This window comes from Dermacentor silvarum, chromosome 9 (assembly GCF_013339745.2).
Source record: "Dermacentor silvarum isolate Dsil-2018 chromosome 9, BIME_Dsil_1.4, whole genome shotgun sequence".
NCBI lineage: Eukaryota > Metazoa > Arthropoda > Arachnida > Ixodida > Ixodidae > Dermacentor > Dermacentor silvarum.
In genome coordinates this window covers 48897380-48969468 of record NC_051162.1, presented here as the reverse complement: position 1 = coordinate 48969468, position 72089 = coordinate 48897380, and the positions used below count along the sequence as shown (strand labels likewise).

At 46.9% G+C, this 72089-nt stretch overlaps 1 long non-coding RNA gene across 1 annotated transcript; it reads left to right on the top strand.

The window, feature by feature from the left end:
- The first annotated feature begins 40130 nt into the window (after nt 1–40130).
- Nucleotides 40131–52888, top strand: LOC125940454 (uncharacterized). The gene is made up of 3 exons (XR_007463674.1): nt 40131–40240; nt 48082–48138; nt 52774–52888. It is a non-coding gene; the product is annotated as an uncharacterized LOC125940454 (long non-coding RNA).
- The last annotated feature ends 19201 nt before the right edge of the window (nt 52889–72089 follow it).

Below are 72089 nucleotides of genomic sequence, written 5' to 3'. Positions count from 1 at the left end.
CGACTCCTCAGCCACCAAGGTATGCCGTTGATGTTTCCTTTGCGGTAGAACCGGCTGCCGCGACAACCACAACGACCCCACTGTTCGTGGACACCGGCCCTGGTTCCTCGGGCCGGTGGACAGGTAAACTGGCGGAGATGATACGCTGCGACTTCCAGCAGCCGGATTTCATACAAATACCGACGTTTCGCGGCTTTGAAGATGACGTCAAACCTTGTATTCGCGCTATCAATGCCATGTGTGACCGTCATGCTTGGCCAGACCAAAAAAGATGGCAGGTTGCGGCAAACCGTCTGTGCGCTGCCGCCAAGGCTTGGGACAAGTACGACGGCATCAAGCAGGTGTCCTGGCTTGAATGGAGTGCAGCTCTTATAGCGGCTTCCCGTCCGCTCCCTTATGCCTGCGGTGCCCCTACATCCCCGAGCATCAGCTGCGGCTCGTCGTCGTCAAAGATCGCGGCCGAGAACCAACGGTTCAGCAACAGCGCCAGAGAGTCGATCCCTCAGCGGCCCCCGCATCAATCACAGACCTGCGGTTCGAGCATCTCCACGTCGGCGTCCTCCGCTTTCCATAGCGTACTCGGCAGCATGGCATCCAAGACAGCAGATGAAGCGGCTTCCGCAGCGGCGGCGGAAGCAGACGCATGCGGCGACCCTTGGGACACGGACCCAGCCGCCGTGGCTCTACGGCTGCTGAGGGCCGAGGATAATCGCAAAAGCCCCACTCCGGCACACGCCACCCCTGCCGCAAAGGGGGCGCCATCCACCAACGAGGTGGCCCGCCAGCCCGTCTACGAGGCGGCGTTCGACTTACGTCTCAAGTAGCGAGAACTCGACCAGGGCCTGGACCGAATGGCGCAGAGCCCTGTCCCACTCATCCCTGGGCTGCAGCAGCAGCCGCTTGCAGGCCCCCTCCACCCGGTGCCGTCCTCGTGCTCGTCTTCGGAAGTTTCACTTGTACCGGGTTGCAGGGGAGGCATCACGGGGCAGCCTTCACTGCGGGATGCCTGTTGCCCGGGGCCACCACCGCACCAGGGATGCAGTGGCAGCATTTCGGTGTCTTCCAGTGTTCAACAGCAACCAGCCCCAACACCTTCTGATTCCAGCAGCAGTGGCGGTGGGAAACCTTCAGGCCCGATTCCTGCAATCAGAGATCCTGATTTGGCGTTCAGGCAAGCGTCAGCGTCCATTAACCAGAGCCATCCATTACCATGGTCGGCTATTTCCGACAACGCCCCTGCTGCACCTGTCGGCGCTGTCGCTGTTAAGCGCAGCATCCATGCAGGTGTCAAGGCGCTCCCTTCAGGGTCAGTCCGGCGCCCAATGCACAGTAGCCACCGCAACGAAGCACTGCCCCAGAATGGCTCCGATCATGCCCTCCAGTCATTCAGAGCATCACCATCCGTGGACAGCCTCCTCAACGCTGACAACGCTGAGCGACAACGCAAAAATGACAACGTTGAGCGACGAGACAATCGTCACCGAAACCTGCGACCAGCGCGCAACAGTCAGTGCCGCCCGCCAGCGAAGCTGGTTGCGCACTGGACGGCTCACCATCGACTACCTCACCCCCTGGACAAGTTTCCTGGTTACAAGCGCGCCGGAAACTCGCAGCGTGGCCGAGTGTGAAGACGAAGTGAACTTGGCCTCTGGGGGACGAAGACGACGAGGACAGAATTGAACAGCCGGCCCAGGAACGGGTGCTGTCTCTCTGTCTTCTCTGTTCCTTTACAATATATATATATATATATATATATATATATATATATATATATCGACACACAAAAGGAATGTACAAGGAAGACACACAACCAAATCAACCTAGCACGTTCAACTGACACAGGCGCCTAACGCGACAAACACTGAGTTTGCCGTCCGTGTGCTTCTGCGCTACTGTGTAAATAATGTCATACCAACTAGCCCACCAGTCTGTCGTTTTGAATACGCAATGCTACCCGACCATGATTACACTGAAAAGATGAGCGACGCGCGGCTAGTCTTCTGCATGACAGGGTAAATATATACCCTGTAGTCTGTCTGCAAGAAATGTTTTGACGAGCTCCTTGTTGTCACTGGCAAAGCCATCGAACAGGTGACGATGTTCGTCAATGGTGGCCTCATTTACTCTTCGGAGAAGCTCTTCTCATAGGTTTATATGCCCTTGAAACCACTGTTTTCGATGTGGTTCAGTTACAGCAAGCTGCACAGTGACAGCTTGGGAGAGCTTGTCTACTGTCTGCACAAAAACGACGTCATATTGGGCTGTGAACCGAATGGCCCCAGCCTTACCAACCAAGTTACAAAATTATTTTTGGTCACTCGTTTTCCATTCTACACGAAGGCACTCAACAAAGAGAGTCTTCCCGTGAAAAGAAGAAGCACCTGAAGCTCAGTCGCGTCACTTAGCAGGGAATAACATAAGGCTGACAACGTTCTGTTTGAACGGTTTGTGAAGAATTTAAAACATTTTTTTTTCTCGTCGGACCAGCTCAGGTCCGTCGCGTAGCAAAAAATAATCGATGCCGGAGAATGGTTTCTTTTAAACGGATTGTGAGCCACTCTCCAAAAATTAGATGTTTGCGTAAGCAGTGCGTCAAAAAATTTAATGTTTGCTTCCGAGTTACTACTGGGAATTTTCTTGCTTAGCGTTCGTTAAGGTGTCAGCCGGAGTAAATCGTCTAAAGCAAGTTACATTCTACCATCGACGCACGCTCAACCGGATTGTTACCTTGGCGCCTTTTAATTACGAAAGGGCTAGCATAGTCACTCTATCGCCATTTGCCGCCATGCACAAGAGAGAATATATATTACGAAGCTTTCTTTTTTTTGTTATTGCATATTCGCTGCGCGCGGATGATCGCATTCCACGAAGCGCCCTTGCACTGCGGCTGCTAGCCGCCGTCGCGGCCGACGTATAAGCGTGTGTCAGCGCCACCTGGCGGTTTCCTCCCAAAGGGGCACGCGCGAGCCAGCGCGTTCAACGCACTTCCCCATAGGCACCGGGCGGCCGTCGTAAGGCGCCACCGGCGCGCCGGCGATATGCTGGCGAACAGCGCCGCGAACGGCAGCTGTTAGAGCACTGGCATGTGAAGCAGACGACGGGACGAAGGCGCTCGGAGCTTCCAGTGATTTGGCGCTGCGGGTTTTAAGGGCTGACACACCGGATAACCCATTTTCATGTGTATGCTTTTCAGAAAGATCGTCACTTGTACGAGGCAGATCACGAGGCATAAAACGAGCTCAAATTGCGATGCAAATGCACCACGCGAACGGAGCTCACCGCGGCAAGCTACGACGTGGAACTCCAGCAGTTATATTCCAGATGTTATTTTGTTGTGCGCGTTAACATTCTCGCATATTTAATCATGTAGATAGGCGAAGAACACAAAAATTATGGAGAGAAAGAAAAGGAGACATACATCTTCCTTATTCTGCTTCTTGAGCAGCTTCGCCAATCGCACATTTGTCAGTAAGTTCCGGTTCTCTGTCCGTTGCAGTTCTTTTATCTTTGCAATGCTTCCCCATTCTTAATTGCTTATAAACTAGCCAGATCTTCAGGCACGGCCCATTTTATATAGCTTAGCGCGATGGGAGCCGTCGGTGGCGGCGAGTGTGAACACTGCTGCATTGGCGTTCGCCGTCGATGCACAGCACAGTCATGTGCCGGACGCAACCAGAGTTGGGAATTGCTAGGAAGGAAAATGTACATTAAAAGGAAGACTGATACACTGATAAGACTGCAAAATGACTACAACTCTGAGTGTTCGCCTTCGGTGCCCAAGCTCCGGAGCCGTTACACTGCGGAGGCGAAGACAGGCAAGTGGGACACGAAGCTCTTGAGTATGAACGGCTTTTTTATTAACGTTAGAACAACTAGACCATAGCAAATCAGTGTCGGAAATGTACAGTGCCTAGCGATTGAAGCACTGGCAGCGCGCGGCTGCCACCGTATTTTTTTTCTTTTCGCGCCACAGGTGAGCGCTGTGGGACCAAATGCAGTCTTAATGCCTTACGAAGATTCTCGCTTTCACTCTACACCACAATGCATCAGTTTGGTGTCCCCAGCGCTTACAGTCAGTGCAAAAAGCGCTGGCAACCATGCGATTCGAGTATCGCGTTTCAATTGCTGAGCACTGTACGCTCTGTTGCCTACAGACCGCACGTATACAGACTTTCCGCGTGAAAAACGCCATGCCGCGATGAACAACGATTGAATTGAATGTCCTAACCAGCTTCAGTCACGTTTCAGTAACTGTTGGTGCACCCAAAACGCAACATGTTTGATGAGACTTGGTTTCACGGCAGCGCCTGCTGCGCGCGGGCCGGCCGCCACATGCCATTACAGTCGCGGCGCCGCCGCATGAAGGCGCCACCAGTCCAAATTCATCCCGCGCCCGGTGCCTATTCTAGCCACTGTAGCCGCGATGAGCGCTCGGGCTGCTGCCGCGAAACGGCAGCGGCGACGGGGCGATCCCGAACTTCGGGCTCGCGAAGCCGAAAGGAAATGTGAACGGCGGCAAGCGGACCCTGAACTCCGGGCTCGGGAAGCCGAATCGAAACGTCAACGTCGAGCGGTGGATCCATCTCCCGCTCAAGCTAACCCTCTCCCCGCTGCTTCGCATCCACACATGGTTCCCTTAGCGGGCGATGCAGTAATATTTTCATGTAAATACGCATTTGGTGCCGCAGCTAAACGACGCCTCCCCTCTCTCCTTCCCGTCCCCCCTCGGCCTTTCGCGTGATGCAAGAAGTCGCGTTTGCTCTCCATATATGGTGATTGTAACGGAGGTAAGAGACGTTTAATTCTGCAGCCCTTCAAGGAGCACGGCGCAGAACGCGCGTTTGCTCTCCGACGTGCGTTCGCTCCCCGCGAAAGCGCGCGTCTCTCGCGTCTTTTCACTCGCACATACAGCGTCCGGAGCGCAGCGACGATTTCATCGCCGTTGATGTCACACGGAACCTCACGGTGACGGCGACGGCGATGGCAGAAATCCGCTTTGGAGTGTCCATATAACTGCTATCGCAATAAAATGTGACATGTGGTGATTGTTGCACATTGTGGCTCCTTAATGGAGTGCACAGAAATACACAATTTTGGGACTGTTATTCCGAAGAAAATATTTGAGTGTTTAAAAACCTCCTCTTTTTAAGTTAGTGGATTCGTCCAGAACAAGTGCTTCCATTAGGTTAGGTTAGATACAATAGTCCTGGGGGCGTTAACCAGTGTTGCCGTTATTGTTTCTGTTTGGAAACTCTCGTTCGTTATTCTTTTTTCAGACCATAAGGGCAACAATATTTTCTTGGATAATATTTGTTACAGTAGTATATCTGATGATAACCCGTGCGAAAAATTCACCTACGATTAGGATACTCCATAATGCAAAATTTAAGCGTAGCTCTCTACGTGTTTTTATAAAAGTTCGCGCGTCAATCTTTTGTATTATGATTGTAAAGGTATACGGAATATATTAGTAAGAAAATGCTGCGAGTAGCAAGCTTTATCTTCATACAGACGACGCGCGCTACTCTGGCGCCCTATCGTAGTCATCGTCGCCACACAGCCCGTCTTCCACGACACTACGCTTCTCTCACGCTTTCCTTCCAATAGCAACGAGAGTGGCCCTTCGTCGAGGGAAAATCGTGCCACCAGTGTTAGCGGTGACAACACTAAAAGAGCATTACATCGAGCCTTACTCGTTGCCGCTCGCCATCGCCAATTGAAGGGGCAGTGATCGCCGTCACACACGCTGGTACCACGGGCTGACCTCAGCAACTGACACTGCAGACGAGCATTGGCCTCCCCACCTCACGTCAACCAGGCCCCCCTCGCAAGCGAAGATGAGATCGCCCACGCGGCTGAATGTGCCAGGGTGGCCGGGCCACTTGTATTTCATGATTTCATTACTGCTCCACTTCAATTTTACCTTTGTAAGATGTCCTAAGTTGTAGGATTACAAAACTGCATTATTGAACTTCATCGTGTAGCGACTTGGGCACTGCGAGTGATGGAGCAAGTAGGATCCACCTATTGCGATATGTGCACCATGCGATTGGAATTTTGTTGCAAATGAAAAGTGCAGTTAAAGTCACCTAAAGGCAGCAAAACTAGTGAAATATGAATTGCTATCAGGTTAAAGCAATTGCCGCTGATGGTTTTGTTCTTCTTCGCCTATATAGGAGCTCTTTTGTATCGCTGATATTTTTTAGCAATTGTTATATTACCAGTGACCTGACCCTCACATCTTTTTCCATGATGCATGGCTTCTCTTGCCAGACAATCGACGACGGAAGTATAGTGGTAAGTGAGTGTTCGTTTTGTTTTTAGGTCATACTTCGTTCAAAAAACAATACCAAGTACGGTAAGCCAGCAAGTCTTTAACAACTAGTCACCCACTTAAGACGCTCAGGAAGTTGCTGGATGCCAGTATAGCGTGAATAAAAACTACAACAATATACTAGAATGCTTTTAAGAATTTCCGATGAATTAAATAAATTTTCACCAGCGTAGATCGTTGTTTTCCATGCAGGGCCTTTGCAGTATAGTCGTCCAAAAAAGACAAGCCTATTGGACGGCACAATCACATGCAGGAGCGGTGTAAGGTTGCATCATGCACCGCGTTGGGACATCACGTGCCAGCCCATTTAGCCAGTCAGCCACTCTATATTGAATAATAGCTCGAACAAAGAGGAGCGCACAAGTAATATAGACACATGAACAGTAAAGGCTCATTCACACCGGCGACTGACAGTGGTCGCGCGACCAGTCGCAAATGGTCGCAAATGGTCGCTTTTCTCGAAAAGCGACCATTTTGGGCCAGTCGCTCACTGCGCGATTTTTCAGTCGCGCGACAGTGGTCGCAAAGCTGCTCAACCAATCAGCGTCGCGCCGAAAGTGATGTGTCGTCGTCCACGCCAAATGCAATGTCCGCGTCACGATATGCAGGCTACAGGCCGGTAATTGGTGTCTTGTCTTGTTATTCTGGGACGCAGCAGTTGCAGCAACGTGTCGAATGTACGCGGTCGCATTCGCTGGAAGCTAAACAGCAGGAAATAAAAGCACAACAGAAACCCTTTTTCCAGCTGCCGTTCGTTGGATGAGCACGCCACCCAAAGGTGAACAGCGGGTGAACAGCTTTGCTTTAATATTATGCACCGAATAACACGCAATGCGAACTAGAAATTACAACTTGCTCTCGATAATACTCGTTGTCATGCGCACAAAGTTCGGGCAGGAGGCGGCTTGCGTGGCCGGTCACTTCACGCGAGCGGAAGCACGGGCGCACCCACGAGCGTCGCGTTTTCTTCGGAGGCTTCCGCGCTGCCACAGCTGACACCCCGGCGGAGCACATCAGCACAGGGACGACGGCTTCCTGTTCGCTCGAATCAAAATCCAGCCATCGCTCGAATCAAAATTCATGGCTGTTGCCGGAACGCGAAACCAATTTACACAGTGCCAGCGAAATGCGCGCTAACTGCGTAGATCCCTAGAATTCCTCGCTGAAGAACGAGAATGTCCGGGATTGCGACTTGCAGGTCGCGCTGAGCCGCGCTTGCCGGTGTGAACATCAGTCGCCTTCGGTCGCTTTTTGTTCGCGAGTCGCAAATGGTCGCGCGACCTCCTCAAGTCGCCGGTGTGAGTGAGCCTTAACACCAAATTCGAGATTCAGACATGATGGCATCGGATTGTAGTTTGAACATAGGAGTAAACATCATACATCATAGAACAAATGACGGTGAAAGAAATGTACAGAGACTGCCACATACAGCAGGTGGTGTGCGCACATGATAAGTTGAAGTTGGTAATAGCTTATTAGCGGCAGAGAATAAAAATGAAAGCCACTTTCTTGAAGAAAGATGGTTGAACGAGAAGTTTTTCCACATGCAAACTGAATCAAAATAAAATTCAAAGCCAACGACCATGCAACGAACCCAAGAAATCTTGAGCGACCCAATGCGCACCATATGTGATTTGATTGCTTGTTTAGGATTGTATTTTTTGAGCGTTGATATTGATTGAAGGCACATTTCGTTAAGTTGCATAGCCTTTATTTTAGATCATGTAGCTGTTCATTGCGCGCGCCCGCACGCACACACACACACACACACACACACACTTTCACGGACGCCTCTACGCTTGCACAGTATTGCCTTGTGATAGCAGCGGTAGACGGTGACGGGCTCTGCCGTTGCTGATAAATAAGGTCGACCTTACGGGCACTGATCGCGCTTGCGCTTACGTTCGCGTACGGCCGCCTCTTCTGCCATGCTCTGCTCCCGCGGCCTACTAATTGTGACCGCCGGGAATGCATTGCGTGAAGCGCATATTGTCATGCAGTTACAGTTGAAACTCGATTTTGCGAATTTCCCGATTAAACGATCAAATTCGGATTCCCCCTACAGTTGCCCATAGCCTTAATGCTTTTACGAACTCGAAATAACGAAACAAACTTCGCCACCATACCCGATGTAACGAAGCATTCCGGGAAAAAATGATGCGTAGAAAAGGGATTTTTTCCATGGCGTCTAGAATGTCTGGCAGTGTGCTGCCAGTGGCTTACTCACATGCTGGCCTACACACTTCTGCTTCTGAGGCTGCGTCGAGGTCCACTAGCCCGCAACATGAACAGGAAGAGGCATCGCCCAGTTTTTGGGAAGAGCTTCGTCGGCGTGACAAGGAGGCATCAGGAGGCCTCACGCAGATGCGGACACTGACACAACATAAGTTCTCGACAACGAGGAGATAGTGCAGCTTGTTTCTGGCGCACAAGAGGAGTCTGAAGATGCGAACGATCCCGATAGTGTCGAAGCTCCCGTGCCCACATGAAGCCAGATTATGAACGCCGTCGACCTTCTGAGTCGGTTTGCTGGGGCAATCGAGGGGACTCAGGCACGCCGTAGTGGAGGGCTCCGGATTAATTTTGACCACCTGGGGTTCTTTAACGTGCACTACAACGCAAGCACACGGGCGTTTTTGCATTTCGCCTCCATCGAAATGCGGCCGCCGTGGCCGGGATTCGATCCCGCTACCTCGTGCTCAGCAGCGCAATGCCTTAGCTGACTGAGCCACCCCAGCGGGTACCGAGGACGCTTTGATTTCACTGGTCAGATACGAGAATTGTGTGCTCCCGCTGCTCACGAAGCGCGCGCAGGCGAAAATCACGGGCATTTTCACTAGGCAAAATACCCGCCGTGGTTGCTCAGTGGCTATGGTGTTGGGCTGCTGAGCACGAGGTCGCGGGATCGAATCCCGGCCACGGCGGCCGCATTTCGATAGGGGCGAAATACGAAAACACCCGTGTACTTAGATTTAGGTGCACGTTAAAGAACCCCAGGTGGTCCAAATTTCCGGAGTCCCCTACTACGGCGTGCCTCATAATCAGATCGTGGTTTTGGCGCGTAAAACGCCATAATTTAATTTTTTTCACTAGGCAATAAATTTGTTGCTCTCTCGAACGAAACTTGTCGTTCTATCAATTTTATGAAGTTCTTGATTTAACGAACAAGTTCGCGGGTCCTGGTGACTTCGTTAAATCGAGGTTCAACTGTATATACAGTTCGTCTGAATAGCGTGGCGTTGCAGTTCCCATTGCTCTTATGGGTAAACTGCGAATGTAGTCTGTAGTGTTCTACCGATACGTATGTCTTGCGCCATTGTATTATTTGTGCGCAGATGCACAGCCGTTCTATTGTGTGCACAGATGTGCAGATAGTTCCATTGTGTAAGTTGGCTTTCCTGTAGTGCGTTTTCGGCGCTCACAGTCGAATTAGTAAGGCCTAGAAGGCTTCGCTTTTATACAATAGTAATATGTAACAAGACGTGTAATGTTGTCAGGACATGCAAAGAAACAAGACCCATCTAAACGTACTTTCTAGAAAAAACAAGGTAAACGAATAACTGAACATCTTTTAGGGATATTTTAGTGAATAGTAGGTTCCTTTATTAAATATTGAAAAGCTTTTGTTAGTGACTCTCTGAAAGATGTGGCGTTCCCTAATTGCAACTTCCAGCTTCCAATGCCAGCCAACCGTCGGTTATGGCTGGCATAGGAACAAACACCGTAACGTAGTCTTCGAAGCACAGCAAACACCAAATTTAGCTTGTAAAGACTCAGTCTTCAATCCTTACGCTTAGCACTGACCTATTTTCTGTCTCTCTCTCACTATACGACATGGGCAGCTACAGAGCATCAAGTTCTTACCGGTAAGTGCTGGCTATTCTGACACACTAATAGAGTTACGAGCCACATGTTGGAAGTCCGGATCTCGAGCTCAGAATATTAACTAACGCGCAGCGGTAGCCCAGTGGCTGTGGCATTGCGCTCCTAAGCGCGGGATAGTGGATTCCATTCTTGCTACGGCGGCCACGTTCCTGTGGGGGCGGAATGCAGAAACACTCGTGTACTGCATTGGGTGGAAAATAAAGAACCCTAGGTGGTTAAAGTTAATTCGGAACCCCCTACTAAAATGTGGGTGATAATCAGATCATGATTTCTGTGCGTAAAACCTTAGAATTTAATATATCAAGTGTATTTCCACAAGGTTATTCCTCCCTTAGCTCCGCTTCCTCATTGCAAAAAAAAAAATTAGGGCCGTAAAGTGATTTCTGAATTTTCCATCCCAGGCGCAACGTACGTGCTGATTTTATAAGACTTTGGTTCATTCTTCTTACAGCGAAGCTGTATATGGGAAGGGCCCCATGTATTTTATTGCGATAGCAATTATATGGACACTTGAACCGGATTTCTGCCGTCGGCGTCGTCGTCGCCGTCGCCGTCGCCGTCGCCGTGAGGTTCCGTATAGATAAAATCTTCGCCAGGCGCCGTATGCCCCAGAGGCAGCGTGCGGGGACGCGCGCTATCACGGAGAGCAAACGCACTCAATCTCCCACGCGCAAGCAAGGAAGCGGAAAGCCAGTGCCGGAGGGAGCAGGGGGGGGGGGGGGGGGGGGCACTTCTCCGCCAACAACCGCGCTCGTCGCTCGTCCGCACAGTCTCTTATCTCTCCCACGCGCAAGCAAGGAAGCGGGAAGCCAGCGCCGGAAGGAGCGGGGGGGGGGGGGGGGGGGGGGCGCACCTCAACGCTGCCAACAACCGCGCTCGTCGTTCGTTCGACCGCACCGTCTCTTATCTCCACACGGCTCTGACCTTTATGCGCATTCGCCGCTCAGTTTCCGTTGAAGCGATAGACCGCACGTACCTTCGGCCGCTGCTGCGGCGTATATATCCGCTCGCTGCCAGCGTTTTGACGGTCGTTGTCTGCAGTCATTCAGTGTGATATATTCATGTTTGTGCGCGCTCACACCACGCTTGTTCAATCAGTTAGTAATAGTCGGGCCACATTTTCCAACGCACGCTACACATGCAATGCTGCCCGGGTGTGTCCCTTCGCACGCGCTGCCCACGGGAAGCGCTTCTCATCAACACCACCGTTTCACACGCGCCTTCTCGTGGTCATCGAGTCTCTCTTCATCTCGGTCTACTTGCGCCGTAGCACACCTGCTTACTTAATCAGCTCATGTTTACTACAATTCATATTGCTACCAAAGCCGCTCACCTTACTTCGTATGACATTGCTGCGTTGCTATCGCATTCATCGCTTCGCCCTTAGGGCGAAACTGTGACATTTTTTTTTATGTGCATCAACAAACATGTGTTCCGATCCTGGTGATGATGCTGAAAGGGTCCAAGCACAATGGCGCGTGCCCCTATGGACTCCGGGTATTGGGCTCCATGACCTGTATCACGCCATTGAACTAACCTTGTGACAACTGGGACCCAAAGAGGTCCCAGGCACAAGCGTACCAGGAAAGGTTTTTAGAAAAATGTTTGTTACAATTTTTCCAAAACAAGTTTTACAAACATACGGACGCAAAGCACAAGAATTTTATTGTTGGATTTTGAGCAGGCGTGAAGGTGCGTGTGCATTTTGGGCTGACATGATAATGATAAAAACTTTTATTGAAAATAAGAAAATAAAGCTTGGGTTACGGGAAGACATGGTGAGGTCCCTAGTCCGGGACACCGTTGGCAAGAGCCACTGCCCGTGCTCTTTCGATGAGAGCTTGTTGCTCCTCCAAGTCCGAGCTAGACAGGGCCGCCTGCCAGTCCTCCCTGATTTTTCTGACAAGCCAATACCATATGGTATTGGCTTGTACCACCGCAACGAAGCACCGCCCCAGAATGGCTCCGACCATGCCCTCCAGTCATTCAGAGCATCACCATCGGTGGACAGCCTCCACAACGCTGACAACGCTGTGCGGCAACGCAAAATTGACAACGTTGAGCGGCGAGACAATCGTCAGTTAGACCTGCGACCAGCGCGCAACAGTCAGTGCCGCCCGCCAGCGAAGCTGGTTGCGCACTGGACGGCTCACCATCGACTACCTCACTCCCTGGACAAGTTGCCTGGTTACAAGCGCGCCGGAAACTCGCAGCATGGCCGAGTGTGAAGACGACGTGACCTTGGCCTCTGGAGGACGAAGACGACGAGGAGAGAATTGAACAGCCGGCCTAGGAACGGGTGCTGTCTCTCTGTCTTCTCTGTTCCTTTACAATATATATATATATATATATATATATATATATATATATATATATTGGCAGGCCGCCAATGGAAACTGAACCTGGCAACGTTCAACACGCGCACCCTCTCGAGTGAGGCTAGCTTAGCAGGACTATTTGAAGAATTATCAGGCATTTCCTGGGATATTATTGGCCTTAGTGAGGTTAGAAGAACTGGTGAGGCTTACACAGTACTGACTAACGGCCACGTCCTCTGCTACAGAGGTCTTCCAGATAAGAAAGAATCCGGGGTAGGATTTCTAGTGCATAACAACGTAGCGGGCAACATTGATGAATTCTACAGCATTAATGAAAGGGTAGCAGTCGTCGTAATAAAGCTGAATAGGAGGTACAAAATGAAGGTAGTACAAGCCTATGCCCCAACCTCTAGTCACGATGATGAAGACATAGAACAGTTTTATGAAGATGTTGAACTAGCAATGAGAAAGGTGCAAACTCAGTATACTTTAGTCATGGGCGACTTCAATGCAAAAGTGCGGAAAAAGCAGGTTGGTGAGCAAGCCATTGGTAACTACGGCATCGTTTCTAGGAATGCAAGAGGAGAGATGTTAGTAGAATTCGCGGAAAGGAATAGGCTCCGAATAATGAATACCTTCTTCAGGAAGCGCAGCAACAGGAAGTGGACCTGGATAAGCCGTAATGGAGAAACAAGGAATGAAATAGATTTCATACTCTCTGCCGATCCAAGCATAGTGCAGGATGTAGAAGTGTTAGGTAAGGTTAAGTGCAGTGACCATAGGTTAGTGAGGTCTAGGATTTCTCTCAATTTGAAGAGAGAGAGAGTGAAATTAGTCAAGAGGAAACAGGCCAACCTAGAGGCAGTAAGGGTAAAAGCAGACCAATTCAGGCTGGTGCTCGCAAACAAATATGCAGCTTTAGAACAGGAAGATGAAGATAACATAGAGCTAATGAATGAAACCGTAACTAGGCTGATCTCAGAAGCAGCAATTGAAGTGGGAGGTAAGGCACCAAAGCAACCTGTAGGGAAGCTTTCCCAAGAAACAAAGGACCTAATAAAGAAACGACAAAACATGAAAGTGTCCAACTCAAGAGATCAGATAGAATTCGCTGAACTGTCAAAACTGATCAACAAGAAGAAAGTAAGGGATATTCGAAATTATAACGTGGGAAAAATTGAGGAAGCCGTAAAATATGGACGCTGCATGAAATCAGTAAGAAGAAAACTAGGCATAGGACAAGGCAAGATGTATGCACTGAAAGATAAGCATGGTAATATCATCAGCAATTTCGATGACATAGTAAAAGCAGCAGAAGAATTCTATACTGACCTGTACAGTAGCCAAAACAGCCAAGCTTCTTCCATTCGAAATAGTGATAAACCGGATACAGAAGCTCCTTCTATAACTAGCGATGAAGTTAGAAGGGCCTTGAAAGATATGACCAGGGGAAAAGCGCCTGGAGAAGATGGAATAACAGTAGATTTAATCAAAGATGGAGGAGATATCATGCTTGAAAAGCTTGCGGCCCTTTATACGCAATGCCTCACAACTTCAAGTGTACCAGAGAGCTGGAAGAACGCCAACATTATACTTATCCATAAGAAGGGAGACGTTAAAGAATTGAAGAATTACAGACCCATTAGCTTGCTTTCAGTATTGTATAAAATATTCACCAAGATAATTTCCAATAGAATCAGGAACTCACTTGACTTCAGTCAACCAAGAGAACAGGCTGGCTTCAGGAAGGGGTATTCTACGATGGACCATATCCATGCCATCAATCAGGTAATCGAGAAATCTGCGGAGTACAATCAACCTCTCTATATGGCTTTCATAGATTATGAAAAGGCATTCGATTCAGTAGAGATATCAGCAGTCATAGAGGCATTGCGTAATCAAGGAGTGGAGGAGGCATACGTGAATATCTTGGCAAATATCTACAAGGATTCCACAGCTACCTTGGTTCTCCACAAGAAAAGTAGAAAGATACCTATCAAGAAAGGGGTCAGGCAAGGAGACACAATCTCTCCAATGCTATTCACTGCATGCTTAGAAGAAGTATTCAAGCTCTTAGACTGGGAAGGATTAGGAGTGAGGATCGATGGCGAATATCTCAGCAACCTTCGATTTGCAGATGACATTGTCCTATTGAGCAACAATGGAGAGGAATTACAACAAATGATTGAGGACCTTCATCGAGAAAGTGCAAGAATTGGGTTGAAGATGAATATGCAGAAGACAAAGATAATGTTCAATAGCCTGGCAAGGGAACAAGAATTCAGGATCGCCCGTCAGCCTCTAGAATCTGTAAAGGAATATGTTTATCTAGGTCAATTACTCACAGGGGACCCTGATCATGAGAAAGAAATTTACAGAAGAATAAAATTGGGTTGGAGTGCATACGGCAGGCATTGCCAAATCCTGACTGGGAGCTTACCACTGTCGTTGAAAAGAAAAGTGTACAATCATTGCATTCTACCGATGCTAACATACGGGGCAGAAACTTGGAGGTTAAGAAAGAAGCTCGAGAACAAGTTAAGGACCGCACAAAGAGCAATGGAACGAAAAATCTTAGGAGTAACGTTAAGAGACAGGAAGAGAGCGGTGTGGATCAGAGAACAAACGGGGGTAGACGATATTCTAGTTGACATTAAGCGGAAGAAATGGAGCTGGGCAGGCCATGTAATGCGTAGGATGGATAACCGGTGGACCATTAGGGTTACAGAATGGATACCAAGAGAAGGGAAGCGCAGTCGAGGACGGCAGAAAGTCAGGTGGGATGATGAGGTTTGGAAATTCGCAGGCGCAAGTTGGAATACGCTAGCGCAAGACAGGGGTAATTGGAGATCGCAGGGAGAGGCCTTCGTCCTGCAGTCGACATAAGTATAGGCTGATGATGATATATATATATATATATATATATATATATCGACACACAGAAGTAATGTACAAGGAAGACACACAAACAAATCAACCTAGCACGTTCAACTGACACAGGCGCCTAACGCGACAAACACTGAGTTCGCCGTCCGTGTGCTTCTTTGCTACTGTGTAAATAATGTCATACCAACTAGCCCACCAGTCTGTCGTTTTGAATACGCAGTGCTACCCGACCATAATTACCATGAAAAGATGAGCGACGCACGGCTAGTCTTCTGCATGACAGGGTAAATATATACCCTGTAGTCTGTCTGCAAGAAATGTTTTGATGAGCTCCTTGTTGTCACCGGCAAAGCCATCGAACAGGTAGCGATGTTCGTCAATGGTGGCCTCATTTACTCTTCGAAGAAGCTCTTCTCATTGGTTTAGATGCCCTTGAAACCACTGTTTTCGGTGTGGTTCAGTTACAACAAGCTGCACAGTGACAGCTTGGAAGAGTTTGTCTACTGTCTGCACAAAAACGACGTCATATCGGGCTGTGCACCGCATGGCCCCAGCCTTACCAACCAAGTTACAAAATTATTTTTGGTCATCCGTGTTCCCTTCTACACGAAGGCACTCAACAAAGAGAGAGTCTTCCCGTGAAAAGAAGCACCTGAAGCTCAGTCGCGCCACTTAGTAGAGAATAACATAAGGCTGACAACGTTCTGTTTGAACTGTTTGTGAGCAATTTAAAACATTTTTTTTTCTCGTGAGAAAAAAAGCACCAGCTCAGGTCCGTCGCGTAGCAAAAAATAATCGATGACGGAGAATGGTTTCTTTTAAACGGATTGTGAGCCACTCTTCAAAAATTAGATGTTTGCGTAAGCAGTGCGTCAAAAAAAAGTTGTCGCAGTTTCACCTGAAAGGCGAAGCGTCAATTGCGATAGCAAATTTGTAGAGAGCTATACGAAGTAATTATAGTAGCTTTATCAGCTGTATAAACTTGGACATGCAGCAGCACCGGCAACACGCAGAACTGTTGTCGACGCCGTCGGCGTTTTGCCCGCGTTCGCTCAAAATGCGTGCGGCGTTGGTGACTGTTGCCGGAGCCTCTGAAATAAATAGGCACTTAGTGCCGCAGCTAAACGTCGCCTCCCTTCCCCCCCCCCCACCCCCACGGCCTCTCGCGCGTCGGAAGAAGGCGCGTTTGTTCTAAATATATGGTGATTATAAAGGAGGAAAGAGACGCCTACTTCTGCAGCCCTTAGGCGAGGACGGCGCAGAACGCGCGTTTGTTCTCCGCCGTTCGTTCACTCCCCGTGAAAGCGCGCGCCCCTCGCGCCCTTTCACTCACACATACAGTGTTCGGTGCTATTTATAGAGATAGTCCATGTGCGGACGGGCCCCCTGAACTATCTCTCTTCTCTTTTTCTTTACCTCCTACTCCCCCTAAACCCTACGACGCTGCGCCGTGCTCCCTTATGGGCTGCAGAATTAAGCGTCTCTCCTTATGTATAATAATCACCTCCCCCCCCCGGCGAAGATTTCATCTCCACTGACGTCATACGGAACCTCACGGCGACGGCGACGCCGACGGCAGAAATCTGCTTTTGAGTGTCCATATAATTGCTATCGCAATAAAACACCCTTTATATAGTGTGTACCAGTGGAAGGCAACGACAATAGTTTAATGCAGTTCACATTCTTGACGTGAGAAATACCACCGAGGAGCACGTCACCGTGCCTTATAACATGTTGCTTTGTATGCTATGGAAAAAAAAATAAGTTGATGTGTTAAAGGAAAAGGCAACTACTATATTAAAGATGTATGCAGGTTTCGTGTGTGCATTGGTGCAAAACTAAATTAAAGAAATTTATTAGATCGCGTGCCAAAATGGGTACATCAGAGCGTGACAAAAAGAATGCTGGGATGCGCCACGACTTCCAGCGAAATTGGGAATCAAAATGGGTACTCATCAAATTTGGCGGTAAGTAGCGCTCAAAATTTTGGAGTTGTCACCACCCTAAAACAGCGCTTTCATGTAAGCTCCCTACGTATAAGCGTGTGTCAGCGCCACCTGGCGGTTTCCTCCCAAAGATGCACGCGCGAGCCAGCGCGTTCAACGCACTTCCCCATTCTAGCCACTGTAGCCGCGATGAGCGCTCGGGCCGCTGCCGCGAAACGGCAGCGGCGACGGGGCGATCCCGAACTTCGGGCTCGCGAAGCCGAAAGAAATGTGAACGGCGGCAAGCGGACCCTGAACTCCGGGCTCGGGAAGCCGAGTCGAAACGTCAACGTCGAGCGGTGGATCCATCTCCCGCTCAAGCTAACCCTCTCCCCGCTGCTTCGCATCCACACATGGTTCCCTTTAGCGGGCGATGCAGTAATATTTTCATGTAAATACGCATTTGGTGCCGCAGCTAAACGACGCCTCCCCTCTCTCCTTCCCGTCCCCCCTCGGCCTTTCGCGTAATGAAGAAGTCGCGTTTGCTCTCCATATATGGTGATTGTAACGGAGGTAAGAGACGCTTTAATTCTGCAGCCCTTCAAGAAGCACGGCGCAGAACGCGCGTTTGCTCTCCGACGTGCGTTCGCTCCCCGCGAAAGCGCGCGTCTCTCGCGTCTTTCACTCGCACATACAGCGTCCGGAGCGCAGCGACGATTTCATCGCCGTTGACGTCACACGGAACCTCACAGTGACGGCGACGTCGATGGCAGAAATCCGCTTTGGAGTGTCCATATAACTGCTATCGCAATAAAATGTGACATGTGGTGATTGTTGCACATTGTGGCTCCTTAATGGAGTGCACAGAAATACACAATTTTGGGACTGTTATTCCGAAGAAAATATTTGAGTGTTTAAAAACCTCCTCTGTTTTAGTTAGGGATTCGTCCAGAACAAGTGCTTCCATTAGGTTAGGTTAGATCCAATAGTCCTGGGGGCGTTAACCAGTGTTGCCGTTATTGTTTCTGTTTGGAACTCTCGTTCATTATTCTTTTTTCAAGACCATGAGAGCAAACAATATTTTCTTGGATAATATTTGTACAGTAGTAAATCTGATGAAACCCGTGCGAAAAAATTCACCGACGATTTGGATACTCCTAATGCAAAATTTAGGTAGCTTCAGTCGCGCGACCTCCTCAAGTCGCCGTGTGTGAGTGAGCCTTAACACCAAATTCGAGATTCAGACATGATGGCATCGGATTGTAGTTTGAACATGGAGTAAACATCATACATCATAGAACAAATGACGGTGAAAGAAATGTACGAGACTGCCACATACAGCAGGTGGTGTGCGCACATGATAAGTTGAAGTTGGTAATAGCTTATTAGCGGCAGAGAATAAAAATGAAAGCCACTTTCTTGAAGAAAGATGGTTGAACGAGAAGTTTTTCCACATGCAAACTGAATCAAAATAAAATTCAAAGCCAACGACCATGCAACGAACCCAAGAAATCTTGAGCGACCCAATGCGCACATATGTGATTGATTGCTTGTTTAGGATTGTATTTTTTGAGCTTTGATATTGATTGAAGGCACATTTCGTTAAGTTGCATAGCCTTTATTTTAGATCATGTAGCTGTTCATTGCGCGCGCCCGCACGCACACACACACACACACACTTTCACGGACGCCTCTACGCTTGCACAGTATTGCCTTGTGATAGCAGCGGTAGACGGTGACGGGCTCTGCCGTTGCTGATAAATAAGGTCGACCTTACGGGCACGATCGCGCTTGCGCTTACGTTCGCGTACGGCCGCCTCTTCTGCCATGCTCTGCTCCCGCGGCCTACTAATTGTGACCGCCGGGAATGCATTTCGTGAAGCGCATATTGTCATGCAGTTACAGTTGAAACTCGATTTTGCGAATTTCCCGATTAAACGATCAAATTCGGATTCCCCCTACAGTTGCCCATAGCCTTAATGCTTTTACGAACTCGAAATAACGAAACAAACTTCGCCACCATACCCGATGTAACGAAGCATTCCGGGAAAAAATGATGCGTAGAAAAGGGATTTTTTCCATGGCGTCTAGAATGTCTGGCAGTGTGCGCCAGTGGCTTACTCACATGCTGGCCTACACACTTCTGCTTCTGAGGCTGCGTCGAGGTCCACTAGCCCGCAACATGAACAGGAAGAGGCATCGCCCGTTTTTGGGAAGAGCTTCGTCGGCGTGACAAGGAGGCATCAGGAGGCCTCACGCAGATGCGGACACTGACACAACATAAGTTCTCGACAACGAGGAGATAGTGCAGCTTGTTTCTGGCGCACAAGAGGAGTCTGAAGATTGCGAACGATCCCGATAGTGTCGAAGCTCCCGTGCCCACATGAAGCCAGATTATGAACGCCGTCGACCTTCTGAGTCGGTTTGCTGGGGCAATCGAGGGGACTCAGGCACGCCGTAGTGGAGGGCTCCGGATTAATTTTGACCACCTGGGGTTCTTTAACGTGCACTACACGCAAGCACACGGGCGTTTTTGCATTTCGCCTCCATCGAAATGCGGCCGCCGTGGCCGGGATTCGATCCCGCTACCTCGTGCTCAGCAGCGCAATGCCTTAGCTGACTGAGCCACCCCAGCGGGTACCGAGGACGCTTTGATTCACTGGTCAGATACGAGAATTGTGTGCTCCCGCTGCTCACGAAGCGCGCGCAGGCGAAAATTACGGGCATTTTCACTAGGCAAAATACCCGCCGTGGTTGCTCAGTGGCTATGGTGTTGGGCTGCTGAGCACGAGGTCGCGGGATCGAATCCCGGCCACGGCGGCCGCATTTCGATAGGGGCGAAATACGAAAACACCCGTGTACTTAGATTTAGGTGCACGTTAAAGAACCCCAGGTGGTCCAAATTTCCGGAGTCCCCCACTACGGCGTGCCTCATAATCAGATCGTGGTTTTGGCGCGTAAAACGCCATAATTTAATTTTTTTCACTAGGCAATAAATTTGTTGCTCTCTCGAACGAAACTTGTCGTTCTATCAATTTTATGAAGTTCTTGATTTAACGAACAAGTTCGCGGGTCCTGGTGACTTCGTTAAATCGAGGTTCAACTGTATATACAGTTCGTCTGAATAGCGTGGCGTTGCAGTTCCCATTGCTCTTATGGGTAAACTGCGAATGTAGTCTGTAGTGTTCTACCGATAGTATGTCTTGCGCCATTGTATATTTGTGCGCAGATGCACAGCCGTTCTATTGTGTGCACAGATGTGCAGATAGTTCCATTGTGTAAGTTGGCTTTCCTGTAGTGCGTTTTCGGCGCTCACAGTCGAATTAGTAAGGCCTAGAAGGCTTCGCTTTTATACAATAGTAATATGTAACAAGACGTGTAATGTTGTCAGGACATGCAAAGAAACAAGACCCATCTAAACGTACTTTCTAGAAAAAACAAGGTAAACGGAATAACTGAACATCTTTTAGGGATATTTTAGTGAATAGTAGGTTCCTTTATTAAATATTGAAAAGCTTTTGTTAGTGACTCTCTGAAAGATGTGGCGTTCCCTAATTGCAACTTCCAGCTTCCAATGCCAGCCAACCGTCGGTTATGGCTGGCATAGGAACAAACACCGTAACGTAGTCTTCGAAGCACAGCAAACACCAAATTTAGCTTGTAAAGACTCAGTCTTCAATCCTTACGCTTAGCACTGACCTATTTTCTGTCTCTCTCTCACTATACGACATGGGCAGCTACAGAGCATCAAGTTCTTACCGGTAAGTGCTGGCTATTCTGACACACTAATAGAGTTACGAGCCACATGTTGGAAGTCCGGATCTCGAGCTCAGAATATTAACTAACGCGCAGCGGTAGCCCAGTGGCTGTGGCATTGCGCTCCTAAGCGCGGGATAGTGGATTCCATTCTTGCTACGGCGGCCACGTTCCTGTGGGGGCGGAATGCAGAAACACTCGTGTACTGCATTGGGTGGAAAATAAAGAACCCTAGGTGGTTAAAGTTAATTCGGAACCCCCTACTAAAATGTGGGTGATAATCAGATCATGATTTCTGTGCGTAAAACCTTAGAATTTAATATATCAAGTGTATTTCCACAAGGTTATTCCTCCCTTAGCTCCGCTTCCTCATTGCAAAAAAAAAATTGGGCCGTAAAGTGATTTCTGAATTTTCCATCCCAGGCGCAACGTACGTGCTGATTTTATAAGACTTTGGTTCATTCTTCTTACAGCGAAGCTGTATATGGGAAGGGCCCCATGTATTTTATTGCGATAGCAATTATATGGACACTTGAACCGGATTTCTGCCGTCGGCGTCGTCGTCGCCGTCGTCGTCGCCGTCGCCGTCGCCGTGAGGTTCCGTATAGATAAAATCTTCGCCAGGCGCCGTATGCCCCAGAGGCAGCGTGCGGGGACGCGCGCTATCACGGAGAGCAAACGCACTCAATCTCCCACGCGCAAGCAAGGAAGCGGAAAGCCAGTGCCGGAGGGAGCAGGGGGGGGGGGGCACTTCTCAGCCAACAACCGCGCTCGTAACTCGTCCGCACAGTCTCTTATCTCTCCCACGCGCAAGCAAGGAAGCGGGAAGCCAGCGCCGGAAGGAGCGGGGGGGGGGGGGGGGGGGGGCGCACCTCAACGCTGCCAACAACCGCGCTCGTCGTTCGTTCGACCGCACCGTCTCTTATCTCCACACGGCTCTGACCTTTATGCGCATTCGCCGCTCAGTTTCCGTTGAAGCGATAGACCGCACGTACCTTCGGCCGCTGCTGCGGCGTATATATCCGCTCGCTGCCAGCGTTTTGACGGTCGTTGTCTGCAGTCATTCAGTGTGATATATTCATGTTTGTGCGCGCTCACACCACGCTTGTTCAATCAGTTAGTAATAGTCGGGCCACATTTTCCAACGCACGCTACACATGCAATGCTGCCCGGGTGTGTCCCTTCGCACGCGCTGCCCACGGGAAGCGCTTCTCATCAACACCACCGTTTCACACGCGCCTTCTCGTGGTCATCGAGTCTCTCTTCATCTCGGTCTACTTGCGCCGTAGCACACCTGCTTACTTAATCAGCTCATGTTTACTACAATTCATATTGCTACCAAAGCCGCTCACCTTACTTCGTATGACATTGCTGTGTTGCTATCGCATTCATCGCTTCGCCCTTAGGGCGAAACTGTGACATTTTTTTTATGTGCATCAACAAACATGTGTTCCGATCCTGGTGATGATGCTGAAAGGGTCCAAGCACAATGGCGCGTGCCCCTATGGACTCCGGGTATTGGGCTCCATGACCTGTATCACGCCCTTGAACTAACCTTGTGACAACTGGGACCCAAGAGGTCCCAGGCACAAGCGTACCAGGAAAGGTTTTTTAGAAAAATGTTTGTTACAATTTTTCCAAAACAAGTTTTACAAACATACGGACGCAAAGCACAAGAATTTTATTGTTGGATTTTGAGCAGGCGTGAAGGTGCGTGTGCATTTTTGGGCTGACATGATAATGATAAAAACTTTTATTGAAAATAAGAAAATAAAGCTTGGGTTACGGGAAGACATGGTGAGGTCCCTAGTCCGGGACACCGTTGGCAAGAGCCACTGCCCGTGCTCTTTCGATGAGAGCTTGTTGCTCCTCCAAGTCCGAGCTAGACAGGGCCGCCTGCCAGTCCTCCCTGATTTTTCTGACAAGCCAATACCATATGGTATTGGCTTGTACCACCGCAACGAAGCACCGCCCCAGAATGGCTCCGACCATGCCCTCCAGTCATTCAGAGCATCACCATCGGTGGACAGCCTCCACAACGCTGACAACGCTGTGCGGCAACGCAAAATTGACAACGTTGAGCGGCGAGACAATCGTCAGTTAGACCTGCGACCAGCGCGCAACAGTCAGTGCCGCCCGCCAGCGAAGCTGGTTGCGCACTGGACGGCTCACCATCGACTACCTCACTCCCTGGACAAGTTGCCTGGTTACAAGCGCGCCGGAAACTCGCAGCATGGCCGAGTGTGAAGACGACGTGACCTTGGCCTCTGGAGGACGAAGACGACGAGGAGAGAATTGAACAGCCGGCCTAGGAACGGGTGCTGTCTCTCTGTCTTCTCTGTTCCTTTACAATATATATATATATATATATATATATATATATATATATATTGGCAGGCCGCCAATGGAAACTGAACCTGGCAACGTTCAACACGCGCACCCTCTCGAGTGAGGCTAGCTTAGCAGGACTATTTGAAGAATTATCAGGCATTTCCTGGGATATTATTGGCCTTAGTGAGGTTAGAAGAACTGGTGAGGCTTACACAGTACTGACTAACGGCCACGTCCTCTGCTACAGAGGTCTTCCAGATAAGAAAGAATCCGGGGTAGGATTTCTAGTGCATAACAACGTAGCGGGCAACATTGATGAATTCTACAGCATTAATGAAAGGGTAGCAGTCGTCGTAATAAAGCTGAATAGGAGGTACAAAATGAAGGTAGTACAAGCCTATGCCCCAACCTCTAGTCACGATGATGAAGACATAGAACAGTTTTATGAAGATGTTGAACTAGCAATGAGAAAGGTGCAAACTCAGTATACTTTAGTCATGGGCGACTTCAATGCAAAAGTGCGGAAAAAGCAGGTTGGTGAGCAAGCCATTGGTAACTACGGCATCGTTTCTAGGAATGCAAGAGGAGAGATGTTAGTAGAATTCGCGGAAAGGAATAGGCTCCGAATAATGAATACCTTCTTCAGGAAGCGCAGCAACAGGAAGTGGACCTGGATAAGCCGTAATGGAGAAACAAGGAATGAAATAGATTTCATACTCTCTGCCGATCCAAGCATAGTGCAGGATGTAGAAGTGTTAGGTAAGGTTAAGTGCAGTGACCATAGGTTAGTGAGGTCTAGGATTTCTCTCAATTTGAAGAGAGAGAGAGTGAAATTAGTCAAGAGGAAACAGGCCAACCTAGAGGCAGTAAGGGTAAAAGCAGACCAATTCAGGCTGGTGCTCGCAAACAAATATGCAGCTTTAGAACAGGAAGATGAAGATAACATAGAGCTAATGAATGAAACCGTAACTAGGCTGATCTCAGAAGCAGCAATTGAAGTGGGAGGTAAGGCACCAAAGCAACCTGTAGGGAAGCTTTCCCAAGAAACAAAGGACCTAATAAAGAAACGACAAAACATGAAAGTGTCCAACTCAAGAGATCAGATAGAATTCGCTGAACTGTCAAAACTGATCAACAAGAAGAAAGTAAGGGATATTCGAAATTATAACGTGGGAAAAATTGAGGAAGCCGTAAAATATGGACGCTGCATGAAATCAGTAAGAAGAAAACTAGGCATAGGACAAGGCAAGATGTATGCACTGAAAGATAAGCATGGTAATATCATCAGCAATTTCGATGACATAGTAAAAGCAGCAGAAGAATTCTATACTGACCTGTACAGTAGCCAAAACAGCCAAGCTTCTTCCATTCGAAATAGTGATAAACCGGATACAGAAGCTCCTTCTATAACTAGCGATGAAGTTAGAAGGGCCTTGAAAGATATGACCAGGGGAAAAGCGCCTGGAGAAGATGGAATAACAGTAGATTTAATCAAAGATGGAGGAGATATCATGCTTGAAAAGCTTGCGGCCCTTTATACGCAATGCCTCACAACTTCAAGTGTACCAGAGAGCTGGAAGAACGCCAACATTATACTTATCCATAAGAAGGGAGACGTTAAAGAATTGAAGAATTACAGACCCATTAGCTTGCTTTCAGTATTGTATAAAATATTCACCAAGATAATTTCCAATAGAATCAGGAACTCACTTGACTTCAGTCAACCAAGAGAACAGGCTGGCTTCAGGAAGGGGTATTCTACGATGGACCATATCCATGCCATCAATCAGGTAATCGAGAAATCTGCGGAGTACAATCAACCTCTCTATATGGCTTTCATAGATTATGAAAAGGCATTCGATTCAGTAGAGATATCAGCAGTCATAGAGGCATTGCGTAATCAAGGAGTGGAGGAGGCATACGTGAATATCTTGGCAAATATCTACAAGGATTCCACAGCTACCTTGGTTCTCCACAAGAAAAGTAGAAAGATACCTATCAAGAAAGGGGTCAGGCAAGGAGACACAATCTCTCCAATGCTATTCACTGCATGCTTAGAAGAAGTATTCAAGCTCTTAGACTGGGAAGGATTAGGAGTGAGGATCGATGGCGAATATCTCAGCAACCTTCGATTTGCAGATGACATTGTCCTATTGAGCAACAATGGAGAGGAATTACAACAAATGATTGAGGACCTTCATCGAGAAAGTGCAAGAATTGGGTTGAAGATGAATATGCAGAAGACAAAGATAATGTTCAATAGCCTGGCAAGGGAACAAGAATTCAGGATCGCCCGTCAGCCTCTAGAATCTGTAAAGGAATATGTTTATCTAGGTCAATTACTCACAGGGGACCCTGATCATGAGAAAGAAATTTACAGAAGAATAAAATTGGGTTGGAGTGCATACGGCAGGCATTGCCAAATCCTGACTGGGAGCTTACCACTGTCGTTGAAAAGAAAAGTGTACAATCATTGCATTCTACCGGTGCTAACATACGGGGCAGAAACTTGGAGGTTAAGAAAGAAGCTCGAGAACAAGTTAAGGACCGCACAAAGAGCAATGGAACGAAAAAGCTTAGGAGTAACGTTAAGAGACAGGAAGAGAGCGGTGTGGATCAGAGAACAAACGGGGGTAGACGATATTCTAGTTGACATTAAGCGGAAGAAATGGAGCTGGGCAGGCCATGTAATGCGTAGGATGGATAACCGGTGGACCATTAGGGTTACAGAATGGATACCAAGAGAAGGGAAGCGCAGTCGAGGACGGCAGAAAGTCAGGTGGGATGATGAGGTTTGGAAATTCGCAGGCGCAAGTTGGAATACGCTAGCGCAAGACAGGGGTAATTGGAGATCGCAGGGAGAGGCCTTCGTCCTGCAGTCGACATAAGTATAGGCTGATGATGATATATATATATATATATATATATATATATATATATCGACACACAGAAGTAATGTACAAGGAAGACACACAAACAAATCAACCTAGCACGTTCAACTGACACAGGCGCCTAACGCGACAAACACTGAGTTCGCCGTCCGTGTGCTTCTTTGCTACTGTGTAAATAATGTCATACCAACTAGCCCACCAGTCTGTCGTTTTGAATACGCAGTGCTACCCGACCATAATTACCATGAAAAGATGAGCGACGCACGGCTAGTCTTCTGCATGACAGGGTAAATATATACCCTGTAGTCTGTCTGCAAGAAATGTTTTGATGAGCTCCTTGTTGTCACCGGCAAAGCCATCGAACAGGTAGCGATGTTCGTCAATGGTGGCCTCATTTACTCTTCGAAGAAGCTCTTCTCATTGGTTTAGATGCCCTTGAAACCACTGTTTTCGGTGTGGTTCAGTTACAACAAGCTGCACAGTGACAGCTTGGAAGAGTTTGTCTACTGTTCTGCACAAAAACGACGTCATATCGGGCTGTGCACCGCATGGCCCCAGCCTTACCAACCAAGTTACAAAATTATTTTTGGTCATCCGTGTTCCCTTCTACACGAAGGCACTCAACAAAGAGAGAGTCTTCCCGTGAAAAGAAGCACCTGAAGCTCAGTCGCGCCACTTAGTAGAGAATAACATAAGGCTGACAACGTTCTGTTTGAACTGTTTGTGAGCAATTTAAAACATTTTTTTTTCTCGTGAGAAAAAAAGCACCAGCTCAGGTCCGTCGCGTAGCAAAAAATAATCGATGACGGAGAATGGTTTCTTTTAAACGGATTGTGAGCCACTCTTCAAAAATTAGATGTTTGCGTAAGCAGTGCGTCAAAAAAAAGTTGTCGCAGTTTCACCTGAAAGGCGAAGCGTCAATTGCGATAGCAAATTTGTAGAGAGCTATACGAAGTAATTATAGTAGCTTTATCAGCTGTATAAACTTGGACATGCAGCAGCACCGGCAACACGCAGAACTGTTGTCGACGCCATCGGCGTTTTGCCCGCGTTCGCACAAAATGCGTGCGGCGTTGGTGACTGTTGCCGGAGCCTCTGATATAAATAGGCACTTGGTGCTGCAGCTAAACGTTGCCTCCCTTCCCTCCCCTCCCCCCCACGGCCTTTCGCGCGTCGGAAGAAGGCGCGCTTGCTCTACTATATATGGTTATGTAAAGGAGGAAAGAAACGCCTACTTCTGCAGCCCTTAAGGGAGCACGGCGCAGAACGCGCGTTTATTCTGTGCCGTGGGTTTACCCCCGCGAAAGTGCGCGTCCCTCGCGCCCTTTCACTCGCACATACAGCGTTCGGCGGCGCGCGGCGACGATTTCATCTCCATTGACGTCATACGGAACATCACGGCGACGGCGACGACGACAACGACGCCGACGGCAGAAATCTTCTTTGGAGTGTCCATATAATTGCTATCGCAATAATAGCATGTTTGCTTCCGAGTTACCACTGGGAATTTTCTTGCTTAGCGTTCGTTAAGGTGTCAGCCGGAGTAAATCGTCTAAAGCAAGCTACATTCTACCATCGGCGCACGCTCAACCGGATTGTTACCTCGGCGTATTTGAATTACGAAAGGGCTAGCATAGTCACTCTATCACCATTTGCCGCCATGGACAAGCGAGAATATATATTACGAAGCTTTCTTTTTATTGCGATAGCAATTATATGGACACTCAAAAGCAGATTTCTGCCGTCGGCGTCGCCGTCGCCGTGAGGTTCCGTATGACGTCATTTGGAGAAGAAATCGTCGCCGCGCGCCCAACGCTGTATGTGCGAGTGAAAGGGCGCGAGGGGCGCGTCTTTCACGTGGAGTGAACGCACGGCGGAGAACAAACGCGCGTTCTGCGCCGTGCTCGCTTAAGGGCTGCAGAAGTAGGCGTCTCTTTTCTCCTTTACAATCACCATATATGTAGAGAAAACGCGCCTTCTTCCGACGCGCGAGAGGCCGTGGGGGAGGGGGAGGGAAGGGAGGCGACGTTTAGCTGCGGCACGAAGTGCCTATTTATATCAAAGGCTCCGGCAACAGTCACCAACGCCGCACGCATTTTGAGCGAACGCGGGCAAAACGCCTATGGCGTCGACAACAGTTCTGCGTGTTGCCGATGCTGCTGCATGTCCAAGTTTATACAGCTGATAAAGCTAATATCATTACTCCGTATAGCTCTCTACAAGTTTGCTATCGCAATTGATGCTTCGCCTTTCAGGCGAAACTGCGACAACTTTTTTTGTTATTGCATATTCAGCTGCGCGCGCGGACGATCGCATTGCACGCAGCGCCCTTGCACTGCGGCTGCTAGCCGCCGTCGCGGCCGACGTATAAGTAGGGAGCCTACATGAAAGCGCTGTTTTAGGGTGGTGACAACCTTTGTAAGGGTACTTGCCGCCGCCAGCTAAATTGGCGGGTAAAATTTTCCGCCAAATATAGCATGTGGGAACCAAAATGGCGAAAAGACCAGCTGACAGACCACGTTTCCCGCACCCATTGCTGCCGTGAAACTAATTAAATTTTTAAAATAAACTTTGGCCTCATCAGCTAGAGACCCATAGCGTGTCTGAAAGCAGTGCATGGCACGTCTACGTTTTAGTTAAACAGGCTTGTAAGCACAGTTTTTATTACAGCACACTTCTAAAAAAATCTCGCAGTTTCACCTGAAAGCCGAAGCATAAATTGCGATAGCAAAATTGTAGAGAGCTATACGGAGTAATGATATTAGCTTTATCAGCTGTATAAACTTGGACATGCAGCAGCACCGGCAACACGCAGAACTGTTGTCGACGCCGTCGGCGTTTTGCCCGCGTTCGCTCAAAATGCGTGCGGCGTTGGTGACTGTTGCCGGAGCCTCTGAAATAAATAGGCACTTAGTGCCGCAGCTAAACGTCGCCTCCCTTCCCCCCCCCCCCACCCCCACGGCCTCTCGCGCGTCGGAAGAAGGCGCGTTTGTTCTAAATATATGGTGATTATAAAGGAGGAAAGAGACGCCTACTTCTGCAGCCCTTAGGCGAGGACGGCGCAGAACGCGCGTTTGTTCTCCGCCGTTCGTTCACTCCCCGTGAAAGCGCGCGCCCCTCGCGCCCTTTCACTCACACATACAGTGTTCGGTGCTATTTATAGAGATAGTCCATGTGCGGACGAGCCCCCTGAACTATCTCTCTTCTCTTTTTCTTTACCTCCTACTCCCCCTAAACCCTACGACGCTGCGCCGTGCTCCCTTATGGGCTGCAGAATTAAGCGTCTCTTCCTTATGTATAATAATCACCTCCCCCCCCCCGGCGAAGATTTCATCTCCACTGACGTCATACGGAACCTCACGGCGACGGCGACGCCGACGGCAGAAATCTGCTTTTGAGTGTCCATATAATTGCTATCGCAATAAAACACCCTTTATATAGTGTGTACCAGTGGAAGGCAACGACAATGTTTAATGCAGTTCACATTCTTGACGTGAGAAAATACCACGAGGAGCACGCCACCGTGCCTTATAACATGTTGCTTTGTATGCTATGGAAAAAAAATAAGTTTGATGTGTTAAAAGGAAAAGGCAACTACTATATTAAAGATGTATGCAGGTTTCGTGTGTGCATTGGTGCAAAACTAAATTAAAGAAATTTATTAGATCGCGTGCCAAAATGGGTACATCAGAGCGTGACAAAAAGAATGCTGGGATGCGCCACGACTTCCAGCGAAATTGGGAATCAAAATGGGTACTCATCAAATTTGGCGGTAAGTAGCGCTCAAAATTTTGGAGTTGTCACCACCCTAAAACAGCGCTTTCATGTAGGCTCCCTACGTATAAGCGTGTGTCAGCGCCACCTGGCGGTTTCCTCCCAAAGGGGCACGCGCGATCCAGCGCGTTCTAACGCACTTCCCCATTCTAGCCACTGTAGCCGCGATGAGCGCTCGGGCCGCTGCCGCGAAACGGCAGCGGCGACGGGGCGATCCCGAACTTCGGGCTCGCGAAGCCGAAAGAAAATGTGAACGGCGGCAAGCGGACCCTGAACTCCGGGCTCGGGAAGCCGAGTCGAAACGTCAACGTCGAGCGGTGGATCCATCTCCCGCTCAAGCTAACCCTCTCCCCGCTGCTTCGCATCCACACATGGTTCCCTTTAGCGGGCGATGCAGTAATATTTTCATGTAAATACGCATTTGGTGCCGCAGCTAAACGACGCCTCCCCTCTCTCCTTCCCGTCCCCCCTCGGCCTTTCGCGTAATGGAAGAAGTCGCGTTTGCTCTCCATATATGGTGATTGTAACGGAGGTAAGAGACGCTTAATTCTGCAGCCCTTCAAGAAGCACGGCGCAGAACGCGCGTTTGCTCTCCGACGTGCGTTCGCTCCCCGCGAAAGCGCGCGTCTCTCGCGTCTTTTCACTCGCACATACAGCGTCCGGAGCGCAGCGACGATTTCATCGCCGTTGACGTCACACGGAACCTCACGGTGACGGCGACGTCGATGGCAGAAATCCGCTTTGGAGTGTCCATATAACTGCTATCGCAATAAAATGTGACATGTGGTGATTGTTGCACATTGTGGCTCCTTAATGGAGTGCACAGAAATACACAATTTTGGGACTGTTATTCCGAAGAAAATATTTGAGTGTTTAAAAACCTCCTCTTTTTAAGTTAGTGGATTCGTCCAGAACAAGTGCTTCATTAGGTTAGGTTAGATACAATAGTCCTGGGGGCGTTAACCAGTGTTGCCGTTATTGTTTCTGTTTGGAAACTCTCGTTCGTTATTCTTTTTTCAGACCATGAGAGCAACAATATTTTCTTGGATAATATTTGTTATAGTAGTAAATGTGATGATAACCCGTGCGAAAAATTCACCGACGATTAGGATACTCCATAATGCAAAATTTAAGCGTAGCTCTCTACGTGTTTTTAGTTCGCGCGTCAATATTTTGTATTATGATTGTAAAGGTGTACGGAATATATTAGCAAGAGAATGCTGCGAGTAGCAAGCTTTATTTTCATACAGACGACGCGCGCTACTCTGGCGCCCTATCGTAGTCATCGTCGCCACACAGCCCGTCTTCCGCGACACTACGCTTCTCTCACGCTTTCCTTCCAATAGCAACGAGAGTGGCCCTTCGTCGAGGGAAAATCGTGCCACCAGTGTTAGCGGTGAGAACACTAAAAAGAGCATTACATCGAGCCTTACTCGTTGCCGCTCGCCATCGCCAATTGTAGGGGCAGTGATCGCCGTCACACACGCTGGTACCGCGGGCTGACCTCAGCAACTGACACTGCAGACGAGCATTGGCCTCCCCACCTCACGTGAACCAGGCCCCCCTCGCAAGCGCAGATGAGATCGCCCACGCGGCTGAATGTGCCGGGGTGGCCGGGCCACTTGTATTTCATGATTTCATTACAGCTCCACTTCAATTTTGCCTTTTTAAGATGTCCTAAGTTGTGGCATTACAAAAGTTAATTGGTGAACTTCCTCGTGTAGCGACTTGGGCACTGCGAGTGATGGAGCAAGTAGGATCCACCTATTGTGATGTGTGCACCATGCGATTGGAATTTTGTTACAAATGAAAAGTGCAGTTAAAGTCACCTAAAGGCAGCAAAACTAGTGAAATATTAATTACTATCGGGTTAAAGCAATTGCCTCTGATAGTTTTGTTCTTCTTCGCCTATATAGGAGCTCTTTGATATCGCTGGTATTTTTTAATACTTGTTACATTGCCAATGACCTGACCCTCACATCTTTTTCCATGATGCATGGTTTCTCTTGCCAGAGAATCGACAACGGAAGTATAGTGGTAAGTGACTGTTCGTTTTGTTTTTAGGTCATACTTCGTTCAAAAAACCATACCAAGTACGGTAAGCCAGCAAGTCTTTAAGAACTAGTCACCCACTTAAGACGCTCAGGAAGTTGCTGGATGCCAGTATAGCGTGAATAAAAACTACAACAAAATACTAGAACGCTTTTAAGAATTTCCGATGAATTGAATAAATTTTCACCAGCGTAGATTGTTGATTTCCAGGGCCTTTGCAGTATAGTCGTCCAAAAAAGACAAGCCTATTGGACGGCACAGTCACATGCAGGAGCGGTGTAAGGTTGCATCATGCACCGCGTTGGGACATCACGTGCCAGCCCATTTATCCAGTCAGCCACTCTATATTGAATAATAGGTCGAACAAAGAGGAGCGCACAAGCAATATAGACACATGAACAGTAACACCAAATTCGAGATTCAGACATGATGGCATCGGATTGTAGTTTGAACATAGGAGAAAACATCATACATCATAGAAGAACAAATGACGGTGAAAGAAATGTACAGAGACTGCCACATACAGCAGGTGGTGTGTGCACATGATAATTTGAAGTTGGTAATAGCTTATTAGCGGCAGAGAATAAAAATGAAAGCCACTTTCTTAAAGAAAGATGGTTGAACGAGAAGTTTTTCCACATGCAAACTGACACAAAATAAAATTCAAAGCCAACGACCACGCAACGAACCCAAGAAATCTTGAGCGACCCAATGCGCTGCATATGTGATTGGATTGCTTGTTTAGGGTTGTATTTTTTGAGCGTTGAAGTTGATTGAAAACACATTTCGTTAAGTTGCATAGCCTTTATTTTAGATCTTGTAGCCGTTCATTGCGCGCGCGCGCACATACACACACACACAAACACGCACACTTCCACGGACGCCTCTACACTTGCCAGTATTGCCTTGTGATAGGAACGGTAGACGGTGACGGGCTCTGCCGTTGCTGATACATGCGGTCGGCCTTACGCGCACGATCGCGCTCGCGCTTACGTTCGCGTACGGCCGCCTCTTCTGCCATGCGCTGCTCCCGCGGCCTACTCATTGTGACAGCCGGGAATGCATTGCGTGAAGCGCATAATGCCACGCAGATACAGTTGAAACTCGATTTTACGAATTTCCCGATTTAACGAACAAATTCGGATTCCCCCCACAGTTGCCCATAGGCTTAATGCTTTTACGAACTCGAAATAACGAAACAAACTTCGCCACCAAACCCAATGTAACGAAGCATTCCGGTAAAAAATGATGCATAGAAAAGGGATTGTTTCCATGGCGTCTAGAATGTCTGGCAGTGTGCTGCCAGTGGCTTGCTCACATGCTGGCTTACACACTTCTACGTCTGAGGCTGCGTCGGGGTCCACAAGCCCGCAACACGAGCAGGAAGAGGCATCGCCCAGTTGTTGAGAAGTGTTTCGTCGGCGTGACAAGGAGGCCCCAGATGAGAACTTCGCGACGACCTCGTGAACGCCCACGCAGGTGCGGACACTGACACAACAGAAGTTCTCGACAACGAGGAGGTAGTGCAGCTTGTTTCCGGCGCACAAGAGGAGTCTGAAGATGCGAACGATCCCGATAGTGTCGAAGCTCCCGTGCCCACATGAAGCAAGGTGATGAACGCCGTCGACCTTCTGAGTCGGTTTGCTGGGGCACACGAGGGTACCAAGGACGCTTTGCTTTCACTGGTCAGATACGAGAATTGTGTGCTCCCGCTGCTCACGAAGCGCGCGCAGGCGAAAATCACGGGCTTTTTCACTAAGCAATAAATTTGTTGTTCTCTCGAACGAAATTTGTCGTTCTATCAATTCTATGAAGTTCCCGATTTAACGAACAAATTCGCGGGTCCTGGTGCCTTCGTTAAATCGAGGTTCAACTGTATATAGAGTTCGTCTGAATAGCGTGGCGTTGCAGTTCCTATTGCTCTTATGGGTAAACTGCGAATGTAGTCTGTAGTGTTCTACCGATACGTATGCCTTGCGCCATTGTATTATTATGTGCGCAGATAGTTCCATTGTGCAAGTTGTCTTTCCTGTAGTGCATTTTCGGCGCTCACAGTCGAATTAGTATGACATAGACAGCTTCGGTTTTTTACAATAGTAATCTGTAAGAAGACGCGTAATGTTGTCAGGACATGCAAAGAAACAAGACCCATCTAAACGTACTTTCTGGAAAAAAAAACAAGGTGAACGAATAACTGGCCATCTTTTAGGGATATTTTAGTGAATAGTAGGTTCCTTTATTAAATATTGAAAAGCTTTTGTTAGTGACTCTCTGAAAGTTGTGGCGTACCCTCATTGCAACTTCCAGCTTCCAATGCCAGCCAACCGTCGGTTATGGCTGGCATAGGAACAAACACCGTAACGTAGTCTTCGAAGCGCAGCAAACACCAAATTTAGCTTGTAAAGACTCAGTCTTCAATCCTTACGCTTAGCACTGACCTATTTTTCTGTGTCTCTCTCTCACTATACGACACGGGCAGCTAGAGAGCATCAAGTTCCTACCGGTAAGTGCTGGCTATTCTGACACACTTAAAGAGTTACGAGCCACATGTTGGAAGTCCGGATCTCGAGCTCAGAATATTAACTAACGCGCAGCGGTAGCCCAGTGGCTGTGGCATTGCGCTCCTAAGCGCGGGATAGTGGATTCCATTCTTGCTACGGCGGCCACGTTCCGGTAGGGGCGGAATGCAGAAACACTCGTGTACTGCATTGGGTGGAAAATAAAGAACCCTAGGTGGTTAAAGTTAATTCGGAGCCCCCTACTAAAATGTGGGTGATAATCAGATCATGATTTCTGTGCGTAAAACCTTAGAATTTAATATATCAAGTGTATTTCCACAAGGTTATTCCTCCCTTAGCTCCGCTTCCTCATTGCAAAAAAAAAATTAGGGCCGTAAAGTGATTTCTGAATTTTCCATCCCAGGCCCAACGTACGTATTGGTTTTATAAGATTTTGGTTCATTCTTCTTACAGCGAAGCTGTATATGGGAAGGGTCCCATGTATTTTTATGTGCATCAACAAACATGTGTTCCGATCCTGGTGATGATGCTGAAAGGGTCCAAGCACAATGGCGCGTGCCCCTGTGGACTCCGGGTATTGGGCTCCATGACCTGTATCACGCCCTTGAACTAACCTTGTGACAACTGGGACCCAAAGAGGTCCCAGGCACACGGGTACCAGGAGAGGTATTTAGAAAAATGTTTGTTACAATTTTTCCAAAAACAAGTTTGACAAACATACGGACGCAAAGCACTAGAATTTTAGTGTTGGATTTTGAGCAGGCATGAAGGTGCGTGTGACTTTTTGGGCTGGCATGATGATGATAAAAACTTTTATTGAAAATAAGAAAATAAAGCTTGGGTTACAGGAAGACATGGTCAGGTCCCTAGTCCGGGACACCGTTGGCAAAATCCGCTGCCGGAGCTCTTTCGATGAGGGCTCGTTGCTCCTCGAGGTCCGAGCTAGACAGGGCCGCCTCCCAGTCCTCCCACGTTGGCTGATTTATTATGGAAATACTGCTATTTTTCTCACAAGCCCATACCATGTGGTATAACTCTGCCTTTTGACGACAAAATTTGCACTGCGCCGAAAAATACTCGGGCTCTATGGCGTGAAGCCTAGAGAGATTATTAAATGACATACTTTGTAGCTGACGGAGGTGAGACTCTTCTCATTTATTAAGACCCCTAGCGGGCCCTGGCAGTGTCTGCCCCTCAAGGCGCAGATGCTGTAGTATCTCTGAGTATGTTGTTAACGGAGAGGGGGAGACAAAGTCAGCAAAGGAGGACGTAGAACGATCCCGAAGAAGAAAAGCTCGGGCTGAAGCACCTGCACGCTGGTTTCCCTCAATCCCCACGTGACCTGGTACCCATATCAGCTGCTTCGGTGCAGCGCGAGTCTTAGCTTGACTAAGAATTTTGCATGCCAGCGGCTTGATCCTACCACGCATATAGTTTCTATAAGCCGCCTGCGAATCTGTAATAATGTATTCTGACGCGGAGTGTTTCGCGGCTAGGCTACCGCCACTTCCTCCACAGCAAAGGTTTCCCCTTCACGAACAGAAAGCCCGTCTACAACCTGCATTTGGTGCACCACATTACAGGGCCCGCAGCGTACACGAAGAAGGCTCCTTCTGTTCTGTAATAGCACTTGTTCATCATCTTGCTCCGTGCCACTCTTCTGGCCTGATGATGCTCCGGGTGCATGTTTTTAGGAAGCGGAAGCGTGAGGAATTTGTTCCGCCATTCCCGAGGAATATCTTGTCGTCCATACTGGGCTGGCATAGAAATGTGTGTGAGTGTGGTGCGTGCCAGGCTAACGATTTTTATTCACTGGGCGGCGATGTGCAGCGCGTAGACATCCCGCTACGCTGCGACCATCTCGCTGACTGCGAGAGTTCGGAAGAGCGGCAGGTATTTCCGGCTGCATAAGCAGCGCATGACGCCGTCATTCTTGGGATCCCAGGAACCGAATTCTCCGGCGATCGGATCTTAGACCAAAAGACCGACCCGCGTCGGCCTTGTCTACGTTCACACCGCCCTCTCTTTGTCGGCGTTAGAAGCGCTTCCGTATCTAGTTTCCTTTCCTTCCGCTCTCCGGTGGTGGGGGTGCCGTCGAAACGTCACACATGTCTAGTTTCCTCCGGCTCCTCGGGGTGGCTGTTGCATCCTCGTCTCTGTTCCTGCTATCGCTTTTCATAGGCGCGTTGCTCCTCCTTAGTCCAGGCTATACGCGAATATGGTGGAATCAATATATCAATAACAGAGGTGGTACGAGAATGCGTGTGAGTACCTATCGTTACGATGCCCACCCATCAAGAAAATAAACAAGTGCGTACCTTTGTTCAAAATTCTGTGTCAGCTCTGTGTCGTGTGCTATACAGCTTCGCTGGTCATCCACCTTCACATAGTGGAATGGCTCATGATTTTATTGCGATATCAATTACATGGACACTCCAAGCGCATTTCTGCCGTCGCCGTTGTCGTGAGGTTCCGTGTAAAGTTCATCGGCAATAAAATCGTCGCCTCGCGGCGTACGCTGTGTGCGAGTGAAATTGTACGACGGTGAGCCGGCAATGACGGATCACTGTAATCCGGAAAACAAATAATCCGGAAAAACCAATCTCACAATTACTGGCTACTTTATAGCGATTAGCAGTGAAATAATCTTGCGACACACCTCATTGCCACCACCGAAATGCATCATGTATGAGGCGTGTACTGAAGACGCTCTCCTCTCTCACGCTTTTGTTGTTTTTGATTCACTTTCATTTCCATTAATCTATCATTATTTTAACTCAATAATTGAGTCCAGGCAATTTTCCCTATGGTGTCCTTGGTGTCTTTGTTTCTTAGCTTCTTATGTTATGATTAATAAAAATCGGGCCCCTCGGTCCCCTTCATTCTCGTTCAAATAAAAATGCAGTATTGGTAAATAAATATTCATCTATCCAGAATTATCGGCTTCAGTTTTGAGAGCCGTCTCTTCAAAATCAATGTCAAGAAGCATTCGTATGTCAGTGGACACTTATCAGCGCTCAATTTTGCGCAGTACTACCAAGTAAGGTACCTTGTCCTTGCTCGCGGTGTATAAGTTAAATATTCTTGAGGTAATGAGGTTCTACAATTTGTGCGGGAAGTATTCTAGCTTCCTAAAGGAATGCAGCTCATCTGGCAAAATTGAACTTCAGCAGAAGATCAATGATATCCCATCACCATATGATCAATAATCCCCTCTACCAGTGAATGTTATTGATTATTTTGCCTTTGTAATATTTATGTTCTCTCTTTTGCTTGCTTTTTTTACTTTGTAGTTTTGCTCGTTATACTTGCACAGGAGGTCCCGCCAACGGTGATTAAAACCTTGGGACCTCCTTCTGTATATACACAACTATGTAACCTCTTAAGTATGTATAATAAACTTGAAACTTGAAACTTGAAACTATATACTTGTCTATGGAAACATAGCCCAGTATGTAAAATTTGTTATGAAATTCGACGTTTAAAGCACGGTTGAAGAGATGTAATGGGATGGGCTTGACTGGAAGCATCTATCAAATCAAAAGTGGTGCATCCCTATGCGTGATAGCTGTCAGTCCAAATTGTCATTGTTCACGAATTAGTCGGTATCAGCCTTGTACAGCCTTTCAAGAATTTTGTTTAGGTTCCTAGAATACCCACAAGCACAATACCATCTATACACACAAAACAGCCATGATTCTAACACCATCTAACACAAAACAGCCAGATTGATAGGTTTTTCATCTAGAAGTCTATCCTATCACTGTAAAAAATTTCCGTAATTTTACAGCAAAAACCTACGTAAAAATTACGCAGACCATTCTGTTTTATGAAAAACGGCGGGATCCTACGTAAAAAAGACGGACGTGAGCTCTGTTTATGTAAAACGGCAGGATTCTACGTAAAAAAGACGGACGTGAGCTCCGTTTTGAAATACGGAGAGCCGTCCGTAATTTCATGTGGAGGGCAACTGAACATGTCACGAGTGAAAAATGAACACGCAAAGAATATAACGAAAAGACACTGTCTACTCTAACTGCCAGTTACATATATCACCATAGATAACGCTGTTTGAACATTATTCGCGTGCGAGTATAGTAAACACACAAAAAGAAGCAGGTAGGGTTTGAGCGGTGGCGCTGCTTACCACACCTTCATCGCGCCTACACGCTGGGTTGCATTTCTCCGGCACAAATAACCGTACGAGTGGTCGCTAATGGCGGACGGTGGAGGTGGTGCTCCTGGCGCATTTGTGATTTCACTCTAAATAGGAAGGAATCGGCGCCGGATTGTTACACAAGTAAGTGATTTACGTGTCCTTTTTTTCGTTGTTAGTGCACGTTGCGCGTGCGAAATGCTCCGCGATGGCCGGTGATGGGCTCAATTGTGTTGTGTGAGCACGCTTTTAGCGAGATTCCTTGGCCATGAGGATTGACAAAGCGACACTGCGAGTCTGTGATAAAGGGGTGTTGCATTTGTTGTGTTGAATTCATACTCACTACAGCTGAGACGCGTAGGCAATATTAGCGGCGTTGACGCCTCTAGCAGCTCCTTTGTCGTCTGTATGTGGCCGCTGGTTTACTGACGTTAGCATTCCAGTTTGTAGTGTGTTGTGCTGTGTGCTCGGCGTTCCAAAATTAAGTGAAGGCGTTGTACCCATTACTATCGCTTCCGACGCGGTGCAACGCTATGTTACCAATATTCGGTGACGCATTGAATCACAGTGAAATTTTTAGCAATTATTATAAGCTTCGGACGCAGTGCCCTGGCTGGGCGTACATAATCGCAGTGTTCACACACGGGATTGGAAGATTGGTCATGTATGAAGACCTCATAGAGCATGTTTGATGTGCATGCCCCTTCATTACAATGAAATGACGGTGGAGCGTGCTTATTGCCGTAACCTTGTGCCATCTGCAGTGTTAGGTAACACGGGTGTCACACGGTGCCCTTGCGTTTGTAGTAGAGCCCGAGCACTCGTGCACGATCGCAATTGAAAGTTGTCCGCGTGATACCCGTTAAGGTTCATTGCAAAGGAAACAGATTATTTTCTACCTAGCAATCTGTATTAGTTTTTTTTCTGGACAGCTACCAGGCTGACGATTAACGTTCTGACGCAGTACGTGAGGATATCACGTATTTTGGGAGGGAGGATTGCCGCTTAATAATTCTGCATAACAATACTGCAATAATTCTAAAATGCGTGCATGTGTTGTAAGCTATGCAGGGCAAAATATTTTGTCAGCTCATTTTTCGAATAGAAGGTGCTTCATAAAGTTTTTTTGCAAATAAGTTAAACGAGGCCATTAGCACTTTATAAAATAATGTGAGCTACCTCACAGCAATAACAGTAACTCAGTGACGAGCTTATATGTAATATTGTAATTGTGTATAAAAATGTACTTTGCTTTGGATGACCGGTCAGAAAGTAACTGATATCAGTATTTCATTTGCAGCTGTTGCACCAGTGAGGGATGTCTGTGTGCCGCCTTGCATTCAGTTTCTCAGCCATGGGGGCCTGCTTGCAACACCAGTGGCAAAGCAGTCTTGCATTGTGCTATTTGTTCTGGTAAGCTGGGCCATTCTATCGTATATCAGTCATGTATATGCAGTCCTAATGGACATTGACTGCAAATGTTGTTGGAATGACAATGCCTATACCAGTATAATAATTGCTGCAGATGCATCCAAAAGATAAATGATGTTTTGTTTTTCCTGGGGCAACCAATTGGTTCAGCATGAGGACGTCGACTTGAAAGTGGTAGTGTTTCAGACTTGTCTAGGTTGCACATGAGTGGTGTTCAAAAAACACTAATAGCACCGGAATTCGGGATTTTTTCGGACACGCACCAATAAGTTAATTCTTTGTCCAGTTTGCCTCTATGAGTATGCAAAAACACCTGCATACTGACCTCTAACACTGTCATGCATATGATCCATGGTAACTAAGTGTATCCACAGTTAAGCTCACTGTTAGCCACTGTTAAGCTTACTATAATTGGTGAAGATGCCCCGACAGATTTGCCTTTGACATTGGAAGGTATCATAACAAGGTAAAATGTAGCGTGAGCATGCAGGTGTGTCACGTGGTCAGGTGACCAAAATATTGTCACGTACGAGTTTGTACCGCTGTGGACAAAATGACGTTGGTTGGGGAAGAAGAGGCTGAAGTGTCTCGGAGCTCGGTAGATGGTGTCACCCTGGCCACAGAGCTACAACCCTCTGTATATATTGTAAATACATATATTTTCTCCCCGTAACATTTTGGTGGAGGTGCTGGGTAATCTCGCCACAAGCCGGCCCTGGATCTTCGCAGCGGGCGTCACATCGGTTCCGCTGTTATGGCTACTGACGCTGCCTCCGACGCTGACGCTGCCTCCGCCGCTCAGACACCGGCGGAAGTGGTACTAACCCAGCTACGTCACCCGGGAATCTTCACTGGCACTGGCAAGGTCGACGTCGAAGACTGGCTGACGTCGTATGAGCGCGTCGGTAAGCACAACAAGTGGAATGCCACACATTTGCTGGCCAACCTGATCTTTTACTTGGGAGGAACCGCGAAGGTATGGTTCGAGACGCATGAAACCGAAATTACAAGCTGGGACTCCTGCAAGGAAAAGCTACGCGATCTTTTCGGAAGGCCTGTGGGACGTCAAATGGAGGCCAAGCAAGAGCTAGCGTCTCGTGTCCAGACACCAACCGAATCATACGTCGCGTATATTCAAGACGTTCTGGCTCTCTGCCGTAAAGCGGACGCGGACATGCTAGAGGCCGATAGGGTTGGACACATCTTGAAGGGCATCGCAGACGATGCGTTCAACCTCCTGCTTTGCAGGAACTGCTCAACGGTTGAATCCATCATAAAGGAATGCCGGAATTTTGAGCAAGCGAAGAGCAAACGCATCGTACAACGCTTCGACCGACTTCCCAATACGGCTGCCACTTCCTCCTGCAACGACCCTCCGGCATCACATCCGCCTGCCACGCCAAGCTTGACACAGGTCATCCGCCGCGAACTTGAGGCTATGGCTCCAAGTTCTCACTGTCCCCATACGCACGACAACATGACCATCTCGCTCATTCAAGCTGTTGTCCGCCAAGAAATTGCCAACATGGACATCCAGTCTGCCGTCCGCCCACGTCCCACCCCTACCACTCCTGTCATTGCCTCTGCTGCACCTCGCCAGTCGTTCCCGAGTCGATATCGGAACCCATCTGAGTGGCGAACACCGGATGACAGGCCGATTTGCTTTGCTTGCTCCCGGGTCGGTCACATCTCCCGCCACTGCCGTAGTAGCCGCTGGTACTCCTCGCCTCGACCATACGCTGATCGTCGCTTCGACCGAGACTCTCGGTCTCAGTCGCCCCTTTCTGAACCATACCACGCCGGCCTTCCCTCTCGGGGAAACACCACTAGCCGCTCGCCCTCGCCGCAACGCCGTCAGTCCCGCTCGCCTACACCTCGACGCCCCTCGTCCCCGTCCTACGCGGGCCGCTTCTCGGGAAACTAAGCAATGCAGCCCCCGGAGGTGAGGCTGCGTTGACGACTCGGACTGCAAAACCTCTGCTGACCCCTGCTGCTCGACCGAACCTTGTTGAAATTTTTGTTGATGATGTACCCGTTCAAGCCCTCATCGATACTGGCGCTCAGGTGTCGGTTATGCGATCAGATCTTCGTAGCCGTCTCCATAAAGTCCTGACACCTGCCGAGTCGCCTGCCGTCCGAGTGGCTAATGGCAGTACAACAGCCGTGATGGCAATGTGCGCCGCCCGTGTTACCATTGCCGGTCGTCCTGTGTTAGTCCTGTTCACTGTACTGGCCGAGTGTCCCCACGAAGTGATTCTTGGAATCGACGTCCTGACTGCTGATTCAGCACTTATCGACTGTGCAACCGGCACCCTTCGCCTTGAACTGCCCCATTACTTTGCCGACCCGACCGAAGACCACAAGTCCCGACTTCGTTCTGCTGAATTTGCTCGCCTGCAACCTGATGCTGCGACCTACAGTCCTCATGTCGCCTTCTCCTCCACTTCGATATGGTCCTTACGTCTTGGCCGCTGGGCTTTACGCCTTCAAGAGTACACGTTTTCCGTGTCCTACAAATCTGGGCGGTTACATAAGGACGCCGACTGCCTCTCCCGCTACCCTGTCGACCCACCGGATGGCACCGAAACCGATACAGATACGTGCGTTTTGTCGATCTCCGACTTCTCACGCATCGCCGACGAGCAGCGTCGTGACCCATATTCGCGATCCATCATCGAACGCATTACCTCGGAGCAACAGGACGCTTCTCTCCGTATGTTTGTTCTCCAGGACGGGACCTTATATCGACGCAATATGAATCCTCGTGGTGCTGAACTGCTCCTCGTCGTTCCCCAGCATCTGCGCTCGACAATTCTCTCGCAGTTACACGATGCGCCTACCGCTGGTCATTTGGGTGTCTCCCGTACATATGACCGTGCGCGCAGACGATTTTTCTGGCCTGGGCTATATCGCTATGTTCGAAGCTACGTCGCTGCCTGCGAACTTTGCCAACGCCGCAAGAAGCCTCCATTGTCTCCCGCTGGCCACCTTCAGCCTATAGATATCCCCAGTGAGCCATTTTTCCGCGTCGGCCTGGACCTCCTTGGCCCATTTCCTACCTCATCCTCGGGCAACAAGTGGGTGGCTGTTGCGACGGACTATACCACGCGTTATGCCATAACGCGGGCCCTCCCTACAAGCTGCGCAACTGATGTGGCTGATTTTCTCCTCCATGAAGTCATCCTACATCATGGTGCCCCACGTCAGCTACTCACCGATAGAGGCCCCTGTTTTCTTTCTAAGGTTGTCGACGACCTTCTTCGTTCTTGCTCAACGTCCCACAAGTTCACGACGGCTTACCACCCACAGACAAACGGACTTACCGAGCGTCTCAACCGAACACTTACGGACATGCTTTCCATGTACGTGAGTGATGATCACCGGGATTGGGACTGCACGTTACCTTTCGTGACGTTTGCATACAATTCGTCGCGTCACGATATTACGGGTTATTCCCCGTTCTATCTACTATATGGCCGTCACCCTCTCCTGCCTCTTTACTCACTGCTCCCTTCTGACGCCACCACTACCACGTTCTATGCTCACGACGCCATTGTTCGCGCGGCCGCAGCACGTCGTATTGCCCGTGACCGTCTTCTGGCATCTCAGACTATCCAGAAGCACCGTTACGACAGTCATCGTCGGGACGCTCATTTCAGCCCTGGGTCCCTTGTTCTGCTTTGGGTACCCTCCCGTCGCGTCGGCCTTTGCGCAAAACTGCTGCCACGATACGTCGGGCCATACCGAGTTCTTCGCCAAGTCACCAGCCTCACATATGAGATCTCACCTGTGCATTCAAAGTCTTCTACCACCCCAGGAACTGATATCGTGCACGTTTCGCGACTAAAGCCCTATAACTCGCACGCTGATTCGACACCCTAAGAAGCATCGAGACGATGCTTCAGCCGCCGGGGGGTTCATGTCACGTACGAGTTTGTACCGCTGTGGACAAAATGACGTTGGTTGGGGAAGAAGAGGCTGAAGTGTCTCGGAGCTCAGTAGATGGTGTCACCCTGGCCACAGAGCTACAACCCTCTGTATATATTGTAAATACATATATTTTCTCCCCGGAACAATATATGAATATTTTGAAGGGAATGAACAGCACTACTGCCAGAATGAAGTGAAGTCAATGGGCACAGCAACATATTCCCTTTATCCTGTCTGTGGCCCTTCCTTCCTAAACATGTACCAACCAGCCCAGTTCAGAACGCTCTCGCTCTTCATCTGAATACCTCAATTTTCTCGAAGATTAAGTAATTACACACGAGCATATGTGGGGGCTATTCTGCGAGTTTTCTATTTTTGGAACATGTGCCATGACGATTCTTCATTGCTCATAACTTGATGTACAACTGCGCAAAGCAGCATCAATAGCTATGTTGCTTCCCCATCTTTTGTCGAGGGTCTGTGCTTATTTCCTAAGATAGTCCATGAGTCATCGTCCTGTTTGTCCTACCTAATTGCTGCTGCAGGGTAACAATATATGAATATTTTGAAGGGAATGAACAGCACTACTGCCAGAATGAAGTGAAGTCAATGGGCACAGCAACATATTCCCTTTATCCTGTCTGTGGCACATTCCTTCCTAAACATGTACCAACCAGCCCAGTTCAGAACGCTCTCGCTCTTCATCTGAATACCTCAATTTTCTCGAAGATTAAGTAATTACACACGAGCATATGTGGGGGCTATTCTGCGAGTTTTCTATTTTTGGAACATGTGCCATGAGGATTCTTCATTGCTCAAAACTTGATGTACAACTGCGCAAAGCAGCATCAATAGCTATGTTGCTTCCCCATCTTTTGTCGAGGGTCTGTGCTTATTTCCTAAGATAGTCCATGAGTCATCGTCCTGTTTGTCCTACCTAATTGCTGCTGCAGGGCAGTAGGATGTTATAAACAGCACCAACTGCACTTCCTATGATCTCCAGCACATACTTCTTTATGCAAACTTCACGTCTTGGCCGGGTCCGGTTGACATTTTCGTACCTGCACAGTTTGTTTGGCCCTAAAAATAAAAAAGGTAGCTCCAACTCTCCCCAGCAATTTGCTTGAATTGACAGCTTCCTTTGGTGTACATATTGCATAGCAGTGGTAGGCCTTGGCTTTCTTGAAGTACTCCGACTGGAGACTTCACCTATGTTCAGCTCCGTTAAATGCTTCTTGGCAACTCATGGCGAAAGGCAGTGCGAACACACTGTTAAAAGCAACCGTACTTGGGTCTGGAAGCTCCCCTCCACTTCATGGTGGTGCCAAGAGTGCTCCCTTGTGTTCCTGTAGCAACAACACGCTGCGATAATACAAGTAATACAACACAAGTGCGATAATAGGAAAGGCCAAGACACATTTGAGTGTGGATCATAGATCCAGCACGATGCTCACCACAGAAAACCTTCACGCTAGATATTGGAGCTTGCTTTCCAGCAGTTTTACTTCCATGAGCACATCTGGCACTGTGGAGGAGACATTAAAAAAATGGCTGGACTCCTTGAGTAGCCTTGCTTGGCAACTTCTCACAGACAAAAACACTGTCAGGTAACCGTAAACACTAGCTACTGTGGGCACCAGTGTAGTAAAGGTATTTTGCTTCATTGGCTGACTTTCTCCTCTATATTAGGTGAAGTAAGGCTACTAAAGGGGTAGAGTGATTTTTTTCTGTCTTCTCTGCAGTGCTAGATGAGTTCACGTACGGAGAAAAACTTCCATTAGACAGTGATCTTCCATTTCTGGACCGCAGGGTTTTCTTTGGTTAGTGTTATGTGTGCTGGAGCTATGCCCAATGTTTGGAGGAGGCTATTCTGCCTTCCGCGTCGGCACACACTTTGGCTGTGAAGCTCATCACAGGAACACCAAAAGGTGTCCTCAAGAAATCGAGGCATCACCAAGTGGAGGAGAGCTTCTGAACTCATGTCTAACATTTGCTTGCAGCGTGGTGGCCCCTGTTATATCATATTCACAAAGTCAGTCATAGTCTCAAATAGACTGTTGGGAAAGCTGGAACTTTCCTTTTATTTTTCACGTCGAGCAATCGGGGTACATTGTGCGAAAAGGTGACTCGGACGGAGCCTTGACGCAAAGTGTAGCAAAAGGCAGAACAGCAGTTCATCAACTGTGCGGTTGTTTACACTATCCCGCTATCCTGCAGCTGCAACTACGCAAGACACACAGGCCTAGTATATATAGATGTTTGTCTGTAAACAAAATTCTTTGCCTGCGTTCGTGTTGTCTAGCCTTCTCCTGTCTTTTCGTGCTGTCCCCAAGTAATCCCATAGGTACACTCTTGCATAACTTGCAGTTATGAGATTCATGCTTGAGAATATAATCGGAAACTGTGCCATATGGATGACATAATTCATTACACGTGATGGTGTTAAAGAAAGTAAGTGGCTGTGCAGTCTGGGTAGGGCTTCAAATCTGCTTGTTATAGCAATTCTTAAGTTGCTTCCAAAACTTGAGATACAACGATTCAAGCTATGTCTGTGAAAACACTGCATCATATTACAAGGAAATGTTAGAACACTCATAGGAAATAGCTCGGTATTGCGAGAGGTTGTAGAAATTTGCTTTCTACAGCATTTTATAAAGATGTTTTTTAACTCCCGCGTCTATCGTGTTGTCTCATCACAAAACTGTAAACAAATATGAGTATTATGCCTTGAGTTTCAGTAAAGATTACTCGAATATGATTAATCCTTTCAGACGCTATGCACGCAATTCAATACACCAAGATAGTGCATTAATAGCAATAGCATTGATTAAAGTAAGGATATTTAAAATGTGTCCCGTACATCTTGAAACTCTTCGGATTGAAATAGTGCTGCAAGATTGAATTACACAGGCAAATTGCTTTAGTAAAGGAAGTATGAAGGTAGATGGTTCGGTACTTTGCTTGGTGTATGTCACTTCTTTCATCGTTTTTCACAGTGTGTTGCACCAGTCATAATTTTTGAGTGGCTGGATAGGTGCTGTTCAAGCCTGGTAGACATGAAATAGTTGATGTTTGCAAATTTCATGTACTTGCACTGAGTTTTTTCATGGAGTGCACATTTTATAAACCTGACAAACTCACTAAAGAACTGAGAACTCCTAATCTATTGTGCATCTGTAAGAATTTTATGAATCTGAAGATGTAAGAAATGCGGGGAGGCTAAGTTTTCAATCAACACAACTAATTGGCACGTGAAAGGGTTAAGGAAAGACGCTCCTTGAAACAATTTCTCGAAACATCGCAACATACCACCTGAGGGACTCCCACCTCAACTTCTTACTACTGCTTTGCAAATCACAATATTGACTGAATGCAATATTTTTCTAACCAGTCTTTCGTGTAATGTAAAGAAAATTATCACGCCTAGTCTTACATGAAGATAAATTCGTAATCATTTATTTATTGCACTCACTTGGCAGCAGTTTTGAACTGTTCTTTATCGGTATAGTACTTGCGATTCACCTTCGTATTGCTGAGTACAGGTAGAGATATGGTTAGTTGTTTACTAGAAAGGATCCCGAATTTTCCACCTTCTGATTGTAGCTTGCACAGTCACTTGTACTTCACAAAGAGTGGACTGTGGTAGGTAGGAAATATAGTTTTCCTGAGAATTTTCATACATGCAATTTTGATTCTGTCTGCTAGCATGTTTGTATTACAGCATGAATGTCATAGATTAAAGGCTCCATGAAGGTACATTCTGTCATTGAATGTACATGAGATAGTTAAACAGGTTGACTGTATCTAGTTACAACTCCTGATGTTCTGTGGCAGTTACGTTTCTGTGGTTTGGTGCTGTCAGTGTAAGCTTAACATTTCTTTGCTTCTCCCAGGAAGGACACAAGCATTGAGGAACCATTTGACCTGCCACTACACTGATACTGTATTTGGTAGGTTCTATTATAGGTTTTCTTTCGTGTACTAGTACGTGCTATAATTGTGTATAATGTGTTCAGACCTTTAGACAGCAGGCTGTTTGACACCAGGTGTTTACAAATTAATAACTAACAAGATTTTCAAGGTCATTAGTGATACAATTGTTGCACACTGCTGCATTTTCTGCAAATTAAATGATGAGTCATCCAGCAAGTGCTGCTCTCCTGCCTTAATGCACAAATCTTCAAATACTGTTAACCCCATCTCACAAGTGTACAGCAGATAGAGATGATTGGTCACAGCGACAAGTTCATAATTTTTGCTTACGTGCAAAAGTGAGTCAAAGGTCAGGTACACATTTGAAGTTTTCCAAAAGAAGTTCATCATCATAGTTCATAAATGAACGAGTAACTTAGCGCAATAAAAATACACGGGCACAAGAAAGGGAGACAAAGACAAGCGCTTCGTGACTCAGAAGTGCGTGACATAAGTGTTCCGACCAATTATTATTCTCTAAATTTTCTTCTACTGATCCAGGACTCCTGTGACTACTTGCCTTAGGCAACACACTCTGTTGCCTTCGTGCCCTAGAAAACATAACTAGTGCCTTCTTGCAGGCCCTTAGACTGGCAACATCTTCACCACTGACAGTAGAGCATGTTCAGATAAATTCAACTAGACATGCCTGGTGACCACTTAATTTTGGTGAACAAACTTTATTTGGTGCCCGCGCCTGATGACAATGAAATCAATGGTATCTTCTTTTTTGTTGTAGTCCAAGCTGAATGACAGGGACAACAGAAAGGCAAATTCGACGGACACCCAGCGTTAACGTTAAACAACAGATTCGTTTCCAGTTCTCGTCATTATATATACCCTCAAAACATCATACAAAACGTGTAAAAAATCGGTAAACATGAACTAAAAAAAACAGGAACCACACGCATGCAGTTTTTTAGGCACACAGATTGACAGACATATACACGTTTAACGCAAACAACGATCGCATCATCTTTCACCGGCTTCTACTCGTGATAACTGTTTCTTTAAATCTAGGTTTGCACTTGCATCTTTGGCAATGGAGGGCAAGAATACCGTCAGCAGCCAGGTATTTACTTTGTTATTGTGTTCTCGTAGCCTGTCATTTATACATCTACCAGTTTGACCAATGTAGGACCGTCTACACTCAAAGGAATGTCGTATACAACACACGTGATGCAATCAATGAATTTGTTTTTATGTTCCTTTTCGCATGCAGTATCCGCAATTCTTTCTGGCCTTGTCTTCTTACACTGGCTCCCCAATTTATTAGGAGCTGAAAAAACAATGTTGATGTCACACCTTCCAGTAATCTTTATTGCGTGGGAGAAACTATGTATGAAGGGGATGACAGCAACCTTTCTTTTCTTTATGTCGGTGTTTGTACCATCCACTTGCTCGGAACCTATTTCCACTTGCCTCGGGTAACCAGCGCCGCTTAAATGTGAGACTTGCCGTCCGAAGCTATTCTGCATTAGGTACTAGCATGGCTTCTACAGCGCTTCACTGAACCACACTTTCGTGATTCCCCTCTTCGCAAGTTTTGTATGCGTGGAATGAAATGGTAAAAGGGGCTTACTTGCCCTAGGTTCTTAACACCAGCACGTTTTGTTATCGGTGAGCATAAAATTAATGTCAAGGAATCTAATCTTCCCGCCACATGGCTATCCTGCACCTAATGCACGATAGCTTCGAATGGCGAGTCTCACGTTTAAGCGGCTTTGGTTACCCGAGCCACGTGCTCGTGTCAGTCGCAGCAGGACTGCTTAAAAAGGCACAGCAAGAAGGTTCCGAGCAGGTATATCGTACAAGTACCGACATAAAGAAAAAGATTGCTGCCATCCCCTACATACATAGTTTCTCCCACAGACTAAAGATTGCTGGAAGGAGTGACATCAATGTTGTTTTTTCGATGCCTAATAAATTTATGAGCCTTTGTAGGAAGTCAAGGCTCATACTACTGCATGCGAGAAGGAACATAAAAGCAAATTCATTGATTATATCGCGTGTGTTGTATACCGCATTCCGCTTGGGTGTGGAGGGTCCTACATTGGTCAAACTGGTAGATGTATAAATAACAGGCTATGAGAACACAATAACAAATTAAATACCCTGGCTGCTGACGGTTTTCTTGTTCTTCATTGCCAAAGATGCAAGTGCAAACCTAGATTCAAAAAAGCAGTTATCATGAACAGAAGCAGGTGCAAGAAAATGCGCTTAACTATAGACACTAGAAACATATCAACATTTGGTGACGCATGCATCAGTAAGCCTTCAATTTCATTATCCTAGAAAGAGCTTGTACATCTTTGTTCATATTAAACGTGTACATGTCTCAATCTCTGTGGCTAAAAAAACTGCATGCGTGTGGTTCCAGGTTTTCTTTAGTTCATGTTTACCGAGCCTTTACGCATATTATGTTGTATGACGTTTTGAGGGTATATATAGTGACGAGAACTGGAAATAAATCTGTTGTTGGAAGTTAACACTGTGTGCATGCCAAATGTGCCTTTCTGTTGTACCTGTTGTTCAGCCTTGCGCTACAAGAAAATAAAAGATGCCATACAAACAAGCCCCCATAGCTACCCTCATTGTTAGTTTCGCAAGAAAAAGAATTGTCTTTGAAAATACAGTATAGAAGCACCTGTTCAATTGGAAACATTTTTTCTGAATTTTGTCGAATCCGTATTTTGATTAATGCAAAAGAAAAAGTGTTGTGGCTATGGCTCTAAGAATATTTTGGCACAGACTGCAGGCAAATAGCATGAATTCCAACTAATTACCACGGAGTATCCCTGCTACGATATGAAGAAGTAAACCTTTGAAAACACAACGTTGCACATATTTTAAGTTCAGTGTGTTTTTCTCTGCATCTATTAACAGCACGGAATTTGGCCATCCTGTTGCCATTAAAGGCCCAGACATTTGGGGCAAATAGCTCTGCCCTCGTTGACTTTCAAAATCCACGAGAAGTGCTCATGTTTGGGCATTGCTTTAGTTTCAGCTTTACTTTAAAATTTCTTTAGGAGAGGCGGGATTCTTAAAAAATTCCTAAATTTAGCACGTCACGGAAGTAATGCTGTCTGGAAGGACATGTTGCATAATTTGTTTGGTTGTGGGGTTGCAAGTCAAGGAATGGACAGAATAAACGGTGTACTGCCTGTAGCTGCCACATATGGGGTCCATGTGTACTTGTTGCAGGTTCCTTTACGTTGCGAAAGTGCTACAGGTTGCTTAGAAAAGCACAGACTGACAAAACGGCAAATTTTCGGGTGAACACAGCACATAATTATAACTTTTTAAGGAGATAGTATGTTGACGCACTGACGACCATAACTTTCAAGTAAAAAGTATATTGCACATTGCTATTTTCATGACAAAAGCAACCCAAATCTGAAAGAGTCTAAAAGGCGTGCATGTTGTGGTGCAAGGCATGCTTTCTTATTGTTACTAATTTATAAGCTTGTCATCTGGACAGTACCTCTGGCTTGGTTGTTTTGCATCGGAATTGTACAACATGAGTGGTTTGAGCTCGTTTCAAGAGTGCTTCATTGTTTTTAGAAAACAGTGGAATCTGCAAGGTTTTCTGTTAGGGCAGTGAAGGTTGAAAGCCGTGGTCCGCAGTATGTGGTCGTGGTAGCTCTACCTACATGCAGAAAATGTAATCTCTGAATGTCAATGTGCACGTGAGAGCTTTGCCTGTTCCAAGTGAGCCATCAAATGACTTGGAGAGGTTTCATCTGAAGCTTTTCATGTTATAAGGCTAGGAACATATACCAACAAGGCAGAGTATGACATTTTTTATGAACCATTTGTTTTGACCAGAGCACTGGTAATTATATTTCTGACTTGGAAATCATTGATTGTTGATGTATCTGGCTAAAAACGGTGATGATGGTGGTACAGTAAACCTTGTTACAAGAGACACTCAAGAGACCCGGGAAACATGTCGCTTGTAACCAAGGTCTCTTGTAACCAAAAATTCTAAAAATACTGAGGAGCCGGGCTAGACCACTTTATTATACATCAGCACTAAAGTGTGTTTAAACACATTTTTGATGCGAACAGAGCTGTCTCATGGAAACATGGCAATGGCTCCGGAGTTTGACTACCGGCATACAAAGCGACCAGCACCGCAGACGCTGTGATGGTAATCCAACTCAATGGTACTCTGTCGCAGAGTCGATGTGGGAGCGCGACAGCGATTATAGAAGCATAATCGCAGAAACTTCTGTGAAATTGGTAGTCTCAACCATGCGAGGAAAGACAACCGGCTGCAGAATGGAACAAAATCGAGCCAAGGGAATGAAAATTGCAGCACATACCGGTTAGTACGACGTTAGCCGCATTAGGTGAGCGTGTCTGGGTTGTGTCTCTTATAAATAGTGAAGAATTTGCTCTAGGGACATAAAAAAGCTGTCCTTAGTATCCGAGTGTCTCTTGTAACCATGTCTCTTGTATGCAATGTTGTTAACATGGCGAACATAGAAAACCAACCAAACCATTTTCAAATGTCTCTCATAACCGAGTGTCTCTTGTAACAGTGTCTCTTGTAACGAGATTTTACTAATAAAGAGCCTTAATGGATTGGTGTTTTTTTCCCTTTTCAGGCAAAGCAGGAGGCATGTGCAAGCAACCAGTCATTCCGATTCTCAACCAATCCTTTTTCTAGTCAGGCCCTTTCTAGTGTCTTATCTTGCAAGTTCTTTTTTTCAGTAAAGCACAATAAACATGCAGTTTCGTTCAGATTCAGGTGGCTTGCTGCTTTTTGGGCACGAATTTGTATGTATGCTTTGTACACGTCATGTACAGAACTCAAATGCAACATGGCAACACTGACACAAAAATGACGCGGTGTAAAAGACAGTTACACAAGGAGGAAACGTGCACACACAGCATGTTCAGCGTGGTGTATGTCCGCTTATGTGCATTGATTTCTGCCCCATTTCAAGCTATATCTTATGTGAGTTAGCCATGTTGTTATGTACAACTTGGTATAACTTATTTCAATGAAACAAACAATTTGCTCATTGTCTGGACATATACACCCGCATCATCATTTACAAAACAAATTTTCAGCTGTTGATACGAAGCAAGATAAAGCTGTACAAGTTCTTACGGATTCATGGTGCCAGGAACGCAAGCATAGAAAACATTGACACAAGAAGAACAAAAAAAGGTGCTTCTGTCTTCCTTTTTTGTTCTTTTTGTGTGTTATGTGCATACCTTTCCTCGCCACGGTCTGTCCGTTTTTAATTAGGAAAGTACGGGGCTCAATTTACAGAATTTCCTTTCTACGGAGCTCACCGTTTTGTATTTGGAAAATACAGACCATTCTGTGATCACAACTACGGAAATCACCATTTTCCATTCGACGGAAATCACCGTTTTCCATTCAACAGAACTCTCCGTTTTCCATTTGACGGAACTCTCCGTTTTTCATTCGACGGAAAAAGTTTTTACAGACTGTCCGTTTTACAGAAACTACGTTTTTCATTTACGGAAAGTGTCCGGCAACTTTCTACCTTCAACTTTCACCGTAAACTGAAGCAATTTTTTACAGTGTAGTTTTCTGCAAGTTTTTATATTTTTATTGCGAAGAGAGTTACCGGCGAATGTCGCACTGCTATTCCTAATTTTCACCAACTCGCATCAAAACGGACCATTTGACTTTATCACCTGTATGCTGCGGAATCAGTGAGTGCTGGCATCACATCGAAAATTACAGGATTCTCAACAGAAGGTGCCACTTTCATTGTGAAATTGTGTGATTTTCTTGCTTACAATAGCTTTCTTCACGTTACGAATGATGAAATGGCTATTACAGAAGTGCAAGATCTCAATCTATTTAAGGTGGGAAGCCACGTTGAAAAGTAAATTTTCTTCCCTAACTGTATTTTTACATTTGTTGTGTGCCCAACCACTCAGAAACATGTTGAAAAAAAAGAATTGTCTTCTTCTTCTCATTAGTTTGATAGTTACAGTGAGTTGTCGAACCCATACTCTCGTTTTGTGAAAACGAAACGACATTGCATTGGTTCCGCAAATCAGTACTATTTCTTTTATATAAATATTATTCAAATTACTTTAAGCATGAAATTATTTTAGCTCCCGTTCTCGGCGACCTTTGACATACACTGAGCCAAAATCCAGTGTCGTTATCCGAGTACTGAAGACTAGAATGATGCGAGAACGAAACGACGATATATGAGCATCGTTGTAAGGGCATAACGAAATCATCCGGGCAACCAGTCAGAACTTCAGAAAATGTGGTCTAGCTCTGGCCCCCAGCCCCCTGCACAGCGCCGCCTCCTTCAAAAGATGGCGCCATGCTGCGTGACCAGGCCGGGAGCGTCCGGCGCGCCGCAGATAGGTGTTTTTCCAGACGAGACTTGCAACGAGGTTCAGTTCAAAACAGGGTCATGTCGGCTCAGTTATCTTTCAGGCCTGCGTCACGGCACCAATATGCCTTGCCGGTGACCATTTTATGCTTACATCTACTCTCGATTACGGGAGAGCGAGCACCTTTTTTTCTTTCATTTCACGTTGTCGGTAACAGTAATAGGCATTTTCTACTTAATTGGGCATTTGTTATTCTTTAAAATCTCGAAAAACGGCCACCGGGCCTCTTTGTTCTGTAAGTGTTGATTCGACATCTTTCACAGGGTCTGAAACATTTCTTAATGATTTTCATGAAAGAACATTTTGCTGCACTTCATCTTACGCCAACATTGATAACCTTTTTCTTAATGAACGTTTCAAAATGAACTTTCGCACAGTACTTCCTGTGCGAAAGTTCATTTGGTGCAGACGAATTAAAGCAAAAGAATCTGATGCAATATTTGTTTTTTGTTTTCATTTACGGATCATGTTACAAATAAATTGTGTACAATGGGGCAAGCTTCCTGCACTTTGCTGAGCTTTTCAAACATCACTTTGTTAATATTTATCACATTACATTTATTCTTCTTCATTGTATAGGTCCCACACTTAGCTACATAAATACCAAAGCTTAACTCAGTTAAGCAATTGATTAGTTTTTATCATTGCTGGCCTGACTATCACTTTTAACACATTCTATGAAAAAATGACCTACCAGAAAATAAAAAAAATTCTTTCACTTTAAATATCTGGGTAAAGTAAGACATCCTTCTTCGGGAAAACAAGGTTATTTCAATCCTGGCCTCTGATTTTCAAAAAAGTATTTCTGTGTGCGTGTGGATTCCCACCTCAACCCAACACTTTCTTTGAGTGTACTATCGAGCAAAAGATCTTACGGACCACGGGATCTTAGAAAACGCTGCATATCCGAGCAGCCTTTAAAGGTAGCCAGTAAAACCGTACATCACAATGTTGTTCACATATGCCAGTAGAGGCTGGAAATGGGAATACGAGGCTGCATTTTGAGGCTGCGGAGATATTAAGCTTTTTGTCAGATCCCTTTGTCAGTAAGGTTTTTTTGGTCGATAGTACATTGAAGCGAACGTAGCACGGTGTTCATGGCGTGGTGAATGTATTCAGGCATCTGTTCATATTCCTAGGGGCCTACGGCCACGCAACGTAGAGCGCACTAACGTGGAAATTAGTGCCATTTTTCCGCATTCAAACTAGCCATTACCCTTTTTTTCTCGCGCGCTGTGGCTTGGACAATAACAGGGTCCGAACGTCCTGGCGGTAAGCTCATGTTTTTATTACTCACAATGCACATTATAAACAGCATTGCGTGTCAAGTGCTATCACAAAGTTCACAGTAAAGTAACGAGATGTGATCAGTAGCGGTCTAACAACAAATATCTCCGGAGCCAACGTCACACGGCGACTTTTATTCGTCATAGCAACAACTGTTGGCCGGAACTACGATCAATTGAACATGCACCTTTTTGTTCAGGCCTTCCGTTATGGCGAACGAAAAATATTTAAATACATATAAAGAAAACTGCTTTCCTTGGCAGAAAAGTAGCGCTCCTTGCGCAGCTCATGTCAATTTCGGCAAAGCTGAATTAGTTGGGCGGTGGCCATCTGGGAACTCTTCATGGCACGTATCTGGAATCGATGTTTATGAATGCATTTCATAATGCGATATATTTTGCCTGATTTGTCGAGAGATGGGTGTACGTGCATGCATAAGGAGTGCACATTTTCATTGTAATTCTTAAAGGTGTCGTCCTTTTGTTGCTCTCAGCCAAACAAACGCTGACAGCGCGAATCCGGGCGAAGACCTCCGTAAAGGTTGCGAAAAAGGACAAGGTGATAAAAAGTCACACTTTCACCCGAAAGGCTAGAAGATAGCTATACGAAGTAAGGATAGTAGTTTTATCAGCCGTACAAACTTATAAACATTCGCTTACTAATAAATTAACAAGCATGGTGGCCCGTCGGCACAGTCAATCATGAACACTTCCTACTCGATGACCGCAGGCACTCGCTGTCAAAATGCTGGCATGGGGAACAGCTGCAGCGCGCGAATTCACCCTCGTGCTACATCTCGCTTGAACGCGAAGTGGCGAGAACGCAGTGCGTACGAAGCCATCAGCCCACGGCGCACCTATACGCTGTACCGACCGCACATCGTTTTCAAAATGGGGCCCACGATGCCACCCTCAGCCGCGCCTGAGACAGCCGCCGCAAGAGTGGAACGCCTATTTGACAATGGGCATCGGTGTTGGTTACTACAACTGTACAATTGACGCTTTTGTACAATTGAAGCAATTGTACAATTGACGCTACCCATGTACAATTGACGCTTTTGTAGAAAAGTTGCTTTAGCTGATATTTGTAGTTTCGCTGGCGGCGACGCACTGCACCAGGCCTGCCCTGCGAGAAGCTCGCGCTGACTCATTGATACATTTTGGCCGGCTATTGGCACGTCGGTGGGGCGGCACGCCGGCAGAACGTCTGTCTATTTTGACGTATAGGCTATGAATATGGCCAGCCCTCCAACGGCTGACCTTCATAGGGCTCCAGAGACTGTTGAGCCCCCACGGCAGGTTTGCCGCTGGCGTAGATGTGTAGCCTCCATGAGTTAGGTTTAGAATTTTCTTTTCACGCTCGCCATTATTAACCAATTTCTATTCGGATAAATATTTCATACTGTATTAGTGCCGTCTCCAAACTGCACTGGCCGATACTGTAGCTGCTCTAATGAATACCTAGCTGAGAAACTTTGACCATTACGTACAATGTGCTCAACTTATTCATTTTCAAGGGGGAGGGGGCGTTGCTTTATACAAATTCTGCGATTTATTTCTTATTTTCACTATTTCCACTAGTTGGTGCACGAAACGCAAGTTTATTTTTTAATTATAGTTGAGTAAGCACTAGCATGTCTCCTGGTTTCTGTTCTCAAGCATCAAATTTTGCCAGGATTTGCTGTTCTGATTGTACATTATAAATTTTGGGAGGGGGGATGTAAACATTTTCGCCTGCTAGCTTCGTCCGTTTCGACATTTTGAATGTTCCTGTCTGGTAGTGCACATATGCAGCTGCTGTCTTGTTTTGAGAAGCCCTCTGGTCATTGTGCGCAAGAAAAACGGTGAACTACGCGTGTGCATGGACCCGCGTAAGCTAAACGAGGCCGTTAAACGGGAACACTTCGAAATGCGAAGACAAGAACACATTGAATCCGAACTCACAGGAGCTAAAGTGTTCACGCGTCTAGATGCCAATTCAGGGTTCTACCAGGTTCCGCTGCATGACGAAACTTCCAGAATCTGCACCTTCGCGACGCCTTTCGGTCGCTACCGTTTTCTCCGATTGCCTTTCGGCATATCGTCAGCATGGGAAGTCTTCCAAAAGGTCCTAAACGATTTTTTTACACTCTACCAGGAAAGAAAGTATATGTGGATATTTTAGTGTGGGGCTCATCAAGACAAGAGCATGACCAACGACTGAGGTAGCTGCTAAAGACTGCAGAAAAAGCAGGGCTAACATTCAACCCTGACAAATGCGTTGTTGGAGTCAACGAAATAGACTTTCTAGGGGACGTAATTTCTGCTGAAGGTATCAAGCCGAGTCCTGCCCTCGTTCAGTCTATGCTGCAGATTCCAGAGCCACGTGACAAACAAGCCGCGCAGAGAATGCTCGGTGTTGTAAATCATTTTGGCAAGTTTATTCGAACCCTGGCAGAAAGGACGAAGCTTATGCGAAGCATGATCAAGCAAGACGCGGTGTTTGAATGGACGCCGAACCACACGGAAGAATGGTGTCAGATCTGCCACAGTTTAAGCAGCCAATCGTTGCTGTCGGTGTTCGATCCAGCAAGAGAAACAAAGGTCTCGTGTGACGCATCCCGCAGTGTCATAGGCGCCGCACTCTTGCAGAACTACAATGGCACATAGAAACCAGTCGCGTATGGATCAAGGACACTCTCAGAAGCGGAATAGGAAAAGAAACACTGGCCATTACATACACCTGCGAAAAATTCGACCACTTTGTTTACGGCCACAAGGTCATCATTGAGACCGACCATCACCCTTTGATTGCTATCTGTAAGAAAGCGATCGGTTACATGCCACCCAGGCTACAGCGATTTTTATGCTATTGCTCAAATATGATTTCGACCTACAATTCGTTCCAGGAAAACAGCTCCTGCTCGCGGATATGCTGTCTCGAGCACCAAGCAGCCGGAGCACGGATGCTGTTGACACCGCTGACGTAGAAGTCCACGCCGTGAGTACGGTATCTTCATTTGTCAGCGGCGAAACATGGAAGCGTCTCGCCACAGAAACGGCCAAGGATAGCTATCTGAAAGTGGAGTTGCAGAACTAAATAAAGAGTGAACAAATAGATGATCTGTTAAAACCCTTTTTATCCGAGCTGTCTCTTATTAAAGGTGTTCTATTCAAGGGGTGCAAGGTCGTATTGCCAAGCAGTATGAGACGAGAGACTTTGCACAGGATTCACGAAGGTCATCTGGGAATCGCGAAATGCAAGGCTAGGGCTCATCGTCTAGTCTTCTGACCTGGCATGAACTCGGAAATGAAGGCGTTCGCTCAGAAGTGCGCAGCTTGCGAAAAGTACGCGTACAACCAGCCGAAGGAGCCACTTATGATGCGTCCCATTCCGAACCAGCCATGGTATCTCGTAGGAATCGACATCTTTCACTACGGCGGCAAGTCCTACCTGTGTGTCTATGACGCCTTGTCTAACTTCCCAGAAGTTGAATGCCTCCGAGACACTACAGCCAGGACCGTCGTAGACGCGACTAGTGCTATCTTCGCTCGGTATGGCATACCAATGGAGGCTCTTTCAGACAATGTTCCCCAATTTTCGAGCAGAGAATTTGTCTCGTTCTCACGCACTTACGACTTCAAACACATCACCTCAAGTCCGAAATTCCCACGTTCCAATGGGCTATCCGAACAGGGGGTACAGCTGGTGAAGAGACTGCTTAAGAAAACTACTGAAGATAAACAGGATTTCTGGTTGGCACTTTTGGCTTACAGGACTTCTCCCTTGGAGTGTGGCCGGGCGCAAGCAGAGATCCTCCAACGCCGCCGACTATACGAACACTGCTGCCTGACTTCCAATGTGGACCAGCCCACTAGGTCGTCAAGCATGGTCAGCTTCAAACCTCTGCGCAGCCACTAGCAGCACTCCACGAAAGCGATGTCATGCGAGTACAGATCGGCACGTGGGCCAAGAAAGCACAGGATCTGAAGCCGTCAACGTACCCGAGGTCGTACCATGTCATGACGCAGGAAGGGCGGTCCCTTCGGCGTAATCGCAAACACTTGCTACCGACCGGGGAGACCTTCAGGCGCGACTTCATTCCCAACGACGCGTAACCCGAGTGCTCGACATCTGCTCAGCACATCGATGATGAAGCGCCCACTAATGGTGTTACAGCAGCCGTGGATATAATAAACAGTACGCCGCCAACGCCAGGCAGTGTTACGGTAACCGTGGGCATTTCGGACGGGTCGCCGCCAACGCCAGCACCGAGAAGGTTCCTGAGACAACCATGACCACCACGACGACTTGAGTATGGTCGAAACTTCCAACAGATTTCTTAAGCCCATTGTGTCAGTATTTATATGCTTTACTTTCGTTACAAATGTGTAACCTCGAGGAGTCATCACTATAACATATGTGAACAACTGCATGGTTTATTTTCTGTCTCGTAACGAAAGAGGATGTATCCAATCGCGTGGGACACGTGTGCTACGATTGATTAGCCGAGTGGGCGTTGCCCAACTTCTCTGTATATCGTAGCATGATTATCTGAGTGGCGTTGCCCCATTTCAGTGTATAAAAGAACGCTCAATAAATCTTGGGCACTCGTACCCTGGCCACCCGGAACATGGTGTCATGCTGATACAAGGGCTACCAACCACATATCTGCTGCAAATCTAGGTGATTGTATTCTTGTGAGAGACCAAAATCCTCACAAGCCACCCCTTTAGCAGCGGACCGCTCTGTACGACGAAACATCTTATATCAACGAAACATCAACAAACAAATTCCGGTTCTTATAAACAATCAAGCTTATAATTTCAGGGTTTGCGATCCTTAACGAAATTCATAACATTATAAAGTTATATACTCCAGGTGTAATGTGAAGTTGTACCCCTCTATTTTTTTTCTTTTTTTTTTTTGCTGATGCGTGGAGCCTTCACGTATGTGCAACAAAGACCGGCGAAGTTAGGAGTTGTAGTGACTAGTGTAGGAGCTTATGATGGCCTGTGGAGGTAATTTATTAAAACAGTCTTGGTATTTTTTTTTCTAGTTGGCTAGGTCAAATCCGGACGTGAAGCCTAAAGATAAAGATCCCGACAAGAAGGACGATAAGGAGGTTGCAGAGGCTGCAAAGCGCGCTACGAAGGTACGTTCACTCTGTATTTTCTCTGCTAAGACACTCTGCCGCAAGCCTTGTCTCGATGAATGTCGACGCAGATGCGATTAGCATCGTAGAAATGTAGACAAACGCCGTATTGCCACCGCCGATACATGACTTCGATGTGGCGTCTATTCAGCCGCCCAGACTCTTCTTGCACTTCGTGTTCCCGCTGCTGCTTGTTTGACCAGTTCGTCGATGGAACTTTGCTAAAGCGGAGTAGACTCTCGTAGCTTACTTTTGAGACACCGTAGATGAGTGTGATGGCGTGCAATGCTAATAGCATTGACCTCGACAGTCACCGGTCTCCGTCTTTGAGCTCCCACTGCTGTTTCTGGAGGCAAGCAGTGGAGCATCCAAGATTTTAGCTTACCTAAAAAGATTCACTCTCCACTTTATTTATCAAGAATATTAAAGATTGGTTTCCTGAAACGCCCGTGATCAGACTAGCTGCAAATTATAGTAAGTAGGTACTTGTTGCTAACACAGGCAATCGATCGTTGTTAAAACAGGCAATATCATCATATAGAAGAAAAGTTGTGGATGTGAACATCACATGTAAGTCATTAATCTAAAAATGAGATCAGCAGAGCTACCATGTTTCTTTGGGAATAATTTTCAAATGCTTCTGCTTAAATTCCTTAAAGATTTACACCTGAAAATGGGAGGCCTAGCCATATTTTTAATTGCCACGTAAAAATTATTTCAAATTAAAATGCTATTTTAAGCGCATCTTCACTTAAAACTGTACAAGACAGAATCGTTCTCGCGAACAAATTACACGCATGGGGAAGAAACAAACGAAACAACTGAGAGTTGCAGTATTGCAGCAAGTTGGGCCAAGTGCTGTCAAATCATAATGAATGTGAACAGCGGAAAAAAACGAGGACCACTCTCTCTCTCTCTCTCTCTCTCTATATATATATATATATATATATATATATATATATATATGAACGAGAAGAAAGGGAACCGAGGGGCCCGATTTTTATTAATCATATCTTAAGAAGCCAACAAACATTGACACCAAGAACAACATAGGGGAAATTACTTGCACACACTAATGACTTAAAGAAATGATAAATTCATGGAAAATGAAAACGGATGAAAACAGAACTGTCCGCAGGTGGGGAACGAACCCACGTCTTCGCATTACGCGTGCGATGCTCTCACCATTGAGCTACCGCGGAACTGTTTTCCCATCCGCTTTCTGGGGTATTTATGTTTTACAACTAGAAATAACTCTGGGAGTGTTAGCCAGCTGGCTAACACCGGTTCTTAATAAGTAGGCGGAACGGATCTCCCACGGTGATAGTGCCGCGTGGTCTCCTGACGACGAATCGCTCCCGAGCAGGAAATGGTGTTGCGGAGCTTCTTGCTGTTCGTCGCAAAAGACTCAGGAAGGCAGCAGGCTGGCTCGTCAAAATCAAAAGGCAGGGATCGAGTGCCGCAGTAGCAGTCGAAGAGCCCAATGCTGAAGGGCCAGTAGGACAGCCTGCTGTAGGAAGGGTATTTTCATGACCGCATTCATGGTGGTGGCGTGCCCCCCATGGTCTATTTCACATTAACTGTACTGTAACAGTCATATGCAGGAGCTTAGATTCATAAATAAAGTAGCGTACAAAGGTAGCGTGTGGAGTTCACACATGGCTAGTTATCCGTTTCACATACTCAAGAGCTACAGCACCATCGTAATGGGCTATGTCACTCGCCTCAATCCATGTAGGTGACGGCAGTCCCGTTTCTTGAGTCGGTGAATATATGCCGGGTAACAGTGGCTGCGACAACTAAGATGACCGCCTTATTGGGCCTTGCATTAGCAGGGCCACTTCAGCCGTGTTGAATACCGAGCGGGATCGCTACAGCAATAGACAATACGCCCTTTCGATCCTTTTCTAGTTTTTATTCATTCATATGACCCGAAAAAAGCAGACGAGCTCCTGAAGTTCGTCTCCCCAGCATTGCTTTTGCTTTGAATTATCGCCATGTTCATGGTCCATGTGTGGGAGCTTGCCAAAATATTCCACGTATCCCCCTTCGGGAAGCCATCCTTGCACTCTCAGGCCCACGTCTCATGGCGAACACGTTATCCGTATGCCAGAACACCACAGCCAGCTCACAGGCCTGTGAAAGATCCCTTGTGGCCCACAAGGTGTTTAAGGGAGCCCTGCGCTCGCCAGCATAAGTACCCTTCCCGATGGTGGCGGAAAGGGTGTGGAAAGGGTTTTCTGCCATACGTAAAAGGTCTATGAATGCCTCCTCGCGGATTGCAGCGTAATTTCTAGTGGAATGTTGCATAATCTCCACTCTGTTGCTGCAATGTAGCTGCTGAAGCCATGGGGACGTTCGCCTTGCGGCGGACGTGGCACCAACATTGATACTGACGGCGCATTCTGATTGGAGAAGTCAATCTCACTATAGAATCGGTGGCAACGTTCTGGAAACTTCGAATATATCCAGGTGCGCTTCGAACCAAGCGATTACTTTGTAACAGCGGTCGAACGGGGGAAAACAGTAACAAAAAAAACGCTTACGTGCGCCAATGTTTGCATACTTGTTTCATATTGTCAAACGTAATCAGTTGTGTGAGGCATACGAAAGGCCATGTACGGAGCTTTGGTTGCACGAAATACGGATTATTATAATCATGAGCTGCCTCTATTATTTTGTTTTGATTTCCAGGTTATCAATGTGTTCAGTGCTACAGCAGCTTACTTATTGCAGTTTTGTTTGGAGGTGAGTAACCACGAAAGCTCTTAAAAGACATCTGTAAGCTGCTCGAAGTCATACGAGACACATTCCAATAGGATCTCGAAAAAAAATCTTGAATTTCCTAATTCTCACACGACAAAATTAAGTAATGCAGCTTGAAAATACATGCACACTAACTGAAATCATAAGCAACATTTAATTTCAGCAAAGAAAGCATATAATAGCTTCCATAAAATTTGAAGTGACTTATTTTTACCCTGTCCGCTGTAGCGATGCAATCTGCATCTACGGGTTCCTTTTTTGCCGAATTCATAATCCACAAAGAGAAACAATGCTAGCGCAGAAGAAAGAAGTAGGGCAAATGCCAGAAAGCCAAAGCCCTAACTTCTGAGTTATTTTCCCCTAATGCCATCCAGCTGTGTGCGTGCGTTTAGCATGCAAGCCTTTGCGCATCTGTGTGTTTTTTTAATGTGTGTGTGTTAATTAAAGACATAGTAGTTTCACGCACTGTCGCCAGTACTCAAACCATCAGCAGAGTTCGATAAATTGGGTGTCCCAAATCTGGACAGTGGTCTCGGAGGAACGCCGTAGTATAGGACTCCTGAATAATTTTGAGCAGCCTGGGATCTGTAATGTGTTTGTCGTAAAGCACCGCACGCAAGCGTTCTAGCACATTTCGCCCCCAGCGAAATATGTCCATAATTGGCAGGATCTTGCGATGATGGAAAACTCATTTCTAGAGATTTTCGTAGGGGAGAGTTGAATCCGCCACGTCATGCTCAGCAGGGCAACGCCGTAGCAAGTAAGTCACCATGCCGGGTACACCATCACATTCATCATCAGCAGCAGCAGCCTATTTTAACGCGACAGCGTTAAGGGCCCCGCGTCGCAGAAGACCCGGCGTCGGTGATAAGAATTGTCGTCAGGCGGAAATAATCATACCGAACCACATCATCCCGAACCACCCCGAGCACACAGGCCCTCCACGTGACGCAACGCGATAGTGAACAAAAATTGAATTTCTGAAAGTAAAATTCGTCAGAAAAACTGCATTATACGGCTTACCCACAACCTACAGGCATGATAGCGTTGAATTGTATTTGAATATGCGAGAAAGCAGCCTGATAAGCAGCCAGGCGATTTTTTTCATGCTGTCGCTTTCCACTCCTAAATACGAAGCTTAAGCGCCCTCCAATTTTATGGTGTTGGTCTGTACTTTAGGTGCAGGCAACGTTGAGTGGAACGTTGAAAACCAAGCCTTTCAAAAGTTAGGACACGCGCACGCTTCAAGGCAACAGCAATCAATCATTAAAATAATAAAAGAAGTCCTCGGGCCTTTACATTTTGATATAAGACAGCGTATGTTGCCGCTGTAAAAATGTCTTCCCAGCAATGCATTTGTGTTTAAAAGTCAAGCCGACTTTAAGGCTTGGCTTGGCAGGTGTGTGGAAGCTATTAGCAAATATTTCTCCTAGAAAGGCAAATGGTCCAGATGATATAGCAGCAGCAATCATTAGTAATTGTTCTGAATCTTTATGTCTCTATTTTTGCCGCCTTTTCCAAAAGTGTTTAGATACGGGTGCCGTACCTGCAGACTGGAAATTAGCCAATGTTGTGCCTGTATATAAGACTGGACCTAAAAATTGTGTTGAGAACTACAGACCAGTGTCTTTGACTAGTATTACATGTAAAGTAATGGAGGACGTTATATACAGTTGTATTATGGCACATCTTGTTAAACATAACCTACTGAATATAAACCAACATGGTTTTCGGCAAGGTTTTTCTTGCTCCACGCAACTTGTGGAATTCACACACGACTTGGTACTAGCAATTGACAAAAGGCAAATAATTGATTGCATCTTTCTAGATTTCCGAAAAGAGTTTGACGTTGTGGCTCATGATCTACTTATTAGCAAATTACACGCCTACAAATTAAACAAAAAGGTAATTGCATGGATATCTGAATACCTGTCAAATAGACAACAGTCTGTGGTTCTCAACGCCATATCGTCTGATCTTGCTGCGGTGACCTCTGGAGTGCCCCAGGGCTCAGTTTTGGGGCCGCTCTTACTTTTGTTATATATAAATGATATTACTAGAGGCATTACGTCGACTTTCAGGATGTTCGCCGATGACTGTGTGGTGTATAGGGTTATTGATAGCGATTCTGATTTTTCTTCTCTTCAGAGTGACTTGGATAGCGTTTCATCTTGGTGTGCCAAATGGAAAGTGTCACTTAACGTTTCTAAATGTTGAACATCACCTTTACAAGGAAACATTCACATAAATCATATGAGTACAAAGTAAATGTCGTTACCCTACGCAGGGTTAGCGAATGCAAATACTTAGGTGTTTTGTTTACCTCAGATTTAAGATGGAACAGGCATGTACAAGAGATTAGAAGAAAGGCGGCACGTAATCTGGGCTTCCTACGTCTAAATTTCGGCCACTTACCTAGTACACTGAAAGAACGACTATATTTTACCCACGTACGTACGGTACTTGAGTACGCGTGTGTTTGTTGGGACCCTTATACTGGTGAGTCAGTTAATTTACTTGAAAAAATCCAGAATAGGGCAGTCCGATTTGTATTGGGAAATTACAATAATAACCTCAGTATCACTGAAAGCAAGCGTAAACTTAAGTGGCAGGATTTAAAGGACAGAAGAAAGATCCTTAGACTTAATTTTTTTCATAATATATATTATTCTAAAACAGGCATTGAAAGAGAAAAGTATATTAGGCCACCATCGTATATTTCACGCAGAAGGGACCATAACTTGAAACTTTACGAACTTCCTTTTAAAGGTGATGCCTTGCGATACTCATTTTTTTGTCGAACCACGAGGGATTGGAACGCTCTTCCGTCAAATATTGTAGGTATTGAATCTAATGATAAATTTTACCGCGCTTTGTGTGTTTAAATTGCAAAAACAATTTTTGTCGCGATTTGTATACCCCCCTGCTGTACTGCCTGCAAAGGCGAATCAGGTACCAAATTAAAAAAATAATAATAAAAAAGGTGATCGGTGTAAGCTTGGTCCTTGTAAGTTGGCTTTCCCACGTTGGCAGTTGCAGTGAAGCCTACTCATCGGGAAATTTGCAATGCGAACGGATCCCGATAATGGTATAGCGTTCCATTCTTAAAGCCGAAGCTTAAGCGTCCTCCAATTTTAATGTTTACCGCAGGACAACGGCCTCTTCTAACGATCTCTAATTGCCCATGTCTTGTGCCGGCTGATTACAAATTCCACCTGCAAATTTATTAATTTTTTCACCCTACCTAATTTTCTGCTGTCCTCAACTGCGCTTCCCTTCTCTTGGCACGCATTTTAACTCTAATGGTGTGCCGGTTATCTGCCCTGTGCATTGATAGCCTGCCTTTATGCATTTTTTTCTTAATGTCAACTGCAATATCAAGTATCCCCGTTTACTCTTTGATCCAAACCGTTCTCTTCCTGTCTCTGAACGTTACACATAGCGTTATTCGTTTCATCGCACCCGGCACTATCCTTAACGTTTTCTCAAACTTTGTTAACCTCCAGGTTACTGTTCCTTTTGTTAGCACCGGTAGAATGCAATGATTGTATACTTTTCTTTTCAACGACAGTGGCAAGCATCCATTCAGGATTTGGTAATGCCTGCCGTATGCACTCCAACCTATGTTTTAAATGCGAACCATTTCTTGGCAAACATTTGCCACTTTGCCAGTATCTATCTATCTATCTATCCTTCCGCCTACGTCTTGGTGCTCTCATAGCCGTTTCGTTAACATGACGTGACATGATGAACATAAATGATAGGTCATGGCATGAATGTCATGACATGCGAGTCATGTAGGTCATCAAACAGCTGCCTAAAATGACAATGACCCAGCGAAAGAACATTGACTCAGAAAACCACTGAAAGGGGTTCGGACATGGGTACTAAGGCAAGGAAACACTAAAGCACGATGGTAGAAGTCATAGTCATGAGAATGACTGTAAAAATGACGATGACTCAGCAAAAAGAGATTAACACTGAAAACCCACTGAAATGGGTTCTGACGTGGGTACTAAGTGAAAGAAACACTAAAGGATGGTGGTAGAAGCCTTAGTCATGAGCATGACTCAGCAAAAATGACAATGACTCAGCGAGAAAACATTAACGCTCAAAAACCACAGAAATTGGTTCGGACGTGGATACTAAGTGAAGGAAAAGGCTAAAGGTTGATGGTTAAAGTCGAGTTCATGAGTACGACTAAGGCTTTCGCCTTAAGGACTCTTAGGCCTAGCTAATGCGACTCCTGAGGAACTCACGACATGAATGTCATGACATGCGTGTCATGTAGGTCATGAACAGCAGCCTACGTCTTGGAGCTCTCATGGTCGTTTCGTTAACTTGGTAGGCTCCCCGCAGACTGCTCCACATAACATCGATTCCCACAGGGTGTGGAATCTGCTTCTGTTAGTTCCCTTCTGATGATCATGGTCAGAGAAGAAGCATATGCTAATCTACTGATCATCAGCAGATTCAGATATGTCAGTTTTTTCCCTGTGGGATCCACTGATGACCTGCTCACGCAATTATTGCCCGATATTTTTATCCTTTCAGCTCCCCTCCTTTCACATGTCAACTGGCAAGGGCAGCGTTATAGTAGAACGCACTTTTGAAAAATTCGGCTACATGCGGGCACTTGTCAGTCACTGCCCAGATGCCGCCATCATCGGCGTGACGTACATTAACTCCATGCTCGCGCAAGCGTCCCTTGAGGCACGTCCCTGTCTAACCTTTAGATTATTAATCGCATGTCACCGGAATAGAATAAAACAAGGCAGTGCAGCAATCAGCAAATAGTTTTTCTGCGCTTAACTTGTCCTTTCACACATTTGTCCCAGCTTCTGAGATGCAACGAAACAACTACTTTAGGCAGCTTCTGGCCCGCCGAGGTGCCTTAGTCTCTACGGGCTTACGCCTCCACGAACAAAGTCCAGAGTTCGTTTCCTGACCCTGGCGGCCGCATTTTGAAGGGTATGAAATGCAAAACGCTAGCGAACATAGATGTACGTTACCGGTAAAGAATCCTCTCGCTGTGTTCAAACTTCGTGCGGAGTACCCCCATTAAGACGTGCTTCGTAATCACATTGTCACGGACAACACCACAATTAAAGAAGGGCTTATGCTGTAGATATTTATGTGTCGCTGTTTGAAGGTCGTCGTTGTCATCTTCTTTGTCAGCGAATATCAAGATCATTGGTTTGCTGCGCCGAGTAAGTATTCACGCAAACTGAGGTAATGGCACTTGTTCACGGGCATATGACAATATCGTGGTTCCGGCACGTAAATCCCTATAATATAACTAGGCGGAAGCGTAGTTAAAAATGTAACTGGGGTTGCGTTAGAATAAAAGCTAAGACAATCCCTCCCACGAGCAGTCCTCCACAGCATGCGCAGCTACAGATGCCCCAACGCAATCACGCGAAGGCGCGGGCCACCAGCTCCAGCTATTCGCTTACACGCACAACTGTAAACGACGTTCCGAGTGCGTCTCTTTAACTGAGCCAAGCTTTGCCCTCACATTTTCGCCCAGTGCAAATCCTCACAACCTCCGGAATAGCCATGTGTAATAAAGTTTAGCGAAATACGTTTTTTACCTACGCAAAGGTTATATATTATCGAGAAATTGAAACATTCTGGCCTTGTAGGTGATCGATGAAAGGGCGTATTTCGTTGTCCTCGCGCTGCAGTAAGATCATGGCGGATGCGGTCGAATGCACTGTCTTCGTGCATCTCATTTTTGCAAAGTTCGATGCAAGCGCGCGACAACGTGTCCGCATCTTTGTGTTTGCGCCACCATTTGTTGACCATTCGACTTGCAGAACGATTGAAGCTACTGCAGACAGAGACTATATCATGCCAGTCGCCCGGACGGGTCTCCCAAGTCGGCCGACCACCACAAGTAATGGTCGTTTGTCACCACCTTGAAACGGTGACTGCCGAGATAAGGCCGAAATTTCATGATGAGCCGCATTTCTGCAAGGCACTCTTTCTGGGAGTTGGAGTGGTTGACTTCGGCGCTTGAAAGAGTGCGACTGGCGCAAGTGATCCCTCGCTCAACGCCGTCCGGGTGTTGTCAGCGTCCTTGTCAAAATGAGCAAGGACGGGCGGTTCCAGCCGGCGCTGTCCTAACTCGGCCACAGCTGCGTCTTGCTCATCAGTCAAAACGAAGGGTGTGTCTTCTCGCGTGAGGCGAATGAGTGGTTTGAGGATCCAGGAGAAATAAGCAATGGAGCGGCGATAGTACGCACAGACACCGAGAAAGCTGCCTACTGCTTTCTTGTCACGAGGAACCGGAAAAGCAGCAACAGCAGATGATTAACGGGGTCAGGCCGGATGCTGTCGGCACTCACGACACGCCCAAGAAACTTTGGCTCTTCGTAATCGAAGTGAAGGAGTGTGCTAGAAGTGACAGAAGTGACACTTCGCTGTATTTAGAGTGATATTAGTGGAGCGGGCCTCCCCAAGTCCCTCCTCTAAACGATTTATATGTTCTTCGAAGGTCACCGCTAACACGACGACGTCATATAGGTATACTAAAGAACTGTGCCACTTCTGATCGGTCAGAACAGCGCACATCATTCTCCGGAATGTGGCCGGTGCGGAACACAGGCCGAATGGGAGCACTTTAATTCGTACAGTTCGTTCAGGGTCAAGAAGGCAGTTTTTTCGCGATCTCGTTCGTAAACTTCGATTTGCCAATTTCCACTCTTCAGATCTATGGATTAAAAATACCTGGTTCGCTACAATCGATCTAATCAATCATTGATGTGCGGAAGCGTCTTTTTGGTGACGTTATTCAACTTGCTGTAATCAACGCAGAATCGAAGCGTTCCGTCTTTCTTTAAGGCGAGGACCACCGGCGACGACCAAGGGCTTTGGGACGGTTGTATGAATTCATAGTGAAGCATTTCTTTGCCTTGTGCATTGATCATGTTGCGCGCTTTCGCCGAAATGCGGTAAGGCAGTTGTCGTATAGGATGAGAATCGCCATACGTAATTATTCGCTGTCTCCTGACAGGCGTCTGGCGTACCTTAGAAGAACGCGCGAAGCGCTCCTTGAACCGAAGTATCTATTCGCGCTGTGCTTTCTGCTTTTCCTCGGAAACATGTGAATTGATGTCGATATTGTTGATTGTCGGGGCTGTCCATTGTCATAGACGCAAGGCATTAAGCAACGTCTGCTAAGGGTACAGCGAAGAATTCCGGCCACGGCGGCCGCATTTCGATGGAGGCGAAATGCGAAAACACCCGTGTACTTAGATTTAGGTGCACCCTAGGAACCCCAGGTGGTCCAAATTTCCGGAGTCTCCCACTAGGGCGTGCCTCATAATCAGATCGTGGTTGTGACATGTAAAACCACATAATTTAATTTTTAAGGGTACAGCGAAAGCGATAGCAGTACGACCAAATATGTAGCGGTGTGCCTGGCTAAAGTTCGTTGCCATGAGCGCACAACGTCCACCTCGAAGCAGAAGGAGACAGCGGACTGCACATGCACCACGAGTCAGCATAAGCAATGGCCCTCTGTTATAGCTTTGCCGTCACGTAGATTGTCGTAGACCGTCGCACACGACGACACTGTCGACGTAAACCACGAGCGCGTTACGACGGCAGTTGTCGAAGTTGTTCGCTGATCGTTTTGTTGAGAAGGTGACTGGGCGCTCCCGGTGGCCTGTAGTGGCTCCATACTCTCCATGAAAGTCGACGCCCAAGATGTCTTATACGACGCCCACTGTCTTATACTCCGCCCAATCGCGGAGTATAAGACAGTGGGCCAGAAACATAGACCCACGAATTCGTACTCTGACCGTGCACATGCCCAACGCTGTTACGGTATGCCCGCCAACGGTACGAATTTGCCTCGCAGATCAAGGCGTGATAACTTTTCTAAGTTTCGTCGATCGTTTCTCGCACAAGATTGATTGGTCGGCAGCCGTGTCCAATAACAAACCAAGGGGGGTGACCGTCGAGCACAACAGGTATGTCAAACGATAGTCTGTGACTGAGTTCAGCTGCTATCGTCCTTGAATCGCGTTGAGTAGACCGTGCTCGCGTCGATGAGAGGTCTTCGGAAGGGCGAGTATCAGGGGCCTCGGCCCGGAGGTCACTCGTCTTAGTTTTCCCCGCGAGGGCTTGGTGACCATCCCTGCGTTGCCATTAGAGCGCTTCGAGGGGCTGGGGAAGACCCGCCTGGGAAACGGTGAGTGCGACTGCTGCCGCAGCAACAGTGGCATGCTCTGCTGGTTCAAGTATTCCTGAATCACCCTAGGTATTTCGCCATATCTCGGCCTCGGTGAATCCATGGCAAAACCTTGCTGTCCAAGGCGGTGGTATAGA